Consider the following 61,297-nt stretch of genomic DNA (forward strand, 5'->3'; position numbering starts at 1 on the left):
AAAAAAAATTGACTTTCGCTAATTTCATTTGAAAATCTCGACGTTTGGGGTTCTCCCCGTTGAGTCCCGACGAAAAACATGGTCTAAAAAAAGTGTCTGTCCGTTTTATGTCTGTCTTCGTTTGTCTGTCTGTAGACACAAAATGGTTGTCCCTACGATAACTCTTGAAAAACTTATTGCATCAACTTGCAACTTTGCATGACACAACTTTAGTGTTAAAGTTAGTGTTAAAATACAGATCGAGTTCGTTAGCCAGCAATTTTCGTCGAAAACTACGCAAACTACAGTAGTTTCAAAATTTTGAAAATTCAATTTTTTCAATTTTCATATTTTTAACTTTATATTACTTTAGATTAGACAAATACAAACAACTTTCCTCTACAACATTTTTTTCATAGAAAGTCAAATTCGGAGTTATAGGCTCTTAAATAGCAAAAAAAAATACTAAAAATCCGAAAATAACGATAAAAATCAAAATTTCTCAAAGGAAAAAAATTATAACATTAATTTCCACATATTCTCACCCCATTGTACTTAAAAAACACTTACATTATTAAAAAACTAGTAATTTCCGGAAAAACCACCGTATATATATATTTTTTATCATTTTTTTAACAAAAAATCCATATTCCGACTCAATTATCTCTAAAACTATTGCCTCTGGGAGCTTGCTACCATAAACTTTTTTTCTCGTCTTCCATCAGCTACAACTTTGCTGTTGACAACTTTTCACTAAACTTAAAACTTTCGACTTATTTGCAGAAAACTAATTTTTTATTACATTCTCATCATATGAGAAAGTATTAGTTTTGGTCGAAAATTGACTTTCGCTAATTTCATGAAATCTCGACGTTTGGGGGTCCCCTGAGTCCGAAAAACATGGTCTAAAAAAGTGTCTGTCCGTATGTCTGTCTTCGTGTCCTGTCTGTAGACACAATGGTGTCCCTACGATAACTCTTGAAAAACTTATTGCATCAACTTGCAACTTTGCATGCACAAAGTTAGTGTTAAAATACAGATCGAGTTCGTTAGCCAGCAATTTTCGTCGAAAACTACGCAAACTACAGTAGTTTCAAAATTTTGAAAATTCAATTTTTTCAATTTTCATTATTTTTAACTTTATATTACTTTAGATTAGACAAATACAAACAACTTTCCTCTACAACATTTTTTCATAGAAAGTCAAATTTCGGAGTTATAGGCTCTTAATAGCAAAAAAATACTAAAAAATCCGAAAATAACGATAAAAAATCAAAATTTCTCAAAGGAAAAAATTATAACATTAATTTCCACATATTCTCACCCATTGTACTTAAAAAACACTTACATTAATCAAAAAACTAGTAATTTCCGGAAAAACCACCGTATATATATATTTTTTATCATTTTTTTAACAAAAATCCATATTCCGACTTAATTATCTCCAAACTATTGCCTCTGGGAGCTTGCTACCATAGACTTTTTTTCTCGTCTTCCCATCAGCTACAACTTTGCTGTTGACAACTTTTCACTAAACTTAAAACTTTTCGACTTATTTGCAAAAAACTAATTTTTTATTACATTCTCATCATATGAGAAAGTATTAGTTTTGGTCGAAAATTGACTTTCGCTAATTTCATGAAATCTCGACGTTTTGGGGTCCCCTGAGTCCGAAAAACATGGTTCTAAAAAAAAGTGTCCCTGTCCGGTATGTCTGTCTTCGTGTCTGTCTGTAGACACAATGGTGTCCCTACGATAACTCTTGAAAAACTTATTGCATCAACTTGCAACTTTGCATGCACAAGTTAGTGTTAAAATACAGATCGAGTTCGTTAGCCAGCAATTTTCGTCGAAAAATACGCAAACTACAGTAGTTTCAAAATTTTGAAAATTCAATTTTTTTCAATTTTCATTATTTTTAACTTTATATTACGTTAGATTAGAACAAATACAAACAACTTTCCTCTACAACATTTTTTCATAGAAAGTCAAATTTCGGAGTTATAGGCTCTTAAATAGCAAAAAAATACTAAAAAAATCCGAAAATAACGATAAAAATCAAAATTTCTCAAAGGAAAAAAATTATAACATTATTTCCACATATTCTCACCCCATTGTACTTAAAAAAACACTTACATTATTAAAAAACTAGTAATTTCCGGAAAAACCACCGTATATATATATTTTTTATCATTTTTTTAAACAAAAAATCCATATTCCGACTCTAATTATCTCTAAAACTATTGCCTCTGGGAGCTTGCTACCATAGACTTTTTTCGCGTCTTCCCATCAGCTACAACGTTGCTGTTGACAACTTTTCACTAAACTTAAAAACTTTTCGACTTATTGCAAAAACCTAATTTTTTAATTACATCTCATCATTGAGAAGTATTAGTTTTTGGTCGAAAATTGACTTTCGCTAATTTCATGAAATCTCGACGTTTTGGGGGTCCCCTGAGTCCGAAAAACATGGTCTAAAAAAAGTGTCTGTCCGTATGTCTGTCTTCGTGTCTGTCTGTAGACACAATGGTGTCCCTACGATAACTCTTGAAAAACTTATTGCAGTCAACTTGCAACTTTGCATGCACAAAGTTAGTGTTTAAAATACAGATCGAGTTCGTTAGCCAGCAATTTTCGTCGAAAACTACGCAAACTACAGTAGTTTCAAAATTTTGAAAATTCAATTTTTCAATTTTCATTATTTTTAACGTTATATTACTTAGAATATAGACAAATACAAACAACTTTCCTCTACAACATTTTTCATAGAAAGTCAAATTCGGAGTTATAGGCTCTTAAATAGCAAAAAAATACTAAAAATCCGAAAATAACGATTAAAAATCAAAATTTTCTCAAAGGAAAAAAATATACATTAATTTCCACATATTCTCACCCCATTGTACTTAAAAAACACTTACATTATTAAAAAACTAGTAATTTCCGGAAAAAACCACCGTATATATATATTTTTATCATTTTTTTAACAAAAAATCCATATTCCGACTTAATTATCTCCAAAACTATTGCCTCTGGGAGCTTGCTACCATAGACTTTTTTTCTCGTCTTCCCATCAGCTACAACTTTGCTGTTGACAACTTTTTCACTAAACTTAAAACTTTTCGACTTATTTGCAAAAAAACTAATTTTTTATTACATTCTCATCATATGAGAAAGTATTAGTTTTGGTCGAAAATTGACTTTCGCTAATTTCATGAAATCTCGACGTTTTGGGGTCCCCTGAGTCCGAAAAACATGGTCTAAAAAAAGTGTCTGTCCGTATGTCTGTCTTCGTGTCTGTCTGTAGACACAATGGTGTCCCTACGATAACTCTTGAAAAACTTATTGCATCAACTTGCAACTTTGCATGCACAAAGTTAGTGTTAAAATACAGATCGAGTTCGTTAGCCAGCAATTTTCGTCGAAAACTACGCAAACTACAGTAGTTTTCAAAATTTTGAAAATTCAATTTTTTCAATTTTCATTATTTTTAACTTTATATTACTTTAGATTAGACAATACAAACAACTTTCCTCTACAACATTTTTCATAGAAAGTCAAATTTCGGAGTTATAGGCTCTTAAATAGCAAAAAAATACTAAAAAATCCGAAAATAACGATAAAAATCAAAATTTCTCAAAGGAAAAAAATTATAACATTAATTTCCCACATATTCTCACCCCATTGTACTTAAAAAACACTTACATTATTAAAAAACTAGTAATTTCCGGAAAAACCACCGTATATATATATTTTTATCATTTTTTTAACAAAAAATCCATATTCCGACTCAATTATCTCTAAACTATTGCCTCTGGGAGCTTGCTACCATAGACTTTTTTTTCTCGTCTTCCCATCAGCTACAACTTTGCTGTTGACAACTTTTCACTAAACTTAAAACTTTTCGACTTATTTGCAAAAAACTAATTTTTTATTACATTCTCATCATATGAGAAAGTATTAGTTTTGGTCGAAAATTGACTTTCGCTAATTTCATGAAATCTCGACGTTTTGGGGTCCCCTGAGTCCGAAAAACATGGTCTAAAAAAAGTGTCTGTCCGTATGTCTGTCTTCGTGTCTGTCTGTAGACACAATGGTGTCCCTACGATAACTCTTGAAAAACTTATTGCATCAACTTGCAACTTTGCATGCACAAAGTTAGTGTTAAAATACAGATCGAGTTCGTTAGCCAGCAATTTTCGTCGAAAACTACGCAAACTACAGTAGTTTCAAAATTTTGAAAATTCAATTTTTTCAATTTTCATTATTTTTAACTTTATATTACTTTAGATTAGACAAATACAAACAACTTTCCTCTACAACATTTTTTCATAGAAAGTCAAATTTCGGAGTTATAGGCTCTTAAATAGCAAAAAAATACTAAAAAATCCGAAAATAACGATAAAAATCAAAATTTCTCAAAGGAAAAAAATTATAACATTAATTTCCACATATTCTCACCCCATTGTACTTAAAAAACACTTACATTATTAAAAAACTAGTAATTTCCGGAAAAACCACCGTATATATATATTTTTTATCATTTTTTAACAAAAAATCCATATTCCGACTCAATTATCTCTAAAACTATTGCCTCTGGGAGCTTGCTACCATAAACTTTTTTTCTCGTCTTCCCATCAGCTACAACTTTGCTGTTGACAACTTTTCACTAAACTTAAAACTTTTCGACTTATTTGCAGAAAACTAATTTTTTATTACATTCTCATCATATGAGAAAGTATTAGTTTTGGTCGAAAATTGACTTTCGCTAATTTCATGAAATCTCGACGTTTTGGGGTCCCCTGAGTCCGAAAAACATGGTCTAAAAAAAGTGTCTGTCCGTATGTCTGTCTTCGTGTCTGTCTGTAGACACAATGGTGTCCCTACGATAACTCTTGAAAAACTTATTGCATCAACTTGCAACTTTGCATGCACAAAGTTAGTGTTAAAATACAGATCGAGTTCGTTAGCCAGCAATTTTCGTCGAAAACTACGCAAACTACAGTAGTTTCAAAATTTTGAAAATTCAATTTTTTCAATTTTCATTATTTTTAACTTTATATTACTTTAGATTAGACAAATACAAACAACTTTCCTCTACAACATTTTTTCATAGAAAGTCAAATTTCGGAGTTATAGGCTCTTAAATAGCAAAAAAATACTAAAAAATCCGAAAATAACGATAAAAATCAAAATTTCTCAAAGGAAAAAAATTATAACATTAATTTCCACATATTCTCACCCCATTGTACTTAAAAAACACTTACATTATTAAAAAACTAGTAATTTCCGGAAAAACCACCGTATATATATATTTTTTATCATTTTTTTAACAAAAAATCCATATTCCGACTCAATTATCTCTAAAACTATTGCCTCTGGGAGCTTGCTACCATAGACTTTTTTTCTCGTCTTCCCATCAGCTACAACTTTGCTGTTGACAACTTTTCACTAAACTTAAAACTTTTCGACTTATTTGCAAAAAACTAATTTTTTATTACATTCTCATCATATGAGAAAGTATTAGTTTTGGTCGAAAATTGACTTTCGCTAATTTCATGAAATCTCGACGTTTTGGGGTCCCCTGAGTCCGAAAAACATGGTCTAAAAAAAGTGTCTGTCCGTATGTCTGTCTTCGTGTCTGTCTGTAGACACAATGGTGTCCCTACGATAACTCTTGAAAAACTTATTGCATCAACTTGCAACTTTGCATGCACAAAGTTAGTGTTAAAATACAGATCGAGTTCGTTAGCCAGCAATTTTCGTCGAAAACTACGCAAACTACAGTAGTTTCAAAATTTTGAAAATTCAATTTTTTCAATTTTCATTATTTTTAACTTTATATTACTTTAGATTAGACAAATACAAACAACTTTCCTCTACAACATTTTTTCATAGAAAGTCAAATTTCGGAGTTATAGGCTCTTAAATAGCAAAAAAATACTAAAAAATCCGAAAATAACGATAAAAATCAAAATTTCTCAAAGGAAAAAAATTATAACATTAATTTCCACATATTCTCACCCCATTGTACTTAAAAAACACTTACATTATTAAAAAACTAGTAATTTCCGGAAAAACCACCGTATATATATATTTTTTATCATTTTTTTAACAAAAAATCCATATTCCGACTTAATTATCTCCAAAACTATTGCCTCTGGGAGCTTGCTACCATAGACTTTTTTTCTCGTCTTCCCATCAGCTACAACTTTGCTGTTGACAACTTTTCACTAAACTTAAAACTTTTCGACTTATTTGCAAAAAACTAATTTTTTATTACATTCTCATCATATGAGAAAGTATTAGTTTTGGTCGAAAATTGACTTTCGCTAATTTCATGAAATCTCGACGTTTTGGGGTCCCCTGAGTCCGAAAAACATGGTCTAAAAAAAGTGTCTGTCCGTATGTCTGTCTTCGTGTCTGTCTGTAGACACAATGGTGTCCCTACGATAACTCTTGAAAAACTTATTGCATCAACTTGCAACTTTGCATGCACAAAGTTAGTGTTAAAATACAGATCGAGTTCGTTAGCCAGCAATTTTCGTCGAAAACTACGCAAACTACAGTAGTTTCAAAATTTTGAAAATTCAATTTTTTCAATTTTCATTATTTTTAACTTTATATTACTTTAGATTAGACAAATACAAACAACTTTCCTCTACAACATTTTTTCATAGAAAGTCAAATTTCGGAGTTATAGGCTCTTAAATAGCAAAAAAATACTAAAAAATCCGAAAATAACGATAAAAATCAAAATTTCTCAAAGGAAAAAAATTATAACATTAATTTCCACATATTCTCACCCCATTGTACTTAAAAAACACTTACATTATTAAAAAACTAGTAATTTCCGGAAAAACCACCGTATATATATATTTTTTATCATTTTTTTAACAAAAAATCCATATTCCGACTTAATTATCTCCAAAACTATTGCCTCTGGGAGCTTGCTACCATAGACTTTTTTTCTCGTCTTCCCATCAGCTACAACTTTGCTGTTGACAACTTTTCACTAAACTTAAAACTTTTCGACTTATTTGCAAAAAACTAATTTTTTATTACATTCTCATCATATGAGAAAGTATTAGTTTTGGTCGAAAATTGACTTTCGCTAATTTCATGAAATCTCGACGTTTTGGGGTCCCCTGAGTCCGAAAAACATGGTCTAAAAAAAGTGTCTGTCCGTATGTCTGTCTTCGTGTCTGTCTGTAGACACAATGGTGTCCCTACGATAACTCTTGAAAAACTTATTGCATCAACTTGCAACTTTGCATGCACAAAGTTAGTGTTAAAATACAGATCGAGTTCGTTAGCCAGCAATTTTCGTCGAAAACTACGCAAACTACAGTAGTTTCAAAATTTTGAAAATTCAATTTTTTCAATTTTCATTATTTTTAACTTTATATTACTTTAGATTAGACAAATACAAACAACTTTCCTCTACAACATTTTTTCATAGAAAGTCAAATTTCGGAGTTATAGGCTCTTAAATAGCAAAAAAATACTAAAAAATCCGAAAATAACGATAAAAATCAAAATTTCTCAAAGGAAAAAAATTATAACATTAATTTCCACATATTCTCACCCCATTGTACTTAAAAAACACTTACATTATTAAAAAACTAGTAATTTCCGGAAAAACCACCGTATATATATATTTTTTATCATTTTTTTAACAAAAAATCCATATTCCGACTCAATTATCTCTAAAACTATTGCCTCTGGGAGCTTGCTACCATAGACTTTTTTTCTCGTCTTCCCATCAGCTACAACTTTGCTGTTGACAACTTTTCACTAAACTTAAAACTTTTCGACTTATTTGCAAAAAACTAATTTTTTATTACATTCTCATCATATGAGAAAGTATTAGTTTTGGTCGAAAATTGACTTTCGCTAATTTCATGAAATCTCGACGTTTTGGGGTCCCCTGAGTCCGAAAAACATGGTCTAAAAAAAGTGTCTGTCCGTATGTCTGTCTTCGTGTCTGTCTGTAGACACAATGGTGTCCCTACGATAACTCTTGAAAAACTTATTGCATCAACTTGCAACTTTGCATGCACAAAGTTAGTGTTAAAATACAGATCGAGTTCGTTAGCCAGCAATTTTCGTCGAAAACTACGCAAACTACAGTAGTTTCAAAATTTTGAAAATTCAATTTTTCAATTTTCATTATTTTTAACTTTATATTACTTTAGATTAGACAAATACAAACAACTTTCCTTTACAACATTTTTCATAGAAAGTCAAATTTCGGAGTTATAGGCTCTTAAATAGCAAAAAAATACTAAAAAATCCGAAAATAACGATAAAAATCAAAATTTCTCAAAGGAAAAAAATTATAACATTAATTTCCACATATTCTCACCCCATTGTACTTAAAAAACACTTACATTATTAAAAAACTAGTAATTTCCGGAAAAACCACCGTATATATATATTTTTTATCATTTTTTAACAAAAAATCCATATTCCGACTTAATTATCTCCAAAACTATTGCCTCTGGGAGCTTGCTACCATAGACTTTTTTTCTCGTCTTCCCATCAGCTACAACTTTGCTGTTGACAACTTTTCACTAAACTTAAAACTTTTCGACTTATTTGCAAAAAACTAATTTTTTATTACATTCTCATCATATGAGAAAGTATTAGTTTTGGTCGAAAATTGACTTTCGCTAATTTCATGAAATCTCGACGTTTTGGGGTCCCCTGAGTCCGAAAAACATGGTCTAAAAAAAGTGTCTGTCCGTATGTCTGTCTTCGTGTCTGTCTGTAGACACAATGGTGTCCCTACGATAACTCTTGAAAAACTTATTGCATCAACTTGCAACTTTGCATGCACAAAGTTAGTGTTAAAATACAGATCGAGTTCGTTAGCCAGCAATTTTCGTCGAAAACTACGCAAACTACAGTAGTTTCAAAATTTTGAAAATTCAATTTTTTCAATTTTCATTATTTTTAACTTTATATTACTTTAGATTAGACAAATACAAACAACTTTCCTCTACAACATTTTTTCATAGAAAGTCAAATTTCGGAGTTATAGGCTCTTAAATAGCAAAAAAATACTAAAAAATCCGAAAATAACGATAAAAATCAAAATTTCTCAAAGGAAAAAAATTATAACATTAATTTCCACATATTCTCACCCCATTGTACTTAAAAAACACTTACATTATTAAAAACTAGTAATTTCCGGAAAAAACCACCGTATATATATTTTTTATCATTTTTTTAACAAAAAATCCATATTCCGACTCAATTATCTCTAAAACTATTGCCTCTGGGTGCTTGCTACCATAGAACTTTTTTTCTCGTCTTCCCATCAGCTACAACTTTGCTGTTGACAACTTTTCACTAAACTTAAAACTTTTCGACTTATTTGCAGAAAACTAATTTTTTATTACATTCTCATCATATGAGAAAGTATTAGTTTTGGTCGAAAATTGACTTTCGCTAATTTCATGAAATCTCGACGTTTTGGGGTCCCCTGAGTCCGAAAAACATGGTCTAAAAAAAGTGTCTGTCCGTATGTCTGTCTTCGTGTCTGTCTGTAGACACAATGGTGTCCCTACGATAACTCTTGAAAAACTTATTGCATCAACTTGCAACTTTGCATGCACAAAGTTAGTGTTAAAATACAGATCGAGTTCGTTAGCCAGCAATTTTCGTCGAAAACTACGCAAACTACAGTAGTTTCAAAATTTTGAAAATTCAATTTTTTCAATTTTCATTATTTTTAACTTTATATTACTTTAGATTAGACAAATACAAACAACTTTCTTCTACAACATTTTTTCATAGAAAATTAATTTTTTTTTTTTTTTTTTTTTAAGTTTTTGGGTCAGGCTAGCTTAACTGGGTTAAAAAATTTTTATTGATTTTCTAAAATGTTATAACTAAAATATATTCATAAAAGTTTTAACATTTTAGAAAATCAATGAAATTTTTTTAATGCAGTTTGGCTGGTCTGACCCGTTGTTACATTTTAATTTTTGGTCCTATCTTGTTGGAAATGGTTTTTTACATTGTAATCACATGAGGAGGTATTAGATTTGATGAAAAATTGACTTTTTATACCTCAGGTTGAATGAAAATGGCGACCTTTTTTTCCCATGGACAAAAAAAACAGCTAGTCCCATGCGTTATTTTTGCTCATGGAAAAAAAATGCCGCTATTTTCATAGAAGTCGAACAAGTGAATGAATTTTACTCCCTGTCGTCTGCTATCTTAAATCGCCACTTTTGTGCCTTTAGAATAAAAAATATCGTAAGTTACACGGGACTTAAAGGCTGCCTTTACGGTACCTTGTTGCTTAATATACTATTTGCTAATTTTATGAAATCTTTGCGTTTTGAGGTGCCCTGAATCCAAGAAACATGGTCTGTCGATTACGTCTGTCTGTCTGTCTGTCCGACGATAACTTTTGAAAAACTTAATTTTTTCAAAAACTTTTTTCGAATTTTTGACTTTTTGTCTCAGCTTAGTGGAGGTGTTTTACTTTTGCTTGTTAAAACGATGGGTAAATATCACATTCACTGTATCCAAATTTACATGTTTTTAATCATACACTTGATATATATTTACAAATCACGTATATAGGGAAAACGGGACATAATGGCTAAGGGGCGTAATGAATAATTGTAATTTATTCAAAAATCGTAAATCGAAATGATTTCACTCCAAAGACAACTTGATGTACTGCAAGTTTCTACAAAGGTTGATTATTTATTATTCAATAACTATTGTAAGAAATATAGTAGAAAATCTGTATTTCACATATGAAAGTAACTTTTCAAAATTTTCATTTTTTCATTCTAATTTTTTTAAAATAACTTTAAAAAAGAAACTAAAATCGCGTTTTAAGCTTGAAACATTTTTTGAGGGTCAATTTTAGATTTTTGATTCACACTTACTGTATTGATAAAAATTACAAAATATTTCCTAAGTACCCCTAGGGCGTGTTGGCTAATGCAACACGCTATGTATAACCCGTGTAGAAATTTACCGTGGAAGTGTATGAGAAACTGTCCAGTTGCGCTAGATTCAATCTAGCAACTAGATGGGAAAAATGGACAGGCTTGAACGAGGGATGTAACACTAGCAACGTCAAGATTTTGTACAGTTATTTTGTCTAGTCCTTGTCTAGTAAAATAAATCATTCCTAGCCAGTTCCTGGATATTAAAATAAGCAGTTTCTACATACTGGGAATAATTGTTAGGTTTATAAATAATAGAACAATATTTTTCAACTTTACTCTTTTGTTTGTTTAACTTTTAAACAAACAAAACAGTAATACAAAAGTATTTGTTATTATCACAATTCCTCTTACAATTATTTTTGAAATTAATTGTAACATATTTTGCTACATTGGATTTTTTCTTTAAAACACAAACACATTCACTATAAAGATTCGTACTTGTATACCGATAATAAAATTAATTGTATATTATATTGTTGCAATCACAAAAAATTTACTTAAAATTACCAAAGTTTTATTATTTATTATGAACATTATAATATGAAAAACAATCTAGACTATTAATGATGACATCACATGTCCTTTTTCTAATAAATCTTTTTTTCGCTGTAATATATTTAAACTTGTACACTGTCCCTGTTCAAAAATGGAAAACTGAAAACTTTTAACTAGATTTATAAATTTGATTTTATTTATTTATTTAGTATATAAACGGGCTTATATTGCCCTTTCGTACAATGTACTGAACAATGAGAATCTTACGTTACTAGTTGACCGCATTGTTATTATTATTGTCGAAAATCTGCTTGCTTAGTTCTCTAACAAACGCATTAAGCGAAACGCCATAAAAATTTACTCTGTCATAAAACTGATTTGCCTCACGACTCAACCTATTGACCACTGAATTTTCTAAGTAATTAGTTCTAATAAGTTGTTCATTAAATAATGGAACTTCAGTTCTGGGAGAATGCTTTGCTGCAAAAAAACAAAATAAGCTTAAGAGATCTGAACAATTAAGTAAACCATTAATGACTTTAAATAAAAACAGGAGATCTGCAAAAAGAAATCTCTGAGATATAGTTGGAATATTAAATCTTTTTCTAAGGTCAGTATAGTCATGATCATAGAAGTTGTAAGGCACTCCAGTCTGTTTGGCGAGGAAACGAATAAATTTGTTCTGAATTCTCTCAATATCATCCACCCAATAGTCCTGATAAGGCCTCCACAAAGTAGACGCAAACTCAATGACAGGTCTGACTAACGTAAAGAACAATATTTTTATTGCTAACTCGTTTCTAAAATTTGAGGCAGTTCTCATGACAAAGCCCAAGACCCTGTTGGCCTTACTGATGGTGTAATTAATATGATCATCATAATTAAAAAATCTATTGAGCATTACCCCAAGGTCACGTATAACTGTTACTTTAGAAATAATTTCATTGCCAATTAGATAAAGGCAATCAGGATCATTTCTGGATCTGGAATAGGACGTGACGTAACATTTATTAATATTAAACAACAATTTATTTTTTACAGACCATTTGTAAAGACAATCAAGATCAGATTGCAGATCCAGTCGATCCTGAATGCATGAGATAGATTTATAAATTTTCAAATCGTCTGCAAATAAAAGAAAAAATGAATGCTTAAAAACCGTTTTAATGTCATTGATAAAAATTATGAAAAATAATGGACCTAAATTTGAACCTTGGGGAACTCCTGAGGTAGCTATAAAAATGTCGGAAAAGTCATAATTAATTCGCACCGATAGAGTACGTTCAGTGAGATAACTTTTTATCCACAATATTAGTCCATCAGAAAAGCCCAGGGCCCTAAGCTTCGCCAGAAGAATACCGTGGTCGACCTTATCAAAAGCCTTAGCGAAGTCTGCATAAATAGTATCCACCGCACAACCCGATTGAAGATTATTCAAAGCAAAATTAGAAAAAATAGTAAGGTTAGTTAAGATTGATCTACCTCTTGTGAAACCGTGCTGCTCGTCGATAATCAAGTGATTAATTTGAAAATAAAGCTCGTCATAAATAAGACTCTCAAAAATTTTCGAGATAGTACTTAGCAGAATTATTGGACGATAGTTAGTGACATTACTTTTATTACCATCTTTATGTATAGGAATCACTATCCCTCGTTTCCATACTGATGGAAACAAACCACATGAAAGAGACAAATTAAATAGTATATACAGTGGCTCGACGAAGGAAGAGCAGCAGGATCTCAAAAGAGAGGGGGGTATCCCATCTGGCCCAGCCCCTTTTTTAATGTCAAGTGATTTTAGTTTCAAAAAAATAGATTCTCTAGAAATAGCAGAAACGTTAATAAAATTATTATTATAATAATCCAAGGTTGCGGTGGAAACCTCAGATGAGGAGGTAGTATAAACAGAAAAAAAATAATTTTTAAAACAATTTGCTGAGTGAATACTATTATTAGCCAAATTAGTGCCGTGAAAAACTTCTCCAGGAATTCTAGAGTTCGCTCGCAGATTGTTTACAAATTTCCAAAAAACTTTAGGGTTAGATATAATCGAATTTTCAACACTTGATATGTAGTTTTTATAACAAATTTTAGACTTAATTTTGCACTCAGCTCTTAAACGGGAAAAAACTATGTAATCAGTAGGAGATTTAGTTTGTTTAAAGGTAACATGAGCTGCCTTTTTTAATGAAACCAAACGTTTGAGTTCGCTATTAAACCATGACGGATAAGCAGTTGCCATGAACGTTTTTACGGGAACAAATAAGTCGAAAGCATTATTTAAAATTTCATAGAAAATGGCAACTGCATCCTCAATGTTTAAATGACTCAAAGTTTCATTCCAATTTATGCTCGAAAGGTAAGTGTTTAAATCTGCATAGTTTGTTCTAACAAAATCGTACTTATAGTGAGACTGATTATTATTATTATTGATATTTAAATTCGGATCAGTATCAAAAGTAACAGAAAAAACCATAGGTGGGTGATAAGCATCGACAGGAAGTATATTTTCAATGGATAGTTCTAATCTGAAATTTGTAATGTTAGTAAACAACAAGTCCAAAATGTTACCAGAGCCATTCACAATCGTATTTACCTGTTTGAGGTTTGAAAATTCCAAAGTTTCTAAAATTCGATTAGCAATCAGGTTATAAGAACGGGAAGACTGCACTTTAGAATAACAAATAGGTCCGTTATCAGAATGTAAGCGCCATGAAATAAAAGGTAAGTTAAAATCACCACAAATAATAATTTTCGCTGTCGTATATAAAAGAGATATTTTATCGAGAATGTCGCAAGCAGATTGATAAATAGATAAGTTCGAATTAGGCGGGATATAAAAAGTGCCAATAATATAAAGAATAGACTTATAAATAAATTTAACAGAAACATGTTCAATAGAAATGTTATCAGTATCTATGACTGAAGTTCTTAACGATGATTCACACGCAATTAACACACCACCGCCACGTAGAAAACCACTAGTGTTGGAATTCCTATCCATGCGAAAAATGTTATAGTTAAAAACCCGAGTTCGGAAGAACTGAAAGACTCATTCAACCACGTCTCAGTAAAAATAAAAACGTTAAATAAAATAATTGATAAGGAATGACAGAGATGTTCAAGTTTACTTCTCAAGCCTCTGACATTTTGGTAATAAACACTGAAGCCTTAAGAGTCAGCTGATTCGAAAATATGGGCTAAATGAGAAAAAGAAACAGTCTGTGTATTGACATGATGCGATAAGCCGGCACCAACACAGCGACATACCGTGTCTACGGGACACTCACACTGTCCTTTCGTTTTTGACGTCGAACTGTGTTTACTATCATGGGAACACCGTGACGATACACTATTTGAATCCCCGTCTCTCCTGCCTGTTGACGATTTTGAAGTTCCAGCTGCAGCACAGCTATCTCCTTCAACTGCATCTTCGTCATATCCCACGAGAGACGCATATTTTCCAGTGAAGGACGGTGTTTGTCGCTTTTTTTTGCTGCCAAAAATGACTGGTGAATTTCTTTTGCCCTTTCCACAGTACGGCAAATTATTTTGACAGGTCTTGGTCGAGTCTGAGTCTGCGCAAAGGTACCAAGTCTAAATATTTGTAAATCAGCAAGAAGGTCCGGCTTACAAAAATTTGAAAACAGTTTCGAGACAACATTTAATGTGTCAACATGACTAATGTTGTCAGAAGAGAGGCCAAACAATATTAGATTACACGACCGGGAAAGACGGTCGTGAATCTCAGACATGCAATTTTGGGAGATTGTGCTTGTGTTGAGATCTTTAAGTGTACCTTCTATTACTGCTATCCTCTGAGAGTGGTCAGCAACATTGTTTATTACTTCATCCACCTTAAAAGTAACGGCATCAACCTTGGTTGATAGATTGTTTATGTTTGTGGATAAAATATTTATTTCTTTATTAAGGCCAATTTGAAGGCCATGTATTGCACTTTTAATTATCCGTTCGACACTTTCGTTTGTCATGGCTGTAGAAACAGAATCTGATTGACTAGAGGTGCTCGGGTCAGTTTGTGACATCATGGTGGGTGACTTAGGAAGGCAACACTTAGCATAACCACCACTGGGAAGAACACGGGTACGGGTTGCACACTTACGGTGATATGGAGAAGCACATACCTCACAAGAAACCGCGCTAGTCCTTGTCTAGTAAAATAAATCATTCCTAGCCAGTTCCTGGATATTAAAATAAGCAGTTTCTACATACTGGGAATAATTGTTAGGTTTATAAATAATAGAACAATATTTTTCAACTTTACTCTTTTGTTTGTTTAACTTTTAAACAAACAAAACAGTAATACAAAAGTATTTGTTATTATCACAATTCCTCTTACAATTATTTTTGAAATTAATTGTAACATATTTTGCTACATTGGATTTTTTCTTTAAAACACAAACACATTCACTATAAAGATTCGTACTTGTATACCGATAATAAAATTAATTGTATATTATATTGTTGCAATCACAAAAAATTTACTTAAAATTACCAAAGTTTTATTACTTATTATGAACATTATAATATGAAAAACAATCTAGACTATTAATGATGACATCACATGTCCTTTTTCTAATAAATCTTTTTTTCGCTGTAATATATTTAAACTTGTACACTGTCCCTGTTCAAAAATGGAAAACTGAAAACTTTTCACTAGATTTATAAATTTGATTTTATCTTCACAACAAGATAAGTTACAATTGTAGACTCTTGGTTTCTTTTCATCAAGCACTACGTCAAGAACTGATTTCGTCTGCTAGCTTAGTAGACTCTCAGAGCCACCTTCTCTACGAACTTGTACTAAATTCTTAAGTCAGCGTCCTAGACAGTGCCCAGCTAATTCTTGGACAACCTGCTATACGAACTTGTACTGAATTTTCAATTCAGTATCCTAGACAAATTTTAGCCAGATTCTAGACTGTCTTCATAGCGAAGAAAATAAAGGGGAAAACTGTACATTAACATTTCGGGGCCAGGACAGTTTATTCAGAATAATTTTCCACGACAAATGCTATCTAGCTGTAGTCTATTTCTAGGAAGGCCACGACAAATTTCTACACGGGAAAGAGCAATACCTACGATACCGACGAAGTGTACGTTCATTGTAGAAAAAAAAGTAAGCGTAATATAGGAACGTTCGACTTTTTAAAAGAAAGCTGAGGTACTAGAGTAACTTTTCTAGGAGATAAACACTTAATTAAAACAAAAATGTCCGTGTAAATCAACAAAGAGTGAAAAGTTAGCCATTACGCTCCGGTCTACACTACACAAAAACCTTGATACTAATACTTTAAGAATATTTTATCTGCTTCTGCAAATAATATTTCTACTAAGAGTTAGTATAATTAAAAATAACTTCACAATTTAAATCATCAAGACCAAAAATATACATTTAAATCCACTTTATCTCGCAATCATCAGCAAACAAAAACATGTGATGAGAATGTAATCCTTAAAGTCGTAGTAACTTTAAGAAAAAAAAATGTTTTACGAAACATATAATAGGAAACAAGAACAAGAACACAAATAATGCACAACAATTGCAGACCGCCGCAAGCGAAGCGAGCCATTTGCGCGCGAAGCGCGCAACAACACACGGAGCGCGAAGCGCGACGTGTGAAATAATCGCCGGAGCGCGAAGCGCGACGATCAATATTCGCGCGCCCCGAGGCGCGCTGAAACTTGCGAGCGAAGCGAGCCCCCGCGCGAAGCGCGGATGAGAATGTGTCCGCGCTTGCGCGGACAGATTTTTTTAATTTAGGAAACTAAAATTATTCAGCATTAGACTATTATGTGTTTAATAATAAACAAAAGTGTGTAAAATATTCTACGCAAAAAGGAAACAAAATATAACCTAAAAATATACACTTCAATAATATGTATTTACTGTTTAAATATGTACTTTCATGTGAAAAGAAACACCCTTTGCTTCTTTTTTTCCACAATATAAACAAATTAACACCTTGTCTGTGTTTTATATCACAAAAGTTAAATTAAAATTATTAAAGCACTTGAGATGTCAAAACATTGGAAACACACACACACTATATCAAAAGCATACTCACACGGCAACTCACACAATCAAAGTCGCTCTACGCTGTTACACCGGCATCTAAAGCGTGGCGTAGAGGGTTTCAATTATTTTCACACCGGAAGCCACTTTTCTACAGCAATCGCCCATCCAGTTAATATAGAGATCAGTGTTCTAAACGCATACACTAATACATACATCGCACGCTTTACATTATTGCTTCAGAAAGTTTCAACTGTCCTTATATATTAATCTGAATTTTATTTCACCGCTTGTGAGAAAGATTCAAATTAATAAACTATCACCGAGTGATAAATTCAAATCAATATTAATAAATTATCGTTGTAAAAAATTAAAAATTATCTATATTAATAAATTATTTCTAACTATAATTAAGGTCAATTTATGAAATATTTTTAAATTAGGTTTTTATTGTTATAAAGAAAAATGTTAAAATTTGAATTTAATGGAATGAAACAATAATTTATCAACCGACAGATTAGCTCAGTCGGATAGATGCCTCGCTTGGCGGTCGTTTAAGGACCAAGGGTGAGTACCCTTGGTTCGCGCCCACTTGGCTTGGTATTTTTCCGGCACGTTAGACAATCTGAGCTGAGTCGAGGTATAATGATGTGCACCGTCGTTTATTGTCCGGTACACACCATTAGAACTCGACTGTGGATAAACCGGTTGTACTCAGGAGAGGTTTTCTACAGTTTCCCTCTCCACTGGCGAGAAAACCCATTAGACGGGTGGTCCAGGCAAATGCGAGTACTCCTAATTTTCAAGTCGCTCTGTAGGCGCAAAATTTAGTATTAAGTTTGTTAGGGAAAAATTTGTAAGAGAAATTTACGAAAATGTAAAAACACTTGTATAGCCAAGTATGTAAGGCTGAAGACAGGTGTATAAACAAATAAATAAAAAAAACAATAATTTATCAAAATCCTTATTATTCTCAAATTTGTGTGTTAAAATTAAAAAATATACATATTTTGAATAACAGTGCAAGTTTGAAATTATTTAATTAATTAATAGCAAATTAACCTTTCTGAAATATTAAATAATAATTGTGAGGTATTCAAAAGCAAATAGGAAATAAGCAAGTAAGTAAGCAAATAAGGACGTAAGTAAGCAAGAAGGAAATACGAAAGTAAGCAAATAAGTAGGTAAAAAGTAAGCAAAGTAAACAAATAAGTAAGTAAGCAAGAAGGAAATGAACAAGTAAGGAAGAATGAAATAATATAAGAAAGTAAGCAAGTAAGCAAATAGGGAAGTAAGTAAAGAGGAAGAAAATAAGAAAGTAAGCAAATAAGTAAGTAAGAAAGTAAGCAAGAAGGAAATAAGCAAGTAAGTATGCAAATAAGGAAGTAAGCTAGTAAGCAAGCAAGTTATTTCCTCCTTGCTTATGTTACGTCCCAAAATTATGGTTCGCAATAATACTTTTATTAAATTTAATTAGATATTAAATTTTAATTAAATTTAATTATATTTTATTTATTTTAAGCCTAGACTTGCGTCCAATAGCTTGGGAATACTTTCAATAATTATTTCTCTTATTTGATTTAATTAATGAAGAAACGACAAGAATTTTAATACACTGAAAAAAAGTGCTGTTGAATCAAATAGCTCCATGCTATTGAATTTCCCGTTATTGATTCAATGACACATTTATTAATCGAAAAGTATATTGCTTAAAACGAAAAAATGAAACTGTTTAAATTAAAAGTACAGTACTGTAGAATTAATGATATTGTGCAAATTGTTTCTATAGTTCATCTATATATAGCAACAGAATAATTTATTGCTTCTTTGACATTATTCATTTCAAGCATCTAATAGATAAATTTGAAGAAAATGCATGTAAATTTAAATCAAATGAAAAATTGTTTGCTCCAAAGAAGCGCGCTCTGGAAAACGAAAGCATATGCTTTCGTTTCAATGAGTGGTGCTATTGCGGACTGCCTATAGCATATGCTATAAAAATAAGAACACTATGTATTTGAGACTTTGTCAGGTACTAAATTTATTGAAATACTAACCCACATATATTTATATGTTTATTAAATCTGTCGTTTTTGAGATTCCAATATAAAAAAGTGTTATTTATTTATTTTATTATTTATTATACATAGTTCCTGCCTTTCGGCTTTGAACGAACTTCCAGCATTCTCCTTTACCTTACATAAAAAGTGTTATTTAAATTATTTTAATTAATTAATGACTAGTTAAATATAAATTCCCTATATAAATTCCCTTATATACGCGAAAAATCTCGCGCACGGTATTTAACCACAAAGTAAGTGCCCAATGTTGAGAAGCGGATGTATTACATTGCAGCGCGGCGGTTCTCGTCTATCACGGAAATTAAGCGTTGTTGGTCGCGGTTACTAAATGGATGGGTGACCGCTTGGGAATAGCCGCATTTTTCTGACTAAAAAAGATAAGTGTGTTTGAATGTGTATGTGTGTGTGTTTAGCCGTTGGAAAAAAATGAAAAAAATAATAAAAATGTGTATGTTTGTGTGTAAAATTGAAAAAAAGATGTGTATAAGAAGTGTTGTGTTAAAGGTGTGAGAATTAATTATAGTATATAAAAAACATGTGAACAAAAATTTCCTTTTTTCAATTTATCGTTGGTATATATTTAACCACATAAAAGAATTGAATTAACAGTATGGTGTTATTCAATCGATAGCAACAACTAAAAAAATTAAGAGTACAAATTTTTGAATCATAAAAATGATGCTTTTAAATTTAAAAGTTATAGTCATTGACTCAAAAGCATATACTGTTAAATTAAAAAATTTTGTTTATTCATTCAAAAGGATTCACCTTCGAATTAACATAGTATGCTGTCAATTTGAGAAATATGCTTTTGTTTCAAAGAAAGTGATACTATCGAATCATTAGAATCGGTGCTTTCAAAACAACAGCATATACGTTAGGCAGCCCGTTATGACACTATTCAATGAATCAAACCCATATGTCATTGATTCAACAGCATTTTTTTCTCCGTGTAGAAACGATTCCATACATTCACATAAGACGTATGGAATTTTGTAAAATAAAATATTTTTAAAGAAAGTAGGAAAAGAAAGAACACAGCAAAATTAATTTGTTACTCACTTTTTAATAACACTTTAAAGATGAATTTCAGTTGGAACTGGAACTGGAAGCAGAGATGAAGTTGTAGATGTTGACTTGTTATTCTTTTTATAATTTTTAAATTAAAATTTGAAATAAAACTTGAAATAGAACTTGAACTTGAAAAATAGAAATTGAATTTGAAATAGAACTTGAATTTGAATAAAACTTGAATTTTAACTTGAATACGAACTTGAACTTTGAAAAATAGAATTCGAATTTGAAATAGGACTTGAAATTTGAATGAACACTTGAAGAATTAAACTTGAGAGGACTCTAAGTTTAATTGATAGCTGTTCGAGAACTCTAGTTTGAGTTGATAGCTTTTCGAGCTCTGAATTTTCCTTAAGGAACACGTATATTTATGTAACAGTTCCCACTTCTGATTTTCTCAAGGGAGGAAAATTCGGGGATGAAAATATTGTAGAAAGGGAAAAAGAGGTTGGTTAATTTTGGATTGGTTTAAGAAAAAGAAAATGAGAGAAAATGCATTAAGAAATGGGCCTGATAGGCGAATTTTAGGTCCCTTCCAACTCCAATTTCTAGAATTTACAGAAATAGCATTTTTTCTTAATTTTAACATATTTCTAAATTTAAAATATTCAACATAATAATAAACGGTTGTTTATAATAATTATTTTAACAATTGCAATTATTATTATTAACAATTATGAAATTATTAATTATTTAGTTAATACAAATAATTCGATGATATTTACGTTATTAAATAATTATCAAATCAATTTGTTAATTAATACAATGTTTAAATATTAATTGTCAATAATTTGTTTAAACATTCATAATTATTAAAGATAACAACAATAAAATTAATGATTTCAATAATTACCTATTTATTCTAACTAATTCGATAACATTCTGATTATTATTTTATTACTTAATAGTTATAATAATAATTTGTTAATTAATATTTTATTTAACAATAAACTGGATAATTTGTTTAAACATTCTATTAATTAATAAAACAAATAATCAAAATTGTTATTTAATAATTTCGGACTTTAATATTTTAACTGTTCAACAATTAATTCTAATTGTTGTTAATTGTTTATTGTTAATTATTTGTTTATAATATTCGAAACATCAAAATTAACTAATTAATTTATGTCGATTTTTATATAGTTAGAAATATTTTTAATTTGTTAAAAACAATTATTTTGTTAATAATTTTTATTGTTAATTAGTAATAATTAATTAATTTGACATTTTGAATTTTATTAACATTATTTAAATTTAAATAGAATATATTTTAAAAGAATTTAATATTATTTTCATGAAAACATATTTTGATGAAGTTGTGTAAAAAGGGACTGTTGTAAAAAATATAAGGTTTATCTTAAAGGAATTTTATCTTTCTTTTAGCGGTATAGACTAAAAGAACATAGTTTCAAGAAATCTCTATTTGTGTGTGGAGACGAAGATAGTATACTCTAAGATTAAAACTCAAAATTTTAGAGTATTGATTTTTAGGCTTACAACTATCTTCTCTCAGTTTAGATATTTTTCTGAAAATATGTTTTTGTATAAAATATAGAAATTCGAAATATTTTAAAAGTGACGTCATCGTTACAGGACGTTACACTTACTTCCTTACCTACTTATTTGCTTACTTACTTATGTGTAATTGTTTACTTAATTTCTTCTTGCTTAAAAATAAGTATGTTATTGCAGTTTTATATTTTCTTTTTGTATGATTTAAAACCATTTATTACATATTTGACAATTAATAAGTGTTTAAAATAATAATTAATTAATTGAATTTTAATTTAATTAATAATGAAATGATTATTAATTAATTATAAATAAGTTGAAAAAATCAGCTATCAGTGGGTAAGTCTTTCATTTGACTTTAGTCAAGTCAAGGAAGTTTTACCGAACTATTCCTGAAAACTAACACTTTATGCAAGTCAAGAAAGTTTTACCGAACTATTCCTGAAACGTACTAATCAAGGAGGTATTTATTTAATTTATATTAAACGTTCAGTTTAAATTTTTTTTGAACTTTTACAGTACTATCTTGTAAGGAATAAATATATCACATTAAATTTTAAATATTTCTACTGAAAAAATAATTTAAAAATTATTAAAAATTACGATTATGCCACTATATTCCAATTTTATTGAAAAATTCGGTAAAATATAAGGAACAAATTTTCTCCGTGTGCGGATTACTACTTTTTTGAGTAAAAATCTTTACGAAATAGTAATAATTTCTCTGATTCGTAATAAAAGTTGCTTCGCTCAGAGTATTAATTACTCGAAACATTTTAAATATTACTCGGCTTTTAATAAAATTTAGATTCCTTGAAGTAAATTATACTTTTTTAAAAAAGTAAATATTGTTTGAAAACGAAGCAAAAGTTAATATTTTTCGAGCAGTTTCAAAATTACTTACTTGAAAGTAGTAATTTTTCATCGAAAATAGTATAATTATTACTATTTATTTTTCTCCGCCCAATGGGAAAAAAACCATTGGCGCATTAATGCCCCAATAATGGGAGCCAGGCATACCAATATTGGCACCCATTAATTGACCAATAGTGGTAAAGTCATGGGCTGACTACGTCGTTGCCAATAATTGGCAGCCATCATTGGCACATTAATGGCTGCCAATAAAACGCCAATAATAAAAAATTTTTAAATTAACAAAAATTATTAATTAAAATTATTTAATTATAAAAATTAAAAATTGTTTATTAATTTTTTTTAATTATTATATTTGTAAAAGAAAAAAATCATCACACTAATTAGTGAGATCTCTCTCTTTCAAAAAATTGCCTCACATCCTGTGCAAAAATAGGAGAGGCAGGGGACAGAATTATATTCAACGAATGGACCTGAGGAGTTCAGCGTTTATATTTACGGGCTGGAGTAACTCAGATGCGAGTAGAACTGATGTTTGCTCGCCCTATGCGGCACGGTTGGAACTAAATTATAAAGACAACGCGTACGTGTTCTCACGCAACGCGGGAACATTTGAATAATTTGAAATTAATATTATAATAATTAATTATTTAATTATTAATAAATTTATAATTTAAATTATTATATTATTATTAATTCCCATAATAATAATTTATTAATCATTATTTTTTAAAAATTTTAAGTTAGAATTTTTTTTAAGAAGATTGAGCATTTTTCTTTCTTTTTTTATTTGTGTTAAAGAAATACTTAAAAAGAAATTAAATTCTTCTTATTTTATAAAACATTAAGAATGTTAATACTTAATTATATTATTGTTAAATATCTTTGACATGGAACACGCGCGTTTTTTTCTAGTTATCTTCATAATTTTAAGTAATTCTTATCATTATTTTGAATTGTAAAATAATTTCAAATTATTCAAATGTTCCCGCATTGCGTGAGAGCACGTGCGCGTTGTCTTTAGAATTTAGTTACAACCGTGCCGCATAGGGCGAGCAAACATCAGTTCTACTCGCATCTGAGTTACTCCAGCCCGTACATATAAAGGCTGAACTCCTCAGGTTCATTCGTAGAATATAATTCTGCCCCCTGCCTCTCCTATTTTTGCACAGGATGTGAGGCAATTTTTTGAAAGAGAGAGATCTCACTAATTATTTTGATGACTTTTTTCTTTTACAAATATAATAATTAAAAAAAAATTAATAAACAATTTTTAATTTTTATAATTAAATAATTATAATTTTAATCAATAATTTTGGTTAATTTAAAAAATTTTTATTATTGGCATTTTATTGACAGCCATTAATGTGCCAATGATGGCTGCCAATTATTGGCAACGACGTAGTCAGCCCATGACTTTACCACTATCGGTCCATTAATGGGTGCCAATAATATACCAATAGAAAATCAATGGCTCCCAATATTGGGCCATTAATGCGCCAATGGTGACTCTTGGCAGTTTTCCATTGGGCGTGTACTAAAAATAAATGTAAAATATTGTACTTACAGTTGTAGTTCCTAAAAATGTAATTTCCGATATTAATCTGAAGCAGGGAAAGTTTTAAAAAAATAAATATATATTTGCTAAAAAAAATTACTTTGTTTTATTTTTACAGTATACACAAAGAGAGGGGAAAAAATTAGGTTTAATTGGATGGTGCATGAATACCGATAGAGGAACAGTCATTGGACAATTGCAAGGAGAGAAAACCAAAGTTCACGAAATGTAAATATATGAGCGGATGGGAAGAAGAACTCGCCGAGCGCGTGGTTGTAAGGGATAAAATCAGTCAGGTAGCAGTGAGCGCCTCTGGGCCACACACTGCTACCTGACTGGAACTATCCCTTTCGGTCGCGCGCTCGGCGAGTTCTTCTTCCCATCCGCTCATATACTTTCCATAGATAGCAAGTAATGTTGCAGCAAGCTTCTTATGAATTATTAATATATCAGGCCTCGGACTGAATTTAGAATTAAAAAAAATTATTTATTTACTTATTATTCTCACAATAACATTTTTTTGTATTCTATTATTATATAATAAGTTTTTGAGGGATAAAATGAATTTCTCCACTTGAGAACGCCGAAGAACATCACCAGATGGCGTGGAATATGGTTTTGACAATTGAACTGCCGTCTAGCGGTGACCTTGACGTTCGCAAGTGGAGAGTAGCGTCTCCATATTGAATCTTAATTTGTTCATAACTTTATAATTATTTACAATCAGAATCTAGAGAGTTTGACAATTAATATAAATGGGTGATTCTACAAACGAAGGACGAAAATCAAGAAAATTTGGACACAACATTTTTTTCTCATTTAAGTTCTGAAAAGTATTTTAACTTCAAGTTAATGGTACTAATAAAGACATCCATAAGTGGCCAGACAAAATATTAAAAATTACAAAAGTTATGGTTATTTATAAACAATTTATCCAGAGAATTAAAATCGTGTCAAGAAAATTCACATTAACATAAAAATTAATGAATGGATTTTTATAAAATTGGTTACTCGGGGGTTTACGGGGTTGCTGATTAAGAATCCAATGTCAGTTTTTCAAAATTCAAAATGGCGGATACAATATGGCGCACGACTTTTAAAAAAACTTATCGTATTCGTCTAAAAATCGTTACCCGGGGGTTTTTGAAGTCGCTGATTAAGAATCTAATTAAATGAATTTTAAAAAAATTGTTCGATTTTTATTAAATTTGATTTTGTAAAATATATTTAAACGTTAAATAAGTTATTAACCTAGAGGAAAAGTTAGAACTAACAATTTACGATTTACCACCATTTTCGCAACTTTTGAATCAGATAGTTCAAGATTATTTAAAATACGGAATACTTGATGCATACGGAAATTTCCGAGGACTGAAAAGAAATCGAGTACCCGAAAAAATCGAATACTAAATACTTTGAATACACCTCTACTTTATAACGTTGAGTTTAATTTTGAATTTACTTTTTAATAATTTATTAATTTGTTTTTATTTAATTTATTTTAACTAATTAATAATTAATAATAATAATAATAAATTGTAATTAATTAATTAATTATGATTATTAAAAACTATTTAAAATTTATTTATTTATTTTTATACATCTATGAACTATAAATATAGTAGTAGAACTAAAAAACATAATTAAATTGTTTAAACAAATTGTAAAAGCAATGGTTAATTTGAAAAAAGTTGACCTCGGATTGGTAATAAGCGAAACAGAAAATCACCGAGTAACGATTTTCAGACGAATATGTTGAGTTTCTCCAAAATCATCGGCCATATTGGATCCGCCATTTTGAATTTGAAAAATTTAAAAAACTGACATTAGGTTCTTAATCAGCAACCCCGAAAACCCCCAAGTAACGATTTTTACGAGGATCAATAAAAATCATCGGTTTAATTAATTTTTGTTGTAATTTAATTAATAATTGTTTTTAACAAATTACGGATGGTGTATTTGTTTCTATAAGCACAATTTCACAAATCATAGAATTGTAAAAGTAAGTTCAAGTGTCTAATAATAAAGAACTACTTTGATTTTTGTGGGCTAAACTTTATTCATATAAAAAAATACTTATTCCATTTGTATGTTTATGTTAATATAATTATGCGAAATGAAAATTGAAAATTCAGTTATAGCAATTTCTTGTAAATTTAATTAGGATTATTTTAAGACCAGAAAATCAAACAATAGTTGAAAATTGTTAGTTTTACGCTATTTTTAGTGATATAGTATACATCCTATCTCAAAAGTGCCAGACGAATGAGAACCAGACGAATGAGAATTTGGCATTTTTTGTTTAAAAAATAGAAAAATAACATTAAATAAAAAAATCCTTCAGTACTATCTTATAGAGAATAATAATCTACAAAACATAAGTCTATAGAATAACCGAAAAATAAAATATTTTTTTAAAAAATGTATGCCAGACGAATGAGAATTTGTCTGGTCACAACACAATCTTTGTTACAAATTGAGAAATCTTGGTTAATAGATTAGAAGATTCAATAAAATCCGATTGGTATCACATTTAGTTTAGTTTAATTAACAACTACAACGAACAGTCACTTCATCAGAATGTTGATTTTTAATAATTTTTACATTTTTTGCACTGCCAGACGAATAATAACAAATTCAGGGGACAAACTTCGCGAAGATATTTTATAAATAAGATATAGAGAAACATCATAATTATTTCCATATTAGTAATCTACAACTATTCAAAATTACTAATTCAGTATGAATTTTCCGCAAAACATTTGAAAAGTGATATTTATTCTCAATATGAACTGTCATTCTCCCAAAGGGACATGCCAGACGAATGAGAATTTAGCACTATAATGTGTATTTTTTGCAAAAACATATTCTTTTTCATCGGTTTTTTTCTGTGCCATAATAGAAACCATTAAGATTTACAATTTCCATTAAAAGTAAAATTATTCTTTCCAAAATTAATATACAAAACATGCTTCAGACATAAAAATTCCCTCTTTTGTAGAATCACCCAAATGGATTTTAATTTTTAATTTATTTTCCTTTTCAATATTTTTATCCTCTCCAATTTTTTAGGGTCTTAGAATTAATTTCTTCGCTAAATAAACTAATATATTTAAAATCTCGATTTAAGAAATTAATTAGTAGCTTTTTAAAAGAATTAATATGAGCGGATGGGAAGAAGAACTCGCCGAGTGTGCGGTTGTAAGGGATAATATCAGTCAGGTAGCAGTGAGCGCCTCTGGTCCACACACTGCTATACCTGACTGGAAAGGGATAGCCCTTTCGGTCGCGCGCTCAGCGAGTTCTTCTTCCCATCCGCTCATATAGTAACTTATTATTTATAAAAATAGTAGCTATTAATAAATACAGGCCTCGAACCGAGTAAATAAATTAAGGAAAAGTATGTAATTTTGAATTTGGTACCTAAAAGTACGTAATTTTGACAAAAGGTCCGTAAAGTACGTAATTTTGACCATTTTGACTAAAAATCAAAATATGTATAGGTACAGATTGTGAATAAATATTTAGTGATGCCTTCTCTATTTTTATTCACATTCACTTTCCGATCAATCCGCTAACGGTCATCATTTTCAGAAACAGTGATTGGTCGAAAACGAAAGTCATATTTTGTTAATAAAGGGTTCATACCACTATACATGCCTCAAAATTTAGCTTCTTTGTAGAATTTTTTTACGATCCATGTAAATTTTATTGATCTAAGTCTTTTATAGTTTAACAAAGACACTCTTTAACTATATAGAAAACGTCGTTTTTTTTTTTTGATTTAAATTCTATCAAATCCTATATCGAAAAATGACAGAAAGTTCTTTCCTATTGTATCCAAGGTGGTTACAATTGAAAACATACGTTTTCTAAAAAAATATTTGTGGAAAAAATAATAAAAGATTCTTATGACCACTAATAACATTATATTCTTAGCACACTCCAAACATACAAACATTTTAATTAAACTGGAAGAATTAAATTAAAACTTATACCTTATGGGAATCAAACCCCGCACCTATGACCTATCTATCTAAACGCTTAACGACCGCGGCTATCGAATCGACGTGAGAAATATTTTTCGACCTGTCTATATAAACTGCAACTTTGAAAAACGTAAGTTTATGTAAAATATTATAATTTTTGTAAGTACCTATAAAAATACAAGCAGAAATTAAAATATTTATAAAGATTTGCAATATATGCTATTATGTTAAAAATATTAATTAAATATTTAATAAATTTTTGCTCAAATGTCATTTGACCGCTTTGTAATTTTTTGAAAATATTTGCAAAAAATAACATTAAGCGAAATAAAAAACAGAAAATTCGTAAAAATTAAAATTCGCAAAATGACTAGGTCAGACCAGCTCAACTGTGTTAAAATAATTCGTTGATTTTCTAACATGTTAAAACTTTTATGAAAATCTGTAGTTCACAACAAAACAATAAAACACTTATAACCGTTTTTTTAAAATTTAAAATTTTTGTTATTTTTTTTTGCATTAACAAAATATTACAAAATTTAAAAAAAAATTAATAACTCAAAAGCCGTTTACAATAAATTAATGAAACATACACTATTTACACAAATATGTTCACTCTATTAAAAGAAAATATTTGCATGATTGTAAATTTAAAAATTCCATATTTTTAATAACATATTTATAAACAATTTAAATTATTTATGTTTTCTACCGCTCCTGTTGCAATGAAACTCATAGGAAGTATACTCAGTAGTTTCTTCTTGAAACCCAAAAAAAACTCCACAATGGGAAAAATTTGATTGTCGTGGAAAATTCAGTCTAGAAGTTACAAATATTATTTGCTTTTAATAATTTTTTTTTTAAATGAAAGTTTATAAAATTGTGGACCGATCAGATTAAATCTGATATCTTAACTTTAAAAAATATTAATGCTACGCATTTGTTAACTAATATTTTAGAATTTTTTTTCTCTTTTGTTCATATATATATTGTTAAATAAAAAAAATTAGTTAACAGTTTTCGAAATTCTACCGCCACAGATCGGTGCGCAATTTTACAAACTTTCATTTAAAAAAAAAATTGAAAACAAATAATATTTGTAACCTCTAAACTGAATTTTCTACAACAATTAACTTTTTCCCACTGTGGAGTTGGCGCGCGTTTTTAATAAAAAAATTCGTTATGTACATTTTCCAAATTGAAAATACCAAAATTTTTTTTGGGTTTCAAGAAGAGACTACTGAGTATACTTCCTATGAGTTTCATTGCAACAGGAGCGGTAGAAAACATAAATAATTCAAATTGTTAATAAAATTGTTATTAAAAATATGGAATTTTTAAATTTACAATCATGCAAATATTTTCTTTTAAAAGAGTGAACAATTTTGTGTGAATAGTGTAAGTTTCATTATTTTAGTGTAAACGGATTTTGAGTTATTAATTTTTTTTAAATTTTGTAATATTTTGTTAATGCAAAAAAAATAACAAAAATTTAAAATTTCAAAAAAACGGTTAAAATTGTTTTATTGTTTTGTTGTGAACTACAGATTTTCATAAAAGTTTTAACATTTTAGAAAATCAACGAAATTTTTTTAACACAGTTGAGCTGGCCTGACCCTACTATTGACAAAATTACAAATAGCAACAGTAACAAATTCATAAAAAATATCAATTCCAGAAATGCAAATTCGCAAAAATAAAATTTGCAAAACAACAATTAGCAGAAATAATTATTCATAACAGAGTAGTTTTGCAAAAAATGACAATTAGTAAAAGTATCTAACAATTTGTAAAACTGTCAATTGCGAAGAATGTAAGTTTGCAAAAATAACAAATTTGCAAAATAACAGTTAACTTAAATATATATTTGTAAAAATGTAAATTTGCAATAATAATTCTTTGCAAAAATAACAATTGGCGAAAATGACAATTTTATGAATTCTAATTCGCGATTAATCAAACTCTTTAAATTTAAACTTGAAATTCCAAATAGAATGCATCCCCGATTCAAAATTAAACCAAGATGACATTAATCCTTCACTGTGCTATATAAAGTTGGAGTTGGAAATTCCAAACTCAAGCTTGTTCATTTTTAATTTGACATGACAAGTGAAATTCCATGTGGAAGGAGTTTAATAGGTATTTCATCAAAACTCATAGATAGAATGTTATAAGACGTTTCAGATAATAGGATTTGATAGAAAATGTATCCAAATCATTGATAGAGAAATGTTGGATTTTCATGTTGAAATAATTTGATAGGTATTCAATCAAAACTCATGGATAGAAAACTATAAGATATCTAGGGTCATAGGATTTGATAGAATTTGTATCCAAATCTTTGATAGAGAAATATAGTATTTTCATGTTGAAAGAATTTGATAGGTATTCAATCAAAACTCATGGATAGAAATTATAAGATTTTTCGACTCATAGAATTTGATAGAATTTGTATCCAAACCTTTTGATAGAGAAATAATGGATTTTCATGTGGAAAGAATTTGATAGATATTCAATCAAAACTCATGAATAGAAAACTATAAGAATTTTCGACTAATAGAATTTGATAGAATTTGTATTCAAATCTTGGATAGAGAAATATTAGATTTTCATTTGGAAAGAATTTGATAGGTATTTAATCAAAACTCATGAATAGAAAATTATAAGATTTTTCGCCTCATAGAATTTGATAGAATTCGTATCCAAACTCTTGATAGTAAAATATTGAATTTTAGTATATTATTAACTTTGATAGATAATACATCAAAACTTATGATAGGAATGGATTTAATTTTCTACTTTAGATAGAAGTGGATTTGATTTTCAATATTTGATTAAATTGGATTCGAATTTCAAGGAGTGAAGGAAGAAAATTCTATCAAATCCTGTCTATTTTAATAATTTTTTTAAACAGGGTCCGTTTACACCTTAAATTCAGTCCATGTATTTCTCATAAGTCTGTCCTTGTTTAATTGGGGTGACTCCGTTTACACCTTAAATTCAGCCTCGAAAACAGGCTAAAAGTAAATCTTTTTTTTAGTGTGTATACAACAAAAACTATGTAAGTACATAGTCTTTGAACGCGAACAAATGGCACCTAAAATAATATATTTAAAGTGATGAGCTCTTTCTAAAATTTTACACAACATTTTTGAGATATTTTACTTTCAAAATCCGTAAAAAAAATTTGATTTTTTGAAGTTGACAAAGTGGTATGAACCATTAAAGAAATTAAAAAACTTCTTAATTTACAGTTCTTAAGTAAAATTTTATCACAAGAACATATAAAATATTATTTTAATTTTAAGATTTTCTAAACTAACAAAAATATGTTGATTGAAATCCATGTAATTATTTAAACTATATCATTCTATTTTGCGATTTAAAGTCGGCACTTTAACAGTGTTCGACGGTCTCTGAAATTTCTAGATTATATTCGACAAACCGCTATCACCCAACAAATACGACACTGCCTGGTTTAAATGACTTGAAATTGGTAAACAATCATTTTCGGACGAGTTTTTCTCTGCACACAAGCACTTTTTGCAAAGTCTGAATCCGAACCATTGACACAAATCTTCTTAATTATCTAAATCCTAAATATTTTTTTAATTCTTGAAGAAACGCGATTGCAAAATGGGAATGGCCAGAGTACTGTAATGCGAATCATTTTGTGGGGATTGGGTAATTATTATAATAAATTTATGGGATCAGACCCCAAGATCCCAATAATCACAAGTTTCTATAAATTTCAATTATATTTATTTACTTAACATGTCTGCTGACTGAACATTGACTTAACACGTCGTTCCCGAATCAAGACTCACAAAAGAATGTCACTCATACATCTCACATACCAAGAGGAAGCCAAAAGTTAAAGGCTATTCTCACACAACGTGTGTAACACCTTAAGCCTAACCCACATACTCCCCTCCCAGTGATAACGATATAAAAAAAAAATAATAATAAAATTTATATATAAAAAAAAATAAAAGAGAAAAATAAAAAAATTTCTTTTTTTTGTCGAAGTACGCGTAACAATAAAATATACGTATATACATTTTAATCTCATATTTAATATTTAAAGATCACAATATTCACCTTTTAGGTAATAGTATAATACTGTTTGATTTAAAAAAAAAATTTTTAATCATTAAATGTTACTTTTTTTCTTTTAAGAATATTAGGAACGAATTTACGTTTTAAAATAGTCGTAGGAGTTTTTTTAACAATATGATACTCCACATTTTTATTTGGTTTTGGTTCGACGCAGACATTTTCCTTTTGGTTTATTAATACTTTAGAATTAGTAGGCAAATCGACTAGATTACCAGATATCGAAGGAACGGGCAAATCAATTTGTTAAAAGACTTTAACGGAACCAAAAAATCGTTTGGTTTATTCTCAATATTGACAGGGATGAAAATTGGTGATTCAACCCTCGTTATTTTAGAAAAATCGCGTGCAATGTATGCATGCGGTTATTAACCTTATAAGGCCCTGAATAAGGACATTGTAAAGGTTTCTTTAATACGCGTACAATTCTTACGAATACATGAGAACAATCTGACATGTTTTGGTGTACAAAAATTTTTCGCTTGTGATGGTGAGAGACGGGAACCAGCTTAACTTCACGCATGTGGTTTCGAAATTCGTTAACGAATGAACAAGGCTCGAGGGGAGGATCGTTCGGCAACACAAACTCGCCCGGAACACGTAAAACTTTTCCGTAAACGAATTCTGCGGGAGATGCCCCGCAGTCCGTGACCGAAGTCCTGAGTCCCAACAATACTGTTGATAAAACACGAATCCAACTCTGATCAGAGTGGTACATAATCGATGCTTTTAGGGTCCTATGCCAACGTTCCACCATGCCGTTGGATGCGGGATGGTAGGCCGTGGATCTGACCTGATAACTGTAATAATGCGGAAAATAATTTAGATTCAAACTGCGTTCCCTGATCGGTCGTTACCGTTTGTGGGGTTCCATATCTCGAGATCCAAAAATCAACAAACGCACGAGCTACAGTCAGCGCTTCGATATTCTTAATCGGAACTGCCTCCGGCCATCGCGAGAAACGATCAATCATAGTTAAACAGTACCGATAGTCGTTGTCGACAGGCAACGGACCTACGATGTCCATATGGACATGATCGAAACGCGACTCAGGTGAGACGAACTGCGCAGGTAAAAGAACATTGTGTCTAGAAATCTTCGCCCTCTGACACTCGATGCATGTTTTACAATATCGCGATATTTGCTTGTGCATTTCGGGCCAAACGTATCGTTTTCCAATTATCTGACGCAAAACGCGCGCACTCGAATGAGATAACGAATGAAATGATTTAATTATTCTTTCTCGTAGGGAATCAGGAATAAACGGACGCAAACTATCACCAGACGTATCGCAGAATAACTCGATGTTTTCGGGACCGAAAATAAACTTCTTCAGTCGAATGGACCATTCTGAATTCGAAATCGCCTTTTTTAACTCCTCGTCCGAAGCCTGAGCCCTTGCCAAATCGCACAAACCAATTTCAGAAGAGAAGGTTACCGCCTCCACACGAGATAAGGCGTCAGCGATAATATTATTTGCACCGGACAGATGTTCTATTGTCGTAGAAAATTGCGAGATAAAGGACAACTGTCGCTGTTGACGTGGTGATGATTTTTCTGATTTTTGTTTGAAAGCGAATACAAGCGGCCTGTGATCTGTGACTATCCGAAACTCGCGACCTTCGAGGAAATAGCGAAAATATTTAATTGATTCAAAAATAGAAGTTAATTCGCGGTCGAAAGTACTATAATTTTTCTGAGTAGGTGTAAATTTTCTTGAGAAGAAAGATAACGGTCTCCATGAACCCGAGATCATTTGTTCAAGTGCAGCTCCCATTCCAAAATCAGATGCATCAGTGACCAATCAGGTGATAGCATTCGATTCTGGGTGAGAGAGCAAGGTAGAATTAGCGATTTGATTTTTGATTTCCTCGAAAGCTGCGTCAGCCTCGGAATCCCATATGATTGGGGTTTTGTCGTTCTTTTTCGAACCGACGAGAAATTTATTCAACGGAGCAAGTACTCGCGCAGCGTTACAAATGCTCCGTCGATAAAAATTTGGTAAACCGACAAATCGACGCATTTCTGAAACTGTTGTGGGTTTTGGATACGAAAGAATCGCCTGAACCTTTTCCTCGGTAGGACGAATGCCCTGATGATCGATCATATGGCCAAGAAACTCCAACTGAGATTGACCAAATTCACACTTTTCAATATTTATTCGCAAACCAAAATCCCTCAAACGGGAAAGTACCTCGTTAAGATGCTGTTCGTGCTCCACAGGGCTGCTGGAAGATATGAGCAGGTCGTCAATATAAGCAAATACGTAGTCCAAACCATCGAGAGCTCAAGACACGTACCGTTGAAATGTAGCGCCTGCATTTTTCAATCCAAAAATCATCATTGGGAATTCGAACAACCCGAATGGAGTGATAATTGCCGTCTTGGCAATATCCTCCAGAGCGACGGGAATTTGATTATAAGCCATATGAAGATCAAGCTTACTAAAAACTGTTTTTCCTGCAAGATTAGCAGTAAAATCGTGCAAATAAGGAACTGGGTATCGATCCGGTTCGGTCACGGCGTTAAGTCGACGAAAGTCGCCACAAGGACGCCATTTGCCGTTCTTCTTCAAAACCATGTTGAGTGGAGCGGCCCAGGAACTGCTCGATCGCCGACATACCCCGAGTTGCATCCAAGTCTGAAATTGAGCCCTCGCCGCCGACAACTTTTCAGGAGAGAGACGACGAACGCGCTCAGCTAGGGGGGGACCGTTAGTAACAATATGGTGGTAAACGTCCTGTGTGTTAGTCGAAATTCCCTGCTCAGGTCCTGTAACCTCTGGATATTTAGATAAAATTTCAGCAAAAGGGACCTCATAACACAGGCACACAAAAAAAAAGTTTCGTGGCCGAGACACTACAGTAGTATATTCCCATGTATTTTTGGCCGCTGAATCCGAATCTGAAGTCCGAATGCTCAAATTGGTTCTTTTTTTTAAGTTATACTCAAAAAACGACTCAAAACACGAATTTGAACCAAAAAAATTAAAATTTTTTTTTGTGAGACATGACAATAGCATATTTCCATGTATTTTTTCCCGCTAAATCCGGATTCGAAGTCAGAATTGACAGATGTGCTCAAAATTTTGAGCTAAACTCAAAAAACGACTCAAAAAACCGAATTAAAATGACGAAAATGAAAATTTTTTTCTGTGACATTGCAAAAGTATATTCCTATGTATTTTTGCATGCTGAATCCGAATTCGAAGTCAAAATTGACAGATTTGCTCAAAATTTTGAGATAAACTCAAAAAACCACTCAAAAAAAGACTCAAAAAACCGAATTAAGATGAAAAAAATTTTTTTATGACACTACACTACTATATTCCCATGTACTTTTTCCCGCTGAATCCGAATTCGCAGTCAGAATTGACAGATTTGCTCAAAATTTTGAGATAAGCTCAAAGAACTGATAAAAAAAGCGATTTAAAATTAAGAAATGGAAATTTTTTGCTATGACACTACATTACAGTATATCCATATCGGATCTCGCATTTAAAGTCAGAATTGACAGATTTATGACTGATTTGCTCAAAATTTTGAGATTTACTCAAAAAACTGATAAAAATTTAATTTAATATGAATAAAGGAAATTTTTTGCTATGACACTACACTAGTGTATTCCCATGTATGTTTTCACGGTGATTCCAAAGTCAGAATTTTCAAAGTGGCTCAAAATTTTGGATTTCATTAAAAGTGCTCAAAAACATGCATGCTTGTACCTGTAACCAGGGTTTGAGTTCTAAAAAATTTTATGTCATTCTGATAATTCTAACTTCGAATTTGTATTCAGCGTATATAAATAAAATTCATGAGAATACACTACCGAATACCAAAAAAATGAACTCTTTTGCATTAAATTAAATTTTGAGCATTTTTGGATTTAACTTAAAATTTTGAGCCAATTTAATAATTTTAACTTTGAATTTAGAAGCAGATGTAAAAACATGAGAATATACTAATGTAGTGTACTAGCAAGAAAAGTAGAGTTTCTTGACTTTAATTTTTGTAACTTAACAGATTTTCTTGTGTGTCTCAAAATTTTAAGCCATTAGAATAATTCTGACTTCAAATGCGAGATCCGAGTGTAAAAATATATGGAAATACTGTAATGTAGTGTCATAGCAAAAAATTGCCATTTCTTTATTTTAAATCGCTTTTTTTATCAGTTCTTTGAGCTTATCTCAAAATTTTGAACAAATCTGTCAATTCTGACTGCGAATACGGATTCAGCGGAAAAAAGTACATGGAAATATAGTAGTGTAGTGTCATAAAAAATTTTTTCATCTTAATTCGGTTTTTTGAGTCTTTTTTTTAATGGTTTTTTGAGTTTATCTCAAAATTTTGAGCAAATCTGTCAATTTTGACTTCGAATTCGGATTCAGCATGAAAAAATACATAGGAATATACTTTTGCAGTGTCACAGAAAAATTTTTCATTTTCGTCATTTTAATTCGGTTTTTTGAGTCGTTTTTTGAGTTTAGCTCAAAATTTTGAGCACATCTGTCAATTCTGACTTCGAATCCGGATTCAGCGGGAAAAAATACATGGAAATATGCTATTGTCATGTCACAAAAAAAATTTTTAATTTTTTTGGTTCAAATTCGTGTTTTGAGTCGTTTTTTGAGTATAACTCAAAAAAAGAACCAATTTGAGCATTCGGACTTCAGATGCGGATTCAGCGGCCAAAAATACATGGGAATATACTACTGTAGTGTCTCGGCCACGACACTTTTTTTTTGTGTGCCTGTGTAATTAACAGTGGTTATACTGCACGATGATACCCTACGAACCTCACAATTTCTCGTCAAACTAGTAATCGAATCGGTCAACTCTCGTCGAGCCAAATCTACAAGAATATTATTATTGGCTAACAGATCTGCCCCGATGATTGGGTAAGGTACTGCAGCCAAACAAAAATTCCAATTAATGTCTCTCCTCAATCCAATGTCCAACGACAAACGTTTTTCTCCAAAAGTTGGAATTTTAGAATTATTTGCCGCATAAAGAAAAATCTCAGTTGGTCTGAGTTTCGAATTTGACTGTATCGGAAGAAGGGACACGTCAGACCCGGTATCGATCAAAAAAAGAAGACCTGATTTTCGATCTCTGATGTGGAGACGCTTAGAGTTTACGCCGAAAGCGATAGTCTCCGAACGGGGAGGCGTTTTCAGTTTTCCGACTGTCGATTGTTGTTATGATTATTATTATTCGAAACTGTTGAATACGAACAAGGTTTTTTACATTTGGTGGCTTTATCACCAAATTTATGGTGATACCAACAATTTGATTTATTACTTTCAGAACACGAGCGATTTCTATTATTTTTCTGATCATTCCGAGATCGAGAACGAGAATGACTGTTTTCTTTAGAAAATTTAGTACTTAACGCGCTAACTTGAGCAACTAATTTACTAATTTGATTCTCGATTACTGATAATGGATTTAGACTTGAATTAACAGATGACGTACCGACCGCGGAACACGAATTAGGAATATTCATTGTTTCATGGACTTTATCAGCTAAATCTTCTAAGTCTTGAAGACCTTATACACGAGAGGCGGCTAAAATCGCGCGAGTTGAAGATGGTAATTGATCGAGAAACACCGATTTAATAATTGCTTCGCTACAATGCGCGTCGCCTAAACCTCGTAAACGTGTTAAGATCAACGTTGGCTTTCCGTCGGTTGGAATATCTTCCTTAAGAAGCTGTCTGAGCTTAGTTTCCGTAGATACAGAATAATTAGCGATTATCGGATTTTTAATCTGAGTATAAATATTCCCGGGTGTTGGTCGAATTGATAAAATATCACGAGCGCAAATTAAAATCTCAGGATCTAGTTCCGCAATCACGTGATTAGCTTTTGTTGTTTCCGCTGTAATACGACCGTTAAGAAAAACCGATTCTATTTGTAAAAACCAAAATGTAGGATCGTTCGAAATAAACCGAGGCAACTTATGATGTCGATAGTCGTTAACGCGAGGCACCTCCCGCAAATTCGCAATATTTTCGGTAACTCGATTCAATTGTTGTTGTAATTCAGTTAAGCGTTCATCGACGAGCTGCGATCTGGTCGCGTTCTCATCCTCCTCACCCATGATGTTAAGAAAAAAAAAAAATTGACACCAATTAAACACGATAAAAATACGCGAGGTACCCGTCGCTCACCATAAACGAAAAAAAAGAAAAATATATAAAATATTCTCAATAAAATCGCGAGGAAATAATAAAAAGAGAAATAATTTTTAAATTAATTTGAAAAATAAAATTCGATATCAAATTCGATGAAGTCCCCTCGATAAATAGTAAATCAGTCGAACAACAAATGTTCAAAAACAATCAACACTTTAACTCAATCAAGGAAATTCGAAATTTAACCTTGAATCATACTTTGTCATATCACAATAAATATATATTATATGAATTTAAAATTATATGTGATTAAATCAAAGAAAGAAAAATCTTTTCTTTTTTTTTTTTTGAAAATAAAATTAAATAAAATTATTTGTCAAAAATGAATAAAAAGAGAAGAGACAAATCACGATAAAAAATATGTGATTACACACAAACTCACAACAAAAATACCATACGCTACGAGTCTTTTTTCGGCGACGAATTCGCTGGTGATGCTGGTTGTGAACTGGTAGACGACGACGTCCATAATCGTCCTCCTTGTCGATTAATCAAACAATTTGAGGTTCCACCTCAAAGGAAAGCGCTGAACGGCAAATGACCCTCGAATATATTGACAGGAAGGCAATGCGCAGCACCAAATTATCTCCTCCGTGCGATTAATCTCATGAAAAAGATTTATTCATAAGGCGCGGAAAGGTGTTTCGCAAAGGAAACAGTAAATAAAAAGAAAAGCACACTGAGAAAAAAGAGGGCGCGTTGCAGCACATTTTCGATTCATTTTGCGCGACTCAACCCTGTGTTCTGCTAGACACTTTTCTGGGGCGTGCAGCGGACCCCTGAGTCGAGGCGAGCTGTATTTGAAGCGTATTACACGCTCTTTGGGGCGTGCTGCACGCCCCAGAAAGTGTGTAGAAGAATTCAGGGTTGAGTCGCGCAACATGAATCGAAAATGTGCTGTAACGCGCCCTCTTTTTTCTCAGTGCAGGTATTAAAATTTACATACCTCTTGCATGGGCTCAATTTTTGTGCCCATGCTTCCTTTTAAAAGCGTTTTATATTTTAACTCCTCACCACAGCGCACCAGGAATCAATCGTCAGTGTAGTGTTGAAGTTGGCGAAAAATTAAGTTGTATTGTGAAGTCGGGAAACGAAGCCACTATTCATCAAAGGCGGTGAAAAAGTCGGCTGCAATAGTCTGTTGCTCAGCATTGATAAAATTCAAAATGGCAGCGGCGTCCTCCAAAAACGTGGTGCGAAAAAAAACTTTCCGAAGTTGACAGAAAATATGTCGCAAATTCGAAAATTTAAATGTTCGCAGATAGAATAAATTCTCCTCTTTGGAAATCGATGAAATGCAATTTCGATGCCATTAACCAATTTTTAATATTCATGGATGTAAATTGTATATACTCCATGCGTGTTCGCAATCACACAAAAATGTATGTTTCGCGTTGGGAAGTCACCAGTGTGGGGATTGGGTAATTATTATAATAAATTTATGGGATCAGACCCCAAGATCCCAATAATCACAAGTTTCTATAAATTTCAATTATATTTATTTACTTAACATGTCTGCTGACTGAACATTGACTTAACACGTCGTTCCCGAATCAAGACTCACAAAAGAATGTCACTCATACATCTCACATACCAAGAGGAAGCCAAAAGTTAAAGGCTATTCTCACACAACGTGTGTAACACCTTAAGCCTAACCTACAATTTTAACAGCTGAGCATTTACGCTCCTGTGACGTAGGGTAACTGCACCAATTGCCGAGGGTGCTCCAATTGTCGAGGATAATAATTTTCTTTTTTAGATAAATAGTATAATATATAATATTTAAGAACAAAAAAAATTTCTAAATAATCTTTGTATTTTCAACTGTATATTTATATATACAAATTTCGTAGCGATTCTACTAAAATATTAAAATAACATTATAATTCACTGTTGTGAAATTTACACGAATCTCCATTTTCTTAATACTTTAGGTTGATTAAAACAGATTTTTAGAAATGCAAATTAAACGTATTTATAATGACTTTTTGTGTACAAAATTATTATTATAATTTTGTACACGAACTAAATTAATTTTGTATGCATGTTTTTTTGTTAAAAAAAAATATTTAATATTTTTTAAAAGCAAATCATCGGTATTTGGTTCCTTTTTTTTGACAGTTCCATTTCTCGAGGTAATGACTCGAAAATTGGTGTAGTCACTTTTTTCGCTGATGCACCATTTATCGATGGTTAAGTGTTTATTTACTAAACGTCAAACATAAATGCCAAACATTTATAGGTACAGAGTAAAAGAAAAAAAATGCTCCAAAAATTTACAACCAACAGAAAATAATCAACCAAAAAAACGAGGAAGACCGAAAAAAAATTAATAAAAAAATGCATTATTTAAAACTAAAAAATTTTGTACTATACTTTAATTATAATTAACCATTATATTTACAGTTCGTAATAAAAGTTTATTTTATTCGTTTACAAATTTAATGTGACTTAAATTAATTTATTTTTTCAATTAATGTCTGATTAACAAAATTGATTAAATTTAATTAACTTATATTTATAAAAGTTTAAAAAACAGTTAAATAATTTTCTGTCCTGTATCATCTACTATAAAAATGTTTTATATCGATATTATAAATTATTCAATTATAGTTAAATAAATATATTTGTTTTCTGGTAATGTTCTATAATATTTTTATCGAAAAAATAAATATCTACTCGATTTTCTAATATCTGTACAGGTTAATTGTTAGGTTATATTGGGTTATATGTTTAAAAATGTCATACCCTCGACAATTGGAACAGACCCTCGAGAAATTAGCACAAGACCATCGACAAATGGTGCTTTTGCTCGATTGACTTTTAAATATATTTTTTGCTTAACAATTTAGTTTATATTAAAAAAATAAATATTAATATTAAACATTATTAGATCCTTCGTCCAAATATACAAAAATCAAATTTTAAAGTGCATTTACTTCCGAGAAAAAAAATGTCAAAGTCACATGTTGCCTAAAACCCTCGACAATTGGTACAGTTACCCTATGTGTATGATGCGCTCCTCTTTCGATAGAGGCAGCACTAAAATTCGCGGTTTAATTCAAATTATACTTTAATATAATAATATAATGAATACATTTAATTTATTGAGAATTCTACGTATAATTTAGAATATTGGCAAGCAACATGGGCAAATCGACAAAATACTTTCCCACAGTAAAATCTTAAGTGGAAAAAATCATAAACTCAAATACAATAGAGCATGCAGTGGAGGCGACGAAACTTAATCCTTCTCGTAATAAATATTTTAGGATTATTTGAGTATAACACTAAAAATAAGTACATGTTTTACTTATTTGTCACGTTTTTGAAATTCACATTTATGGTTTTATTACTTCTTAAAGAAACTCGAGTAAATCGCTCATCTGGTTACCATAAAACCCCAAGACCCTTTTTTTTGCCTGAGAAATAAAAAGGGGAAGCTTTTGTTTCGTCATCCCTACTGCATGGACTTGTTAGCAAAAAATCAGAGACACCTACTTTTCCGCCTTTTTGGGTTTTTCCTCTTTTTAACCAACTAGAGCGAAGGAGGCGTACTTCTGCCTTCCTTCCTGGCACTCGGGGATGGGGGCGGAGGCCCCCAGGATGGGTCTAGGAGGAAAACGAGAAGTCAGAAACTGTTCTACTTCCGAAGTATTAACTCGTGTTCAAAAAGTAAAATAAACTTAATGTAGAACGAACTTCGAAGTTTTTAATTTAATCGAAAATTGCCTATCATAATCCTACAATTATAATTCAATAAATTAACAGTTTACTTCACCGCGAGAGTTGAGCTTCTAAGCTCTTTGTTGCGGAAACGAGCCATCACCGTCGAGGATTCCGCTTTGAAAATAAATTCAGAATCTAAACTCAAGAACAATATTAACATTCTTATAAAGGTTTGAATTTTAAGAGTTTTGCCGCGTGAATCTGACTCGGCGCGTTACACTCCCTGCATGCTTCTGCCCTCTAATGGCAAATGGCTGTAACAAACGTCTTGCCGCCTGTCATTACATTACTTTTGTTGCTTTTGTATTTCCCATTTTGCAACCGCGTTTCTGCATAGATTAAAAAAATATTTTTGATTTAGGTAATTAAGAAGATTTGTGTCAACGGTTCGGATTCAGATTTTGCAAAAAGTGCTAGTGTGCAGAGAAAATCTCGTTCGAAAATGATTGTTTACCAATGTCACGTTATTTAAACCAGGCAGTACCGTTTTTGTAGGACGACAAGTGTAGGTCGCACACATAACCTACAAATTTCAGAGACCATCGAACGCTTTTAAATAAAAAATTACATATTTTGGTACGTAAATTGGTCACTAATTTTTCCTTTTTCGCTACGTAAAGTACGTAATTTTCAATGTCAAAGGCAGGTCGAGGCCTGAATAAACAAATAGTTTTAAATAAAAAGTTTTAGGCAGTGAAAAAAGTGTCAACAATTATATCAATAGTCACGTGATTCCGAGGCCAATGATATTAATAATATTTATTATAATTAAATTCTTCGCAATTATTTACAGCAAGCTTACCGCAATATTTCTGCAAGCATAACGTATGACTTATCATTTTCTTTTAAAATGTTTCAGGAAACTTTGGCTTCAACATAAAGGAAGTCCGAGTTCTTCAATCGAAAAAGCCGAATTTCGCAACGAAAAAGAAATCGCCGAATATACAATGACAGGTTTTTCGATTAAGAAGTAATTTTTTTGTATCTTCTATTACCGAAGGGGACTTTTTATTTTGTATACCTAATTTTCGCGAAATAATAATATTTATTTTAAAGTATTGTCCTCATTTTAGATTTTTTTAAATCATAGTTATAAGTTTAGATATAATTTCCTTATTTAATTTATTAATTTATTTTATATAATTTATAATTAATAGTTATTTATTAACTCTCATTAATTTTATTATAAACCTCTGCTGTTTTAAATTGCCTTTGATGTCAAAAATTAATCAATTATTATTTATCAATTAATTTATTTATATTTTTTTAAACATTTTTCGTAACTAAAGAATATAAAGTGTATAAAAATAAAGAATAATTTATTAAATATGTGACGCTCCGCGGTGAAGGAAGGAATACCTTGCGCGGGAAAATTTGTAGGTTATGATTGTTAATTTAAAAAAGAAAATGCATAACGAAAATTAATTCTCAGTGCAAACTAATAATATTTAAATATCTATTACATTAAAAATATTCCATAAGAATTACTTTTTTCACAAATTATCAAAAATTCTTATCAATTCATGTAAAAGAATTATAAACATAACCTAGAATTTTTTTAACTCGTGTAAGATACCTTTCACCATGGAGCGTCACTTATAAAAATCTACTGTTAAAAACTGATTAATGTGTGTATTTTTTAAAACTGTTATTTATTTATAATTTCTAATTAGTAATTCTTTTATTATTTAAATTAAATTTTATTTCTTTTTAATTTTTTTAAAATTTATTATATTTATATGTTAAGTTTCTACAAATATAGATATTTTTAAAAAAATGAAGTCATTTAAAAATTGTATACTCGGCGATGTAAACAAGAACAACATATTAATTTTAAGATATAAAAATAAATATTTAATATATGACTTTATTATTCAATGAAATAAATATTATAATTTACTGCGGTTTGTAAAATTGTAACTCTTCGAAAATTAATAATTCTTGTATTAACACTGCGCAAAATTTAAACCCAATATTTTACTAAATTTTAAGACAAATTTTTATTTTATTTAAATATTTTAAATAAATTATACATATATATTGATTCAGGTTAATTTTCTCTGGGTGTTATTATTATTACCTGTTATAATAATAATAATTATTATTATTACCTGTTATAATAATAATAATTATTATTATTACCTGTTATAATAATAATAATTATTATTATTATTTATTCATTTTATTATTACTATTTTTAATTGTATTTATAATTTATAATTTTATTTCAACAATTTTTTCAGAATTTACAAATAGAAGTAAATTTGTTTACTGTATTTTAATTATTTGATATAAATTATTATAAATTTATAATAAATATTACAATTTTTATATAAAAAAAATCGTAAAAATCATTTCATTTTATTAATTTTCTTTTTTTTGAAGATTCACGAATCCAAGTGACACAAAAAGAAATGTTTGAGTTAATACAAAACAGCTTGATTTTTTACCACCTCTACTGATTCATGAAACTCGCGTTTGTTTGACACAGCCTCAAGAGCTCAGTACGATTCTCTCTCTCTTCGGCTGATAGCGGGTTTTCTATATACCTTACGTCTACTTTTTAAATAACGCGGGATCAAAGATTTTTTCCCGAGACTTATTTCGTTGTGACAAAAAAATAAAATAAACTTCTAAACAAAAAAAATTTACACTGAAAAAGAAAAATTCTCATCACGCTAAATTGTGTATAGAAATTTTTAAAATATTCACATAATTTTAAATTGCATTAAATTTAATTATAAATTAAAAATTAAAAATACTTTTCTTAAATAATTACAATAAAAATAATAATAAAATAACATCAATAGTGAGAAGAATCAAAAAACTTGATAACTATATAAAATAATTCATTTAATAATAACCTAAAAACAAATTTACATCTATAAAGAAGAAAAAAGTGTAAAATTGTGCTGAATTGAAAAAATATGCAAACTTATTGGTGAAATAATTTCTGTTTTTAAAAAAATACTTCAAAAAAATGGAAGAATCGTAGAAAAAGAAGGAGAAGAAGAAATGTGGATTTAATAATTGCAGAAAGAAAATTTCAGGATGAAATGTTTCAAGATTTTTTTTAAGCACACTTGGCATCCACAGCAGGTGATTTTTTTCGCAAAAAAATTATTTTAACAAATTATAATTAAATGCAAAAAAAAAAATCTATTTGAAAATATTTTCAAAATAAAAAAAGAGAGTGGAAGATTGATTCTCGTTATCCTTGACTTGAATTTCCTGGTTCTGTTTATTTGTTAATCAGAAAATTATTTTTTTCCTTTCACTCGAGAATGCGCTTGCATTTTATGAATTTTTCCCTAAATAATGAGAGGCAAACTGAAGAAATGAAAAATAAATAAAACAAAAGAAATCTAACAATAATAATTAAAATAATAATAATTATAAAAATAATAATACTAATAAAAATAAAAATATTAACGCTAACAGAAATAAAAATAATAATAATAATAGTTCACAATAAAAATAGTTGTAGATAAAAAGAATTTTCATATAGAAATTTATAGAAGATTTTTTTTTTCATCTTTGTATTATTTATATCGCATTCAGTGCATTGATGTAGGATTGATATTATAAAAAAAATATTCTGTAAAACTATTAAAAATCCATTAAATAAAAACACACGAACTGTCATTAAAATTACGTCACATTGATGGTATTCGACATTTTCCCAGTAATGAAACTTGATATCATCGAGAAGCTTTCTGCTGAATTGTAATGATTATTGCTTAACATCTATTGAATCTTGACAATAAAATTAATTTTAAATCCACTCTTTTTCATTTTTCGAATTTTCAAATATTTTTAATCATTTCGTTAAATTAAATCAGTATTTATATTTATGTAGATAATTAATAAATAATTAATTTAACTATAATGATAATACTTAAAATTAAAATAATTATAATATATTTAATAAAAATAATAATTATTGATTATTATTTTCATTGAAATAAATAATAATAATTATTATAATAATTTATTAAAATATACATTTATTTATTGTTATTTATTTATATTTATTTATATTTTTCTTGTTTAGAAACATATAAACGAAAATTATTAAAATTCTCTTTGTCAAAGACATTAAAAAATTTATAATCAGTTATTGTAAACAATTTTGGAATTAGAAATAATAAAATAATTGCCGACCTAGAACTCATGCGACTATTGGTAATTTTTTTCACTACATACAACTATTTAACTACTATTTTTTATAAATAATTTACTAACGACACTTATTTCGTTAAAATAAGCCACTAATTAATTTCTTACATCGAGATTTTAAATATCAGTTTATTTAGCGAAGACATTAATTCTAAGACCCTAAAAAATTGGAGAGGATAATAATAGGGGGCAGTTCCATACGAAAAGCAAATGGTGGATCACCGATTTTTCTTAAAGTTCGTAATTTTGTATTACTTGGGGTACTAAGTAACTGTGCCAAACAGTTTTGCAAAAAAAAATTTTTTTTGCAAGATATTTAGATATAAAAAATCGGAAACTGAAAAAAATGACTTTTTTTGAGAATTTTTATTTCGAAAACTATTGATTCTACAAGAAAAAGTAATTTATTCAAAATTGTAGAGAAAATGTCAATTATTTATAATATTAAACAAAAATTTAAGAAAAATTAATTTTTCAATAATTTGTTTAAACAATAATTTTTTATTGTTAAAAAAAAAGTGAAGGACATCATGGAATATTCTAGAAAAATTATTTTCTCAAAATTTGAACCTTCCTTAATAAGTGGTTAAATTTTTAAAGAAGTGATATTTGATGTTTTTGAGACAAAAATTTTTGAAGTTTGCGCTACGAGTTTTTGTGCGTTGCGCTAACTAAGCAGCGCCTATATCAGTGTATTTTAAAAGATGATATGACCTTTACTGCTCGCCCCTAATACATTTATTAATTATATACGTATATATTATTATTATAAACAGTTTAACAATATATTTTTAACTTTTTTATAAACATTATTTTCCTTTTTTAATCCATTAATGCCCATGGGCACACGGAGAAACTTTTAATACCACTAATTCTTAAAACTGGTGAGACATTTTAGTATGTTAGGTTAGATTCAAGGGAAAAACGACATAGGTTATAGAAATTGCTATTGAGACTATCAAAAACACTCATTCAGTATATATTTTACAGTTTTTCATAAGGAAACTAACGAAAATTAGTATGTTGTTTTAGAAAGAAAATAATAATTTTTGCAAAGTTGGGAAAGCCATGAATTAAAAAGAAACACAACAAATTAATTGTCTATAGATACTCATAGAGACGATAGTGATACTTGGATCTGATGGTAGATGGCATTAGTGTATGTCACTGTAACTGTAGGTAAATATATTTAACACGACGTAAGAACCTAACCTATATTATTAACGCACACACGCACACGCAAGTAAAGACACGACGATTGGTCACGGAAACCGAAAGATCGCACAATTCGTTAGAAGTACACAGCTGAATCGTCCTTATATATTAAACGAGTGGAAAAATATGTGCCTTCGAGAGAGAGCATTTTTTAAAATAACTTACTAATCAAATTATGTAAATAAGTAAAAGTCGTGAAAAAAATTATGTTATATTGAGGAACAGTTCTTGAATTTAATTTGGCATGAGGAGACATTCACGTTTATTAATAAAAGGTTTTTTTCTTTCATACACGTGTGAATTTCAACTTCGAAAACATTAGGGTTAGTTCGCGACGTCAGGTGATGGACTCGGTGATGCTCGGGCGAAATCGGTTAAGTCCGCCCGCAGTCCTTCCAAAATTGGTATGTTACGTTAGAATGTCTGTTATATATTCTATCTATATGTGGAAAAAAGGTTAGAATTACCGTATTATTTCACAAACAAAAACTAGCATTTTATTTTTTTCTAAAGAAAAATAAGACTATTTCTAATGCAGATAGTAATTTTTGTACACCGAAGGTTGCTTAATATATAACGAACTTATCATATTTTCGTATTAATGTTGAAATTATTATCACAACGCACGAAAAATCCTCACATTCTAACGTACTTTTAGAATAAAGATAACCAAATATATTTAATATTAGAAGAAAAAGTTTCTCCGTGCACATAGGAACGCAGATATAAAAAGTAACTATTGAGATCCTGCCATAGGGTCTAATGATAATTTTTGACGTTAAAAATTAAAAAAAAAATTTTTTAACAATTTGTTATAAACAAATAAAAAAAATTGATTTTCATAAAAAACTGATAGCGCCATTCGATTCGACGCAAAAACTACTACGAGAACGTATATTACATTAATTTTTAAAAAAAGACATATTGTTGTAAAAATGTTATAAACAATTAGCCTGTATTTATACTGTATAAAATAGAAGGATCGTTTTTGAAGTTTAAACAAATTATTGAAAAATTAATTTTTCTCAAATTTTTTTAATATTATAAAAAATTGACATTTTCTCTACAATTTTGAATAAATGACTTTTTCTTGTAGAATCAAGTTTTCGAAATAAAAATTCTCAAAAAAAGTCATTTTTTTCAGTTTCCGATTTTTCATATCTAAATATCTTGCAAAAAATTTTTTTTTGCAAAACTGTTTGGCACAGTTATTTAGTACCCCAAGTACTACAAAATTGCGAACTTTAAGAAAAATCGGTGATCCACCATTTGCTTTTCGTATGGAACTGCCCTTTATTGAAAAGGAAAGTAAATTAAAAATTGAAATCCGTTTACCCAAGTAGCACGCTGTATTACCTGAATGTCATGGCGATATCTATCGGGGATATTCCTGTGATACTGAGGAAGTATCATAATGTCAGCCTTTTTGAATATCCCTGTGATATTCCTGCGATATTGCCGTAACATCGAGGAGATACTGCTGCGACATTAAGGCGGGATATTGCTGTGATATTAAGGGAATATTGCTGCGATATTCACACTAAAAAAGTTTTACTTTCAGCCTATTTTTGAGGCTGAATTCAAGGTGTAAACGGAGTCAGCCCCGTTAAACAAAGATAGACTTATGTGAAATACATGGGCTGAATTTAAGGTGTAAACGGAGTCAGACTTTTTTTTCCTGTGTTGAGGGGATATTTCACAAAATTTTCGCTATAAGTTCAAATTTGGACTTAAAGCGAAAATTTTGTAAAATATTCCCTCAATATCGCAGCAGTATCTCCTCGATGACACGGCAATATCCCCTCAATATCGCAGGAATGTCACAGGGTTATTCAAAAAGGCGAACATTATGATACTTCCTCAGTATCACAGGAATATCCCTGATAGATATCGCCATGACACTCGGGTGATACAGCGTGCTACTTGGGTATATTAATTGACAAACTCTCTAGATTCTGATAGTAAATAATTATAAAGTTACGAACAAATTAAGATTTAATGTGGAGACTGACATCTGGTCAGTAGAAAGGGTACCACCATTGCGTTCTCAAGTGAAGAAATTTATTTCATCCTGTTGAATTATTTAAGTTTAAAAGAACTTCCACACGATTAACTTTTATTTAACAGAAAGTTTATTGTAAAAGTCCACGTAATAGTAGATGTGACAAAGGTTCGGAAACAGTAAAGAAAACAAAATACATATAATAGCGTGATATGAAAAAGACTAAGATCTCTCAGAATACAAGTTACTCTTCGGAGAGCTCAGCTTGCACTACCTACGGAAAGGTTTGTCATAAAACTAATTGTACCCTTCAAGTACATATTTTCCAGTTATGGTATAAGAGTAGGGGGTGTTCATCTTAGTTTAGTTAAACAGATTATTTAAAAATCTAAATACAAAATCCAACATATCCATCAAAAGTTTTTTTATAATTACAAAAATGATTTGTAATATTTTGAAATATTAAAAATTTTAACATTTAAAACACTTCGAAATAAATCAAATTTTACTGTTAAATTAAAATAAAACAAATTTAATAAGTAAAAATCAAATTAAAGTAAATAAATTAAGAAATAAACTAAATTAAAATAAATAAATAAAAAATAAATTAAATTAATATAAATGAATAAAAAATAAACTAAGTTAAAATAAACAAATAAAAAATTAAAATAAATAAACTTTCAATAAGGAAAAATAAATAAAATAATAAATAAAAAATCACTTAAATAAATTAATTAACAAAAAATTAATTACAACAATGAAATAAAAGGTTAATAATTTATTTATGAACAAGAAGGTCGCGTGTTTAAGTTCATATCCTGTTTTTAGTATTTTATATAGGTCTCCCAGCTGATGAAGATCACCGTTATCGCTTGACGAGTGGTTTCTGTGTTCGTTTTCTTTTTGTTTTTCTTTCAGAATGTGGTTTATTAATAAGTCTCTTTAAAAACGTTCATAACTAAATTACGAGTTGCGCTTGTCAGTGACTTTAATATCATGAGTCGCGGGAAACAATCCGTTAATAAATCTAATGCTGCGCTCTTAGCGGATGTGGCGAATATAATTTTTAAATTTAGTACACTTTGAGTAATAGAAGTAATTGAATATTACCAAAGTGATGTGATTTTTAATTACAAAAAAAGTAAGAAAGAAAAAAGATAAATAAAAAATAAAAGAAATTGTCAATTTAGAAATTGTTTTTTCTTTTTAATTTATCAAAATAAAGTCCTTCTTACCCCCACAATTAAAATATTCTAATTTAAAATATTAAAATTAAAAATATTATTATCATAAATATTGCTATAGAAAACGTAATAAATAATATATAAAAAAAATTCATCAAAGGCCTCGGGAAGATTCGAACCCCCGATCTCCAGTTTACTAGACAGGCGCTTTATACAACTAAGCCACGGCGCCCTGATTTATAAGTAGTATAGGGTAGGGTGGGGCATTACTATTCTTGTTTGGATTTTTGAGTCTAGAAAATGTATTTAAAAAAAATAAAAAAATAAGTAAAACCGTTTGAAAGCTTGACTTCTTAGCTACAATTTTGCCATGTATCATTTTGCTGTAACTCGATTCTGTTTCGAACTACAGCGATTTTACGAAAAAAAAAATTTTTCATGTCGAAAAAACGAGGGGCGTAACTATTCTTGCAGCTATTAATTATATAATATTAAAAAAAATATAAAAATTAATTTGTTAATTGGAGGATTTTTTCTGGTTTTTTTCTACTAATTTATTACCATTCTAACCTAGAAACTAGCACACACAAAAATACACTGTTTTGTAGTTTTCGCTGTCATCAATGGAAGAATAGTTACGCCCCATCCGCACATTTTTTGAAAAAACACACGGAGAGAAAAATCTAGCTTTAATAGTATGACACTACCTATACTAATTTCGCATGACTATAGTCACGCTTCAAACGCATGAATTCATACCCAAAAACCATGGGTCCACGCTTCACCATGGTTTTTCGGTATGTTTTCATGCGTTTGAAGCGTGAATATAGTCCATGCGAAATAAGTATAGGTAGTGTCATACTATTAAAGCTAGATTTTTCTCTCCGTGCACTTGTAAAATTTTTGAGCAATAGAATATCAAAAATCCATTATGATATTTGTGTTCAGCACTAAATTTGACTTTAGAAATAATTTTTCCGACCGTTTATCACTATTTACAATGGCAGACTAAATAAGTGAAAACAAGTAAAAGCGAGTATATCAAAATCACATTTAAGTACCTAACTCCTATGATAGATGGTGCCAGAAGCTCAAATGTGGCGTACAATATTCATTTCACATAACAAGTATACAGTGTAAAAGAACTTTAATCGGATGAATAGTTTTCTCTCCAGGACCAAGAATAGTTACGCCCCGCGAATTGTAATGCCCCACCCTACCCTAATAATAATTTTCATTTTAAACCACAAAAGCTCATTCCCCCTCTCTCCTGTCTTACAAGCCTTAAATTTTCCTATTAAATTGCGTATATAATAAATATAAATTATATAAATTTTATTATAATAGCATATAATTATATAATATAAATACTAAATATAAAGCATATATAAATTATAATAAATTAATTTTCTTTCTTTAATAACGGATAAAATTATTCTATTAAATTCAAAAAACAATTTTTTTACCGAGTTCAATAGAGTTTTGATAAGATATATGGGCGAATCTCTGGAACTTTTAACCTTTATGTCCCTCACATTATTTTCACTTAAACAGCCTAAATATAAAAACTAACTATTTTTAAATATTTACATGTTTTTAAAAAGAAAATAAGGATTAAGATTTAATCATTGATATAATAAAAAGTGACAAAATAAAAGAAAATCAAAGAAAAGAAAATAAAAAGCGAGAAAAAGGAAACGCGGAATGAAAAATTTATCAACGGAAGGCACAAAAATTTTTTTTTAAAAATTAAAATTCGAATGTTAAAGTTTCCAGAGATTTGCCCATATATATGTATATAATAATATAATGAAATAATCAATGAAATAGTTAAGATAATGATTACAATTTACACTATAGGGATTTACTTATCGGATAATAAACTCTTTACTGCTAGTTTATGATTGATTTCTTTTTTATTAAACATACTTTTTCAGTTAATGAATTTTTAACATTTATTAGCAAAACAATTGTTTTCTGAAAAAAAAATGAATTTAATAAATGCGATAATAAAATTAATAAAAACAGAATTGTCTGAAATTTTTTAAATCAATTTTTTCAAGTGTAAATAAAATTTACTTAGGTACACTGAGAAAAATGATAATGTCAATTTTGACATACGAGTATGGTTAGAGCGTATAGCTGAAACAGCAAATCTGTATTGCTGTTCTTAATATACAGCATTGGTGTTCTTCACACACATATGAGGCATTATTTCTCAAACGTCCCAGCCCAAAAAAAAGTCTTGGGATTGGCTTCATATTTTGGGAAATTGTTTTCCTATATGAAAGTAATAAATTTGCAAAATATTAGTTCTTTTAAAAAAAATTCTAGAAAGTAGTGGGGGTTGAAGTTTTGACATTTTCAGTAACACTGTGATTTTCAAAACCATATAACTTTTATAATACTTTACCGATTTTAATGTTTCTATAATGCATTTAAAGAATTTTTCATGTACTTTCTAAAAATTTTACAAAAAAATTTTTAAAAAAACTTTTAACCCTCTTTTTTAAAAAAATAAAGTTTATTTTTTAATTTTGACCCAAATGGGTATTTTAAAAAAAAATTTTTTTATTTTTATTGGAAAGCTGTCATTTTTTCCAAAAAAACATATATGTTTCATAGTGGGATGGCCATAAGTTTAGAAGATATTTAAAAACAAACTAAGCGGCGCACCCGCGTCACTGTACGTTACGCTGTCGCTGCGCCGTTGAACGACACAAATATTACTGTTTCCTCTTCATCTGCTTCAGTAAAAGCTCTCTGCATTCTACAGGGTTGAGACTGTCATAAAAATAATGCCTGCATTACTGTTACTAAAAAAAATTTTAAATAATTAATTTTGAAAACAGAAGGGTAAAGCTTAAAACATTTTTGACTGAACAATTTTGAATAAATAATAAAATTATAATTATAAAGAAAATTATTTTTAATAAATAAATTAATTTTGAAAAAGAAAGCTTAATGCTTAAAAATCAAATATTTTTCTGATTCAATCGAAATAAAGATTGATATGTATATGTAATTTTGAAAAGACTGCGTTAGTATTATTGTTAACTTGGGTTTAAAGTTAAAAGAGTTTTTTTTAATTTAATTGACGAGATAGTACATAATTTTTTCATTTTTTACTCGGTTTTTGTTGTTGAGAAACTCGTGGTGTAATTTTTTTTACTTTTTTAGGAAAATTATCAAATCCCTTGTATAGTTTGAGCATTATCAAATTTGTTCTTTAATATTTTTTGCTGTCTCAACGTAGATGTCTTTGCCACTGTAAAATGTTTGGGTTTCTTTAAAATATTTTTGCGTCTAGTCAAAAAGAACTTTTGCAGTCAAAATTCGATTATTTGGAGAATATTGAAGACTATGGAATTTTTGAATTTGATAATTTTCCTAAAAGAAGTAAAAAGAATTACTCCAGAAGTTTCTAAAAAAACCGAGTAAAAAATAAAAAAAATGATTTATTATCTCGTCAATTAAATTTATAATTAAAATTTTATTATTTATTCAAAATTGTTCAGTCAAAAATTTTTTAAGCTTTACCCTTCTGTTTTCAAAATTAATTATTTAAAAATTTTGTTAGTAACAGTAATGCAGGCATTATTTTTATGACAGTCTCAACCCTGTAGAATGCAGAGAGCTTTTACTGAAGCAGATGAAGAGGAAACAGTAATATTTGTGTCGTTCAACGGCGCAGTGACAGCGTAACGTACAGTGACGCGGGCGCGCCGCTTAGTTTGTTTTTAAATATCTTCTAAACTTATGACCATCCCACTATGAAACATATATGTTTTTTTAGAAAAAATGTCAGCTTTCCAATAAAAATAAAAAAATTTTTTAAAATACCCATTTGGGTCAAAATTAAAAAATAAACTTTATTTTTTTAAAAAAGAGGGTTAAAAGTTTTTTTAAAAATTTTTTTGTAAAATTTTTAGAAAGTACATGAAAAATTCTTTATATGCATTATAGAAACATTAAAATCGGTAAAGTATTATAAAAGTTATATGGTTTTAAAAATCACAGTGTTACTGAAAATGTCAAAACTTCAACCCCCACTACTTTCTAGAATTTTTTTTTAAAGAACTAATATTTTGCAAATTTATTACTTTCATATAGGATAACAATTTCCCAAAATATGAAGCCAATCCCAAGACTTTTTTTTGGGCTGGGACGTTTGAGAAATAATGCCTCATATGGCTGTTTTACACTGCGTATGGCTGAAACAGCAATACTGTATGGCAGTTTCATATCCACCAATATAATATGTGAGAATTGGCTATATTTATGCCAGTACCATAAATATATTTTTTTTAGTGCAATAAATATTAGTGTGAAAAATTATAATAATAACAATAAGTGGATAACTTCTATTGGTTACCCTGGTTAAAAAACCGGACAGATTTCGGACTAATCCGAAATTTGTCCGAAACAATGCGGTTTATGGTCAGGTTTTTGTCACTCGAAATTAATCCGGGAAAATCCGAACTCTATACGGTTTGTGAACAACTAGTGAATCCGGAGTTGGTCCGATGAAGTCCAAAATTAATCAGTTAATTTTAACTAGTAAATCCAGAATTTATCCGAAATAGTGCGGTTTATTGTCAGGTTATACGGTTTGTATACAACTAGTGAATCCGGAATTAGTCCGAAACAGTCAAAAATTAGTCCGGACAATTTAGTGAATGTTAATAAAAAAATAATTATACAAGTTACACATATTAATTATTATTACTTTATGGTACGTTCAACATATTTTTCGATTTACCTATAGCAATTTTATTTACATTAACTTAAAATTTCTAACGCTTGGGGGTTCGAACCTACACCTATCTAACATTATAACGAACCGAAATCGAATACACTAACCACTATACCACGCTCGCATGGGAGTTCAAATTCATAATAGAATTTATGAAGTGCCACGAAAAGAAATGACAAGAAACTAACACATCAGTGTTAATTTTAATATTGAAACAAGATAACTAATAATACTAGTGTAAAATCAAATTGACTTCAAAAGTAAATATTTTATTTACCATAAGTAAATACCCTGAATAAAAAATCGGACCGATTTCGGACTAATCCGGAATTTGTCCGCAACAGTTCGGTTTATTGTGGAGTTTTTCATCCTGAATTAAGTTTAAAATCAATACCGTTTTTTGTAACTATTGAATCCGTAATTAGTTCGGTTAAGTCCGAAGTTAGTCAGATCATATGCAACTAGTAAATGCAGAAGTAATCCGGTTGGTTTAACCAGTGAATCCGCAGCTAATCCGAAACAGTCTGCTTATGGAAAGGTTTTTGTCGCTTGGAATTTGTCCGGATATATTCGAACTCAATGCGGTTTGTATATAACCAGTGAATCCGGAATTAGTCCGATCTAGTCCGAAGTTAGTCTGATAATACGCAACTTACAAATGTGAAATTATTAAATCCGAAATTAATCTGGTTTTGGTCAGGTTTTTGTCATACGAAATTATAATTATACACGGAAAAAAATTAATCTCTAAACTTGAAATAATATTAATTTGAAGTCCAATGAAATATAAGTGTATCTAAATTAAACATTATAGTCACAATTACTGTGATAAGTTGTGTTTGATTCTGTCAAACTTTATACCAGAAAACGCCATAAATTCACATCTCTGATTTAGAGATTTGTTTATTTCACAACTTTTTTTATATGAATTCGGTACATTGTGTTTTAAGTTAATCAGTGGCAAAAAAGATTTAAACCATTTTATTTAATTAAGTATTAATATTTTATTTTCAAATATCCAAATAAAAGCGAAGGTCTGTGAAATTTTAAGGTTACAATTGTCGCCCGACAAAATACGGCACTGACTGATTTAAATGACGTGAAATAGGTAAATAAACATTTTTCAACCACTTTTTCTCTAAACACAGACACTTTTTACAAAATAGGCCAACATACAATGGGTAAGAATCTTCTTAATAACCTAAATTCAAAAGATTGTTTAAATTCATGCAGAAACGCGGTTGTCAAGCGGTTGTAAAATGTAAAATTGGAAATGATTGGAAAGTAATGTAATGACAGACAACAAGAAGCGGATTACTGACAGTCGCCAGAAGAGGGCAGAAGCATGTAGAGAGCACAATGGTCCAGCTGTTATATTCTTAGCATTACATCACTTTCCAATTTTACATTTTACAACCGCGTTTCTGCATGAATTTAAACCATCTTTTGAATTTAGGTAATTAAGAAGATTCCTACTCGTTGTATGTTGGCCTATTTTGTAAAAAGTGTCTGTGTTTAGAGAAAAAGTGGTTGAAAAATGTTTATTTACCTATTTCACGTCATTTAAATCAGTCAGTGTCGTATTTTGTCGGGCGATAATTGTAACCTACAAATTTTACAGACCTTCCAACGCCGTTAAAACAAAAAAATGAAATAAAAATATAAAATTCGTATTGTGTTTTAAAAATATCCAACTACTTTTTTATACTTGTCAATGTATAGTTCATACAGAGAAAACAATATAGATATTTTGTGAATAATTCTCACTCTAAATTGTGATAAATTATAAATTCTTATTACATCGAGTTATTACAAAAATAAGAATTATATAAATATACGACGAAAATTTTTAATATTGTTTATTCAAATTATATATTAGATTTGAATTTATTTAAGTAAGTTGATAGTTTAGAACATATGTTCCACATGTCATAAAATTTGAGATTCCTAATATCATTTTTAGGCATAAGAAATACGTGTTCTTCACAATACTAATATTCGGATTAGATATAATACCAAATTTCAGTTTTAGTGATCTGCTTACATCTTACGTCCGATTCCAGTGATAGGTTATGCCTAAATCTCAGATTTAATCTCTAATTTAGAGATTAATTTTTTTCCGTGTAGTTTGAATTTATCTGCATTTAATACAAATTGTTTTTAATATACAAATTCAATATTATACCAAAATCATTCCGGATTAAGTCTTTGAATTGGATTGAATATGGATTGTTTTCAATTGTCTGTGGATTGTATATATTTACAAATTCTTATAATAATAAGACTTATTTTCGGACTGGGGTGTTTTGATCGGATATTATTCGGATTGACGTTGACTATTACCGGATTCTTTGCAAACAGATTTTGGATTGTTTCATACTTGTTTCGGATTAAATCTTTTAACTGGATTAAATTCGGATTATTGCGGACTGATTTCGTATTCTTTACATATTGATTTCGGATTATTTCGTATTTATTTTAGATGAGTTTTTTGACGGACATAATTTCGGATTGTTGCGTAATGATTACGGACTTAATTCATAGACATTTAAGATTACTCCAGACATATTTAGGATTCACAATTTCACTCGGATTAATGTTAGATTAACGCGGATCAATTTCGTACAATTATCGGACTAATCTACACTAATATACCTGGATTTAATCCGGATTAGTCCGAAATTTTTAGCAGGGATATAATGTGATTTGGGTGGCCGATTATTACCGGATTTTTAGCACACATATTTCGGATTGTTTCGTATTTGTTTCGGATTATGCCTTTTAATTGGATTAAATTCGGATTGTTGCAGACAATTTTCGCCCAGATAGCAAAGGTATCCAGTCCGCCCGGCACGCTTCGGCCGCCACACCGCGAGTAAGTGGTGACGTTGCGATTTAAGTAGCCTTTGCTGGCGCACTTGCTGTAAGTTAAACGGGCTAGCGATGGGCTGGAGTATTGTCTTATACATTATCTAGCAATTTATTTAACAATTGCCAATTAAAGGCAATTTTTAAATAAATATTTCTCCTATTTAAATAAATCAATTGAATATTTTTACTAGCAGTTTTGAAAAAAATAACGTAATTTTATAAAAAATTTAATTTGAAGGTTAAACTTTTAAATATCTTGAAACACGTTATATCCGATTTTGATAAAATTGATGTCAAAAAAAACATACATATTCTATTTTTATTCCTGTGAAAATAATCTTCGACATTTCAGTGGATCTTGAGAAATTAATTAAAATCCACAATCGGACCTTTTTCGTACAATTTTTGGACTAATCCGTACTAATCTGTCCGTATTTAATTAGTCCGAAATTAGTTCCGGAATTAGTCCGAAATTTTTACCAGGGTAGTGAATAACAATAATAAGTTAATTAATAATTTAATAATAAATAATATTTTTTTTAATTATAAAAAAGTTTTTGAGGGATAAAATTAATTTCTCCACTTGAGAACGCCAAGGTCACCACCAGGTGGTAGAAGAAATTCCAATAAAGAACTGAAATGACATCTAACGGTGAACTTGGCGTTCGCAGGTGGAGAGTAGCGTCTCCATATTGAATCTCAATTTGTTCATAACTTTATAATTATTTACGATCAGAATCTAGAGAGTTTGACAATTCGTATAAATGGATTTTAATTTTTAATTTCCTTTTCTTTTCGATATTTTTATCCTCTCCAATTTTTTCAGAACCTTGGAATTAATTTTTTTGGTAAATAAATTGATAGGTATTTAAAATCTCGTCTTAAGAAATTAAGTAGTGGCTTTTTTTAATGAAATAAGTAACTTTTTCATAAAAATAGTAGCTAAATAGTTGTATGTGGTGAAAGAAGAGTAAAAAATATTTGTAATAATTACTTTCTCAGTTTTGTAATTATTATTATTATTATTATTCTTATTATGTTGAAAAAATCAATTTCGAATGTAAAACAAAAAAAAATCGAATCTAAATACAAATTGAATAATAAAAATAGATAAAAGTTCCCTCCTAAAATAATTGATTTTCTTTTACATTGAAAATCTTTAAAGTGAATGGGTTCTGAACTTTCAGCATCAGATTCTTAATCGCAACCGATGTCGACAACGACGACAACGAAACGATGACTCTCACTTTCCATTTTATCAGCGATTCCTTTACATATTTTAGTTTTACACTTTCTCTACCTATATAAATTTTTATATACATATCTATATCAGGAAAAATTTTTCACCGTACCCTAATATTTTACAAACAATAAAAAAAATACAATTCGCAAATTTTGAGTAAAAATAATTTCGAAACCACGTGTCGGAATATTATATTTAAAAAAATTATAAGAAAATTGTTAAAAATTATTATTAAAAATATTTTTAAAAATTTTTTAATTTAAAAAATTTTTTTTCTGATATTTTTAAGAAAGCGTAAGTAACGTACGAGAAATAAAAATTTTAAAAACAAATCGAATTCAAATCACATTCTTTGCTATAATGTCGTGTTGTTTTTTAAATGAGGTAAAAATTCCAAACGATATTTCTTTTTCTTATTCTGAATTGTGTACTTTTAGATAATAATTTCTAATCTTAACTAGAAATATTTTGTAAAACATTGATAAAATGCAAAAGAAGAAAAAAAAATTGTTTCAAGTAAATAAATAAGATTAATAAAATAGTAAAGAAAAAAATGAAATAAAAATAATAATTTTTTATAGGAATTAAATAAAACAATTTTATTATTAAAAATGAAAAAAATGTTTTCAAATTCTAGTTAAATAATCTTTAAAAATATTATGCAATGGATGTTATACATGTTTTGGAATAAATTATACTTTTCGTTGCAAAACAGTTGCTAGCAAACTTTATCTTTTTAAAGTCGACAATAGAATTATTTATCACTTATAAGAAAATGCAGATGAATAAAAAAAATGTATTTGCAAAAAGAAACATCGTTTGAATTTTCATTTTGAAAGAATATTTTTTTCAACGAATTTTTCAATTAAATTTTTAATTAATTTTTAATTAATTTTTTAATTAACTATCAATAACTATTATAATTATTATTATAACTGTTAATAATAATTATTGTAACTATTAATAACTATTTATAACTATTAATAATTTATTTTGCCTATTTATTAGTAAATAAATAAATAATAATAAATAAATGTAAATTAGCGAAAAATAAGAAAGGTACCTAAGAAGCAAAAAATTTTAGGTTATGTTTGTAATTTTTGGAGTAAAAATACAAGAAAAGAAACAAATGACTACTATTATAAATTATTGATGTTTAAGTCTTCATTACAACAAAAATATCCTAAAAACTATTTTCAAATTTGCATATAATTAAAAACAAACT

General features: G+C 29.7%; 2 protein-coding genes across 2 annotated transcripts; one reads left to right on the forward strand and one right to left on the reverse strand.

The window, feature by feature from the left end:
* Positions 1–17,493: 17,493 nt before the first annotated feature.
* Positions 17,494–44,590, forward strand: LOC122510135 (acylphosphatase-1-like). Its single transcript, XM_043624571.1, has 3 exons — positions 17,494–17,736; positions 24,710–24,819; positions 43,482–44,590. Exons 1-3 carry the CDS (start codon positions 17,494–17,496, stop codon positions 43,594–43,596), a joined length of 468 nt encoding a protein of 155 aa, XP_043480506.1. The 3' UTR covers positions 43,597–44,590.
* Positions 37,415–40,524, reverse strand: LOC122510125. Its single transcript, XM_043624558.1, has 2 exons — positions 39,840–40,524; positions 37,415–39,497 (listed from the first exon to the last, which is right to left on the reverse strand). The coding sequence occupies exon 2, from the start codon at positions 38,797–38,799 to the stop codon at positions 38,248–38,250; it is 552 nt and encodes a 183-aa protein (XP_043480493.1). The 5' UTR covers positions 38,800–39,497; positions 39,840–40,524; the 3' UTR covers positions 37,415–38,247.
* Positions 44,591–61,297: the final 16,707 nt, after the last annotated feature.

The sequence above is a fragment of the Leptopilina heterotoma genome, unplaced genomic scaffold (genome assembly GCF_015476425.1).
Source record: "Leptopilina heterotoma isolate Lh14 unplaced genomic scaffold, ASM1547642v1 Lhet_67, whole genome shotgun sequence".
NCBI classification, from domain to species: Eukaryota; Metazoa; Arthropoda; class Insecta; order Hymenoptera; family Figitidae; genus Leptopilina; species Leptopilina heterotoma.

What these genes read in the sequence shown, in the direction of transcription:
- LOC122510125 (XM_043624558.1), bottom strand. Translation starts at nt 38,799, where the DNA reads ATGGGTGAGGAGGATGAGAACGCGACCAGATCGCAGCTCGTCGATGAA.
- LOC122510135 (XM_043624571.1), top strand. Translation starts at nt 17,494, where the DNA reads ATGTCAAAACATTGGAAACACACACACACTATATCAAAAGCATACTCA. An exon ending in TTACATTATTGCTTCAGAAA is followed by an intron (nt 17,737 to 24,709) that starts GTTTCAACTGTC and finishes TTATTTTTACAG; the next exon opens with TATACACAAAGAGAGGGGAA. An exon ending in AAAACCAAAGTTCACGAAAT is followed by an intron (nt 24,820 to 43,481) that starts GTAAATATATGA and finishes AAAATGTTTCAG; the next exon opens with GAAACTTTGGCTTCAACATA.